The 72,089-nt window shown below is 42.2% G+C and overlaps 1 protein-coding gene and 1 non-coding gene across 5 annotated transcripts; one reads left to right on the top strand and one right to left on the bottom strand.

Moving 5' to 3' along the window:
- Positions 1–35,146: 35,146 nt before the first annotated feature.
- pfkpa (phosphofructokinase, platelet a) lies at positions 35,147–56,311 on the top strand. 4 transcript variants are annotated; one of them, XM_085361936.1, is made up of 23 exons: positions 35,147–35,359; positions 37,943–38,016; positions 38,825–38,902; positions 40,006–40,195; positions 40,451–40,616; positions 40,876–40,920; positions 41,007–41,115; positions 41,764–41,859; positions 43,037–43,129; positions 44,818–44,943; positions 45,544–45,608; positions 45,858–45,927; positions 46,869–47,015; positions 48,144–48,214; positions 48,429–48,516; positions 49,239–49,391; positions 50,388–50,540; positions 51,947–52,111; positions 53,273–53,334; positions 53,585–53,696; positions 54,018–54,117; positions 55,926–56,031; positions 56,155–56,311. In XM_085361936.1, the coding sequence occupies exons 1-23, from the start codon at positions 35,266–35,268 to the stop codon at positions 56,309–56,311; spliced, it is 2,520 nt and encodes an 839-aa protein (XP_085218062.1). In that variant the 5' UTR covers positions 35,147–35,265. The 4 variants fall into 4 exon arrangements, with proteins under 4 accessions (XP_085218062.1, XP_085218061.1, XP_085218063.1 ...); XM_085361935.1 differs by lacking the exon at positions 49,239–49,391; XM_085361937.1 differs by lacking the exons at positions 41,764–41,859; positions 49,239–49,391 and adding an exon at positions 41,313–41,408.
- Positions 46,192–46,264, bottom strand: trnat-ugu (transfer RNA threonine (anticodon UGU)). The gene has a single exon. It is a non-coding gene; the product is annotated as a tRNA-Thr (tRNA).
- Positions 56,312–72,089: the final 15,778 nt, after the last annotated feature.

Here is a 72,089-nt window from a genome sequence, read left to right as displayed (position 1 = left end):
AACTTATTCTCTCTGCCACACTTTTCAAAGACATTCAGTGGGCCAGATTGGAGTCTTTGCCAGGATGATTTCAGTCCCCGGGCCTTATGTTTGACACCCCTCAGCAGAACCATGACTTGCAGTAAATGAAATCCTTTATTTTTAGCTGTTTTTAAAGTTCTCAGTTACCATTAGCCAAATCAAGAGTGAGTGGGCAGTGAAGCTGCTACCATTCATTTAAAACAACAGGTCATCTAAATTTAATGTCCAGACCTCTATAGCAACCAAAAAAGTCATAATATGTCTCTGTTGAGGTCAAAGCTTGGTTCTGCTTCCTTCGAGTATCTAAACAGCAATAAAAAAAACAGTTATTATATCCATGTTAAAGGATTGTTAGACGTAAGAGATGAACGCAGCCACCCCTCTGCCGTGTGAGGACACCACACTCCAACACCACCGCTGAGGCCAGTCGACGACAATCCCTCTCCTTTATGGCCCACTAAAGCGCTGGCAGATGTGCCGTTAAGTAGCTCTCAACGATTGTTAGTCGAGCCCTAACTTCTCCCTGGTGCTGAGCTATTGATTTTGCATTAGATAAACATGAATCTTGTAAATAAGAGGTGAGTGTGGATCCATTGACCTTAACCATTGTACTGTGTGCGAGAAAAGAGGGAGCTTTGAACATTAGCCAACACAATGAAGGGAGCTTCATTTGAAGCGTAATTATCTTTCCCACTGAAGTGCAGTGAGGGGACAAATGGGAGTGCCAGAGGTGACATAGACTCTCTACTGGTGTGCTGCTGAGGTCAAAGCTTTGAGTGGGGTTAAGACTAGTGGGGTAAAAAATCGAGAGTTATGACTAACAAATCAACTATTTGGATGGAATCAAAGTTACTTTTCAGATGAAGGTACTGATGAATACAAAGAGTCAGTGTGATTGACCTTTACAGTTCAAGAGGCAGAAATTAGCGCTGCGTATGAACATTTTCAATGCATGACAGAACAGCGGTGTTTACCGTTTGCTATTGTCTATAAGCAGAAAGTGGAGCCTGAGCTTTGTTGTATAAATTGTAAATCAATGTCTTTCAGGGACTGGAGCCTCACCGCAAAGTCAATACAAACTGGTAGGGATCCAGTACTTTAAATCTACTGTATGGACATGAAAACAATAGCCAGGTTTCATGGCTCTTGGCTTACTACCACAGATTTTCAACAGCGCTTTAATGATAGCAATAATGTTCTTAACACTGCCAGGACAGGAATTCATTTCAGAAAAGCAGAAAAAATAAAAGTAAAAGCCTCGACGGCGTTTGATCCATCGGTTAGAGCTACTTTCTTCTATAGTGAGGAATTTATGAAAAAGTCTATAACAAGCCTGATTTATGTTTATAGGCTTCTAAACTGACAGGTAGTCAGTGGAGCCCGGGGAGTGCTAAACAGAGGTACATAAAAACAATGGAGAAGGGATTGGATCAGCTCAGCTGAAACACATTTGTCCTGAGGGAAAAAGCCTCTTCGGCAGCGCCGAGCCGGCAGAGACAGTATATCTGGGAAATGGAATCCTTTGACCGTTTATTAATCAATAAACACATTGGGTTGCATCAAAGCGTGACGCATTTTGGTCTGTTTTTTAATGTCACTGATTAATTTTCGCAGGGTCCTTTGGCGCTGCAGAGGGCTGACAGCTAACAAATTGTGTGCGAGCCCATGTGTGGTTAAATCTGATGCAGTAAATACTTCACTGCTGTACAGAACAAGCATCAGTGGGCATCGCATTATCAGCTTTTCTATCACTTTCCTCATTACAACGAACAGTTATAACTTTCATTCTGTCTGTGTGGACGATATGCGACACTACCGTACTAGTTTACTCTCCTACGAGCTTCTGGAGCTTGTGGGCTGGTGATATATACATATAAGCATTGTGTTTCTGCCTGAGCCTGTTCACGTTCTACTTAATACACAGACTTTGTTTACGTTGTTTGTACTTTCTATATCTGTGGTATTATGTGGGGTGACTGGTCTGCGTATCTCTAAAAGTTAGTTTAGGTTATTCAGATGCCCACATGCAGTGTGTTGTCTCTGCGCATTGACATCCAAAGGCCCTCTATCTCCCAGTCTTTCGGCCGAGGCATGTAAGTTGGAGGCTGGATGAGATTGAAAGTGAAAGCCTTCCAGTTTTATTTAACCCTGTCCCTCTGATTCAATATGAAGCCTGCCTGTGTGCAGATGATAACTGAGAGCAAAAGGTTGACATCAATAGGTCTGACTGACTGTCTGTGCCTGTGTGCGTATGGGCGTACCGCTCTGTCTACATGGATGTTTGGGGGTGTCTGTGACTGTAATTATACATGAGCGTCCGAGTGTGGCCTCGTGGGTGCGCGTGTGCGTGCCAGCTAGCTTGTCTGTCACTGAATGATTAGTGAAACCTGCTACACTAATAATCCTCCTGTAATAGTTTTCTCCGAAGATGGCCCATTTGATTATTGGAATTCATTGGGGCCTTTAATTACATGCACTGAGCATTTCCAGGCTAATTTGTACCTCCGTCTCGTTTAGCATTTCAAAGAGGCAAACTGTTCACAGCAGCTTATTCAACAGCTACTGATGCAACATTCTCGCTGCGGCGATAAATAAAGTTGAAATTCAACAACTGACACTGAGGCAACACATTCAGGGCGCATCAGCGAACACAAATCTTTCTCCTGTTAAACTACGTCCTGATTGAACTGCTGGGTCATTTTTAACCCTCACAGTAGCATTTTATGTTCATAAGTCTGTTTTTTAATTATCCGCCAGTCTCCAACTCCTGAAATATTTTGGCATTAATGTCATAGTCACACCTTCACTGCACTATAAACGCTGCTTTAGTCCACATGTTAGTTTTGGCTATTTTCTGGGAAAAAAAAGAGAAGAATTTTGGTTGTGAACTGTACCTTTTTATGATTTTACTTTTTTACCAGTTATTTTGCCCTGTTGCTTATTTTTGGATGGGTAATATTTATGTATTTATTTTATCAGCAAAAAGAAGCATTCTAGTTTTAAGTCTACATTTTAGCAACGTAAATGAGGACCTTTTCACAAATGTTCTTGTTTTCCAATCAAACAGTTGCACTGACTTCTGTTTTAATAAATGTTTTCTTTTGTAATCATTTTATTATTTTTCTGTACAATTCTAACACTCTTTCCTTTTAGGTATTTCTCGCATGCATTATGTTAAGATAGGTGGGGATTATGTGTGTGTGTGTGTCCCACCGTCTCTATCGTTAATGGTTTAGTCCAGTATTTACTTGAGCTGTGACTTAACCAATTAGCCTATTAACCAATACCAACCTGTTATAATTCAGCTGGTTTGCCTATGAAGATGTGATTGGTGAATCTGAATTTTTTTTCTCTTTCCTGTCCTTTATTTAAGCATAAATTGTATTATGTTTTACTATGACCCTGATGAAGGCCAGTTAATAAAGTTTTTCCTCTTTACTTTTAAGTGTTCCTGGAGTTCCTGCGTTGTTAGTTTCGGCAACTTTCCCAGATTTTTCACTGGCTTTGAATGAAATTTGCCACAATATTCTAGTTCCCAAAAGGTTGATTCTGTTCACCTGGACGTTTTCAGTGGGAGAAATGTTTCGTCGCTCATCCAAGTGTCTTCTTCAGTCTCAGCTTATAGTTGCTAATCTCAGACTTGAGTTTTTCCCCTCTGGCAGAACACAGCAAATGTTTTCAATGGTGGTAACAAAATAAAACGTGGTGTTCTGCAAGAAAGATATTTAGGACTGCTTTTATTTTCAGTATCTACTATATGCTGTTAAAATGACAAAATAATCATGTATGCTGTGGATTCCACTTTGGTTTCATGGATCAATTAGTAGTAGCATACATAGCATTACCGAATGGGTGAAAATGATTGAAATTTAATGCACTTGGATAGCATGGGTGTTCTTGCTAATGCCTCTGCACTCACCTGTCTGTAAATGTGAGGTTATAGGAGGTCACTAAAACTAAATTACTGGCTTTTAAATTCCTGTCTTGCACCGATCATGTTAATTTAATTGTCTCCAAGATTGGAAACATCATTGCTATGTCAAGGAAATTTTCTTCCCATTTCTGTTACAATTGTTCTGTCACATCTGGATTACCGGTTATCTTTAAGGAAGTGTTTGCTGTAAAGCATCAAACAGCAAACTCAGAGCAGTGCAGCCATATTGATGCTTCTTTCATCGCCATGTGAGATGCACGAACTGCTATCCTGGCTAACTGTGGCTGGTATGTGAGTGTGGCTTTAAAGTCTTCTGCCGTTCACAGAAGGATACGTCACACTTGTTTGGTGATAAAGTATTATAAACTGATTTTTGTAATGAATAAACATTAGGATGGATTGCTCGTTTTATGACGACAACTGTGCTTTCTTGAACAAGTTACACAAAAAGCTACGCAGAATAAAAAAAGAGGTAAATTCAAGAAGTCACTAAAAGCCTGAGATAAGAAGGTCATTCTTGGGTGAGATGCAACCAAAGCAAACTTACTGGGATCTGATGGGGTCTAATTAGGATTACCACACTGTGCCAGCTAAGAAAAACATGGAGGTGGAGGCTGGTGTGACATGGGATTGACTAATGGCTCCATGAAAAACTTGGCAGAAGAAGAATTTTCTAACATGACAGGGACACTGCAACAATTTTAAATTAGAAGCAAGTAAAATCCATAACTTGGTCAACTACGTCCCTGAGTTTTCTAAAGGGACACATCTGAAGTATCCTAATGTGTAAGGAAGAGCAAGAAAACCCCTCCAGCAAAGAGCAACTCAAAAGAGCCAAGTATGTGAAAAGCATCTCTCCAAAAATACTGATTTACAGAATATTAGCAAATAAACATTTTCTAGCCTTTTCATTTAATGAGAAAAAAGTGCATTAAATGGAAAGGCTTTGTGACATTTTAGTGATATTGACTGGTTTTGTAGCACATTGGGAGCATGCATAATTGCGTGTGTGTGTGTGTGTGTGTGTGTGTGTGTGTGTGTGTGTGTGTGTGTGTGTGTGTGTGTGTGAGGAAAAAATGTTGTACTACTTTGTGTTTAGTCATCTGAGCTTTTATATTTTGGCAGAAAGCAACATATGTATTAACATCTTTTTCAGGTCGCCAGTTACATAAACATGTATTTATAATGCGTATAGGAAACTGCTGGTGGGCTGGGATTATGCTCTAGGATAAAGTAGCACAGTCTCACAGCAGAAATGTGTTCATTAACTTGGTCTTGTTGTTGACTGTTTTCTGTATTTTTTGACATATACATTATTTATGTGGGCAGTTCGTGCTCATCAGAATATGTCTTATGGTTTTTATGTCTTTAGTTTTTTCAATCAGGGAACAAAACCAAAGAAATTGTCGCTGTCTCATTTACTTGTTCTCCAGGGACGTGCAGAGGGGGGGGCTAGAGGGGCTTGAGCACCCGCCCCTTTCCTGATGAGTGCCCAAAGTGCCCTTTTGTTGAGGCAACTTTTAAAATTTTTTTATTTATTTATTTATTTTTTTTATGTGTGTGTGCGTGCGGAGTCCTGTCTGTGCCCCTCAACAATAATATTTAACTATTAATCATAGTTTTGCTAAATAAAAGGATCTGGCTTGCATCAGTCACATGATCACATTTAACCAATGATCGCCCTCGACGGCAGAACGCGCTGGTTACGAGCCGGGAACGAGCTCACAAAGAGCACGCGCATTTTTTGCGGTCCGGAGCTGTAGGAGAAACACAAGTTAACTCAGAGACACAGACTGATGCGACAAAACCAGTAAGTAGGTGTACAGCGTACACTGTAGTGTGTAGCACACAGGAGTATTAGCTTATTACGCACACGTTGGTAAGCTGTCTTGTTGCAACTGACGAACTGAAACAAACGAGCGTGCTGTGTGTGCAACAGCGCGACAAACATTACCTGTCCTTTTATTAACTGCACAAGTAGTGCTGGTCATAGCTGCTGGCTACCTGTGTAAGGCTGTCATGGGTCTGTAGCTCTGTCACCGTTTTAGGGAACATATTTAGTTTTAAAGCAAGTTTCTGGGCATTTCCTGCCTTTCAGGAGGGATTATATTTCACTAAAAAACGATCTAATATGCATGTCCACATAATAATTATTATAATAATAATATATTAAAAAACACACGCTGTATTTTAAAGAACATACATTAAGAAGCAGATTATATTAGATTTATATTTTAAATAAGACAAAAGTTGGATTTTACAGCAGTAAAAATACAGTTTAAAAATGTAATAAGCTTTGCCCTGCACAGAGTGGATAGTGAAACAAATGGAATCATCATAAATACATTATTTCATATTTATTACTTCCCCCTCCTCATTGCTTTATTATTGTAGCTCTAGTAATAAATAATAATGTAAGGATGCCCATAGTATATACAGTATTCTGAAGAAGGTCTAAAATGTCACTGTGTGTGCATGTGTGTGTTTTATTTAGCTGGATTTAAAAAAATATTACTCATGATATAACATTGTGCAGACATGGCTGGTAAGGACATGAGGAGGAAACAGTAGGAGCTGTATGAGGCTACTAAAGGCAGTGCTATAACATTTTTCTGTCATCATTTTATTATAGATTAAGTGCAAGAGTTGTTAGGTGTGGATAATTAGATTATAGTTTATTGCAATAGCAAGTTGTGCCTTGTTCTCAGATAGACAGCAAGTGGAGAGTGATATATGAAATGATGGGAAGGAAGGAAGAAGAGAAGCAAAGAGTGATGTCACAGTTTTTCGTTGCCTTATGGTTCCAAGCGCTGTCACCAATCTTTGCATTTTGTTATTATCTCATGACACTTGTTTAATCAGCTACCATCTCTCCTGTGGACTTTTTAATGTCTACAGTCTCAGATCAACACAGCCCTGCCCTTCCCATATTAGATTCTTGATGAATGTGTGTTGTTGTTATTCAGCATGGTTCAATGTGCCCCTTTTTAACTTTGAGCACCCGCCCCTTTAAACCTCTCTGCACGTCCCTGTTGTTCTCTAAACCTTGCTAATACAGAGATGTTCCTTCATATCATCCATGATAACCTCACATGGTTGCACTAACTTTTTTTTTTTTCATTTTCATTCTCTTTACTTCAGTTTTCAGTTACTACCTGTCAGGTTTAGGCATCAAAACTTATTTGTTCTAAGCAGCTACTTGGTTGGAGTAGAGGCGATTTTAAACATAATCATCATATGACCAAGTGATCACCAGGTGATGACATTTGCTATGCATGTTTGCCCTACCCTTATCTGTAATGGGCTTGGTAGCACTGGCATAGTTCTTGCATATTGTTTCAATAGACTCACAATGGGTCATTTAAAGTGACACTGGAAATAAGTCTTCTAAAAAATATCCCCAATATTACTGCCTCATCATCACTACTGCCAAGGAACGCTGACTGCAATGCTTTTTCCCTCAGGACAAACATATCTTTGTTAAATATTTGTGGCTTCAAACAGAAGAAAGTCCTGAACCGCTGTTCGGTGGAGCATATTGCACAATTAGGTGATGAGCTTTAAGTGTGGATGTGCAGAACACTACCAATAACATCTCCTCCTGAACATGCTGGCATTAAAGATTTTATCTTTGGAGGTGTTGACGTGGTAAGTGCACTCCTTGACCATCTTGTGCCCCTCAAGCGTTGCTGTGACATTTCTGATCTTACAGTGGAGTTTGAAAAGATGCAAGGCTGGCTTTTCCACCTCGTACTCCCATGCTCCATCATTACTGCTTAGCACACAAGTACAACTCTGGTGTACTCAGTATATTGGGTCTGTGTTGTTGGGCATACACATACACTCGTGTTTTGTTGGTCACCCAACAAAACATGAGAGTGAATTAATTCAAGTCAATTTTATTTATACAGCACCTAATCACAACAACAGTTGCCTCAAGGCGCTTTATATTGTAATATATACAGAGAAAAACCAAACAATCATATGACCCCCCCTAGCCCTTTGGCGACAGTGGGAAGGAAAACCTCCCTTTTAACAGGAAGAAACCTCCGGCAGAACCAGGCTCAGGGAGGGGCGGGGCCATCTGCTGCGACCGGTTGGGGTGAGAGAAGGAAGACAGGATAAAGACATGCTGTGGAAGAGAGACAGAGATTAATAACAAGTATGATTCAATGCAGAGAGGTCTATTAATGCATAGTTAGTGAGAAAGGTGAAAAAGACAATGCATCAATGCATCATGGGAATCCCCAGCAGCCTAGACCTGTTGCAGCATAACTAAGAGAGGATTCAGGGTCACCTGATCCAGACCCAACTATATGCTAAACTTATTAAATTAAACTTTTTTAAACAATTTTAAAAACTCTGAGATACCAAAGTAGACCTTTTTATGTTTTAAAAACACCAGTATTTACATGATTTGTTTTTAAACTCATGATAAAATACCACAAATCAAGGTTTCATTATAAATTCATTATAGCTGATATCAATGCAATGAAAATATATCTAGTTGTATTACCTTTTAGTCTGATAAAAGGGAATCAAAAAAAATCTAATAATATTCATCTTTAAACAGACTTACTGAATTTTAATGTTCTCCTGACGAGGACCATGTAACTTAGAAAGAGCTCAAATCAAAAGCTTTTGGACAATCCGAGGAATCAAACAGTCTTTCAAGGGCTTATCCCCTTCATCTGCTCTTGAAGTCTTTCCTTGTTTCTTCATTTCCTCTTTTGCCTTTTTTTTCCAATCACAAAAGCCTCCAAGGTGTATTTTTGTTATTTTTTCCCCACTTTTTTTCTCTAATTGTTGAGCCTCTGCTATTACAGCCACGAATTACTCTTTTTCCTCCCTCCTGAAATGATTCCTCTGCCTTCCTACACTGATAAGGTGTGGGAGCCTATCTGATGTTGCTTGCTGAGGAAGCATGATTAGATCTAAGCTATAAAGTCACTTTAGTCTTTTCTAAAATAGCCACAAGGCAGAAAGTTCTCTGGGTAGAAAAATGTAATCTGCAGAACAAAACGGTCAAACATTGTTGAGTCTGCCATGATCACTAAAAACGTGGCGATGGCTTTTCTTGAAAAAACATACATGAATGAGAAAATCAAATCACAGTATACCTTTGATTTTTTTAGATGACAACAGAGGGAACCCTGTGGGGAGGGACGCCTGTTTCGATTGGAGGCATAAAGAGACAGGTATTTTTTCTGTAACAGAAAAACTGTAGAGCATGATTCTGAAAAGTACTTCTCATTATTATTAAGTCTGATTTGCTCCGAAGCACGTCCCTAAACTGTAGGTGTGAAGTTATAATGGAAGTGCCCATGAGAGACCTAAAAAAGTGAAATTTGGTTGACATGCCATGCTTTTGAATGTGTTCCTTTTACCGCTGGTTTTCATGTAGAATTACGTTTTTTATTTAACAAAGCAGTGGATTGTCTTGTAACAGTTCAAGAACTCTAGTGAGACTCAAAAAAAGACGATTTCAAGTCATGTTGAGTATATGCAACCTGAAGAATACGAGAATACAAAATAAAAACATTGTGGTTGAACACAACATTCTGCCTCCATATATTTATCCAGAAATATTTACCAGGAAAACTTTCTCAGAGCTCAAAGTTCAGCAAAAAGTTTGAACGCTCTTTGCCTCACAGTGCTTGAGTGTGAAAACACAGGCTTGGCTCCAAATAAACTGTTCTCACATGTAAGAGAAAATATTCAGTGTTTGTTGTCTTGCTGATGCCAAAGGTCACAGGAGAATGGCCAGGCTGTTTTGAGCTGATATGAAGACAACAGTAACTCGAGGTTTGCACAAGAACATACTTGAAGAAAAACCTTGAAGAAGATGAGCTCGAGCAGCAGAAGACCACACTGGGTGACACTCCTGTAACTACAAACAGGAAATTTGGGCCGCAGTTTAAGTAGGCACGCCAAAATTGGACAATAAGGGATTGGAACAACTTTCGTCTGGTCTGAGGAGTCTTAATTTCTGCTCCGATATTCAGATGTTAGGATCACATGTGGTGTAACCAAGCAAGGAAACCTTGGAACCATCCTGCCTTGTATCAGCAAATCAGGCTGCTGGTGGTGGTGCAATGGTGTGGGGCTCCAACTGAGGAATGCCCCAGTCTATGTGAGTGACCATCCCTTTATGACCACAGTGTATTAATCTTCTGATGACTTCTTTGAGCAGGGTGGTTTGTTGATGTGTACTCTAATGGCCTCTACAATCACCATATCTCGATCCAATCGTGCACCTTTGAGATCTGGTGGAGTCCCATCATGGATGTAGTGGGTGTGAAGCTATCATATCAACATGAATCAAAATCTCTGAGGAGTTTTTTTCCAGCACTTTGTTGAATCTTTGTCAGGCTGTTCCCAAGGCCAAAGGAGGTCCAACCCGGTCATAGCAAGATGTACCTAATGAAGAGTCCGTGAGTGTACGGAGTGTAAAAACAGGTTTGTGTAGCACTGGTGTTTTTTGTTCTTCACATTAACTTTGGCTAAGTTCCAGCTTGTATTTCTGCGAGTGGACACAATGCTTGCTGTCTTGTGGCCGTGGGGGCAGAGCAGCCAGACTCTGACTCCTGGTTCAAGGTTAATGCCTGTTGGCTCACCTCTGGACACACACTGCTGTGATTGATGCATGCTCAGTCGCTATGCCCGAGGGATTAACACTACCCGAATAACAGCAGCGTTTACATTCAATGACCTCTTGCATCACCTTCCCACTCCGGCATGGATTACTGTCACAAACGTTGCCATTGGTGTTTCGTGTCTACCTTTGTTTTTCCTGCAGAATACAAATTTTTAAGAAGATGAGAGAGCTGTAGTACAGATTGTTTTATTGCTAAAAAGAAACAAGGGAGCCTCCTACCTTATAAATAATAATTAGATGTATGCAACTTTTTGTATGAGTAAATTATTTTACTTTGGAACTTGGAACTTCCTAGATTAGGGATTCATGGATACTATGAAATTACATAGTTAGCTTATTTACCAAGGGAAATACTCCAGACACAGTTACCCACAAGGTACTGTGTTATTTTGCCTTATAATGCATGTGAAAAGTAAACTGGACCCTTGGGCGATGGACGCGTGTGTATTGCACCACACGAGAGTCGATCACAGGCCATCTGGTCAGGCCCGGCAACAGCTCTGCCCTAGGCAAACTGTACAAGCAAGTCATTTATAAGTGTCGCAGGTGGTCCCCCGCGTCCTCAAACACTGTAATGAGTAATGAGGGCTCCACCATTGAGGATCTGTCTTCCAGCAGGAGCTGCAAATGCAAGGACACCAAATTCACCAGCAGGTAGGAGTGAGATACTGCAATTTGTGAATATGACCAGCAGGCTATGCATTAATGGACTCTGTGACCTTCATTTATGTGATTTATAATGCATGTCCCAGCAGTTGTTTCTTATTTTATGACAGTGAAAATGTAATATTAAAGAATTGCAGTATTTCGTATGATTTAGTCTTCAACCGTGGCGCCCTTGTGGTTTTTCCTTGGTACACCCTCATTCACACACGAATGTTTCAGCTAAAATAACACCGTAAATGAATTATGTAATACAGTTGATATGATTATTAACCACTTGTCTGGCCCTGGGACCATAAATGGTCCCTTTAGGTTTTCAGTTACAAGCCATTTGCACTGTGTTGAATGGAATATAGCCAAATTCTCTAAAAAAAAGTTTGGCATAATTTCATTTCAAAATTCAAGTCTGACTTCCTTAAATTAGCTTCAGTGGCTAAGCTAACAATACACATCCTCTTAGAGCCCTGGGGACCATTTTTGGTCCCCATTGACTTCCATTATAAACGCTATTTTTCACTGCAGGATTTATACCGTAAGCATCTCGGCGATCGCTTAAGTATCATTTCCGTGTTGCAGAAGAGACCTTAGAGTTGTAATTTTTTTATTTGTCCACTGGGTGGCGCCCTTGCTCCACATTTGACCCCGGGCTGGAAAACAGCGGGCTGCCGTAACAGACCTGCGGGAAATGAAGCCTCATTTCCGGCGTGCAGCAGCGGCTTCGCCCGCTGATCGGGCGGGACCATTTTTTGGTCCCTAGGACCATGAGAGGGTGCATTTTTTTTTTTAGTCAACAGGAAATGACGTATTTGTTGTCACGTGGTATCGGACGTGTGGGCTGGAAAAAGCAGTCCCCGGTGATCGTGCCCCGGTGATCGTCGCGACTTACCCCGGCAACATGCACTTATTTCGGCCTAGAGGAGGAGCATTTGCCGCCTGGAGACCATTTTCTGGTCCTGAAAAAAAAAAAAAAAGGCGATCGAAATGACTTTTGGTGCCAATCTTTAGTCCATCTAAAGGCCTAATTATAATAACAAAGAAATATTACTTCAAATGTTTTTTTTGGAAAATATTTAGTTTTTTGTTTTTTGGGGCTAAAAAACGGCGCTCATGTAATAAAACTGGGATTTAAAGGGTTAAAACAACGAAAATATAATTAAAACTTTATATGAATATTTCAGGGAGAAGTAGTTTTAAAAGACTGACCAATTTAAAGTGGAAAAAAATATGAATATATAATCTTTTTATTGCACTTTTGGGGCGGGACCATTTATGGTCCCCAGGGCTCGGAAGGGGTGCATTTTTAAAGGGCCACACAGGGGTTAATAGTGACAGATAGCCTCCTCTGTAGCAGCCACAAAACCGATCTGTGTTAAAAAAAATCCCCCAAAAAACTCCAAAACAAAAAACTAAAGATTCTTCACCCTCATAAACATGAAGCAATCGTTTTTAACAAAAAGCAGTTGACTTATATATTCAAAGATGTATTTATAAAAAATTAAACGTAATTTAATTGATAATAAATTACATTATTTAATCACTCTACAAGACTAACAGTACAACTGTACAAAAGTCTTTATTGTTAGTCAGGAAAATTAGAAATGCGTTAGATGATCGCTTGAAACATACAAACATACATGGAAATACAATATAATAAGGCAAAAAAAAAGAAAAGAAAAATAGTTTGTAAAATTCGAAGAAGCTTGAAAGTGAGTATTTGGTTTGACCACATTTTGTTCTTCAACACAGCCTGGCCTCTTATGCAAGTAGTTCTCCAGGCTTGCTGAAGGACATTCAAAGCTCTTCTTTGAATGTTGGTTGGCTTTTCTTCTGTTCTTTGTCGAGATGATCACACATTCCCTCAATACTGTTAAAGTCCCGGCTCTGGGGAGGCCAACCATTGACTGATAGTCTTCTGTTGTTGAAATATGCTGAAAAAATGAAGCCTTTGCCAATTAGATGCTTTCCAAAGCGTATTACATAGTGTTTTGAAATCTGATGATGCAAAAACACAATTTTATGTCTGTCAAACTGTGTTACTTTTGGTTTTCTTTGGCATTTTTCTGCAGCTTCAGCTGCAGAAATGGAAGCAAATTACGTTTTTGTGACAGGCTGCTCGTAACAAAGTGCCTAAAGACAGGAAGTAAAATGGGTTCTTTGCTAAGTTTTCTGTTAGTTGTTCTTCCTTTGGGTTAAGTGCCTTTTTTATTCTTGAATGATTCATGGGTCAGGTACAAGGACTGGATAGACAATGAGTAAAAGATGCAGTTTCAAGAACTTCACAAAGACCGAAGAACTATTGCTCAAGATCACTTTTAAAAAATCCAAGAAGCTTCTTGCAAGCAAAGTATCATAAACGAATTTAACCATACCCTAACCTGCCCTCACAAAGCCCTATTATTCATTCTATACTCTTCCTCCTAAGTCTTGGGGACTTGAATCATAGCAGACAGAATGAAAACAGCATGAAAAACTCCAATCTGCCTATTACATGATAAAAAAAGCCAGCCAGAACTTGTTTCCTCTGACCTTGAATTCACACCATAGAGGCAGACAAATGTGCAGTTCAATTTAAATAGAACTCCAGTAATTATATCAAGCCAAGCTGTGCACTTGCACTGCAAATAACAAACTTGTTCTGCTCGATGTCACACGTTGTGCATGTGGTGTGAACGCAGGTGACTGCCATGAGAAGGTTACAGTATGAATATAATGGCATGTCATCTTGTGAACACTCTCAACAGAGCTGTTAATAGAAAGTTGGAAGCATTTGGAATAGATGGGTAAAGAAGTGAACAGTTAAAACAGCACAGATGAACAGGGGGGGGTAAAAAAAAAAAAAAGGTGCCACTCAACAGAATCCAAGGAAAAGAGGTCACAGTGCCACCCACGCTGTTTGACTGACAGCTGTGCAGAAACTCCACAGCATCTTCGGCTGCTTAACTCAGAAGACTGAGCCAAACATCGCGGAAAAAGCCACACAGACATAAAAGCAAATGACTACTTCACTGCTAAATTACCACTCCTAAACTACAGATAAAAGCCCCTTTGTGCCACCGTTGCCACGCAGTGAAGAAAGTTCTGCAGCATAGATCAGAGTAGAGTATGTAACCGGGCAGTGTCCTTCCCTTCTCTGCCACAGTTTCCCACTCTTCTATATCTGAGGACCTAAAGACTGCTGTCCCCGGCCAATAATTGCTGACACACCAAAGCCAACATAGCCCAGTGAGCCTTTAATAGTTTTCATTTTTCTTCCTTACAGGATGGCCTCTAAGGTGCCATCATGAATGATCAGCACACAGCCGCCACTGCAGCTCCCTGTGCAGGCTGCAGTGCACGCACACACACCCACACACGTATGTGCGCTCCTTCATCTCTCTGATCCTATAGCCATTGCAGGCATCTCTCAGCTCTCTGCCCATTACTCCCTCTGTTTCCTGCTCACCTCTCATCTCCGCCCCGTACAGACAATTTATATAAAAGATTCTCCTGCCCACATCTTTGATCACAGGGCATATTTTCATCACAGGGCCCATTTCGCAACATTAATACTCTCCCTCTTACCAAAACCATCAAAACATTAGTTCATAAACTTTCCAGGCCAGTCCCTAACAGAGAATTTTGGACAAACGTGACGACAGCATGGTGGCTGCTATATCACACTGAGCTGAGCTCCAAAGAATCGACTCTTATTTAATCCAAAGACATCTAATGATGACAAATAATGACTAGAATGAATCACTGGAAATCTGTAAGAGCCTACAAGGGTAAAACGATCAATGTGAGGGGGAGTGTCTGCGAGGAATAGAGCGCTGGTATGTTTGGCCTTGCAGGTCATTAGCAGGGTGGTATGCATGGGTGGTGAACAAGCAGAGCACGAAGTCTCAGCAGAGGCTGACATTTCCCACATCACTGCTCAGTGTCCAGTGTGCAGGCAACCTGCAGCACTTCTGATGTTACTCCTAATATTACTGCAATTCTGAGCCCTTTTATTAGAGTTAGTGCACATGCAGCACGATAAGGGCTTTGAAATACAGCTCAAAATAGAACCTGTTAAGTCCAACAGTTTAGTCCAAGTAATTCTTGGACTGAATGTTGAACTTTTTAAATTTTGTCCAACAGGCATGTGCTGCTTCTCCCCTGCTCGTTTCCATCGCCAGTTCAAAATCTGAAAATTGCCACATTCAGTCACATTCTGTGGGTCTCCGCAGCTTCTCAGTGTATTTTATCAGGTCAAAATCAAAGCCATAAATATCTGCATGAAAACTGAAGAGGCAGTCTACTCAAAGTGCCCCTTTCATAGGAGATGTCGATGACAGGTGGATGCCTTTAGCAAAAAGTTCAAACTTGCCATTTCCTTCTGCACAGTGGTAACGATGGAGGGATGCAGGCTGCACCCTGTAGACGCCGAGCCGCTCCACCTGGCCTCCACCGCCCACTCACTGGCCACCAGATAGCGATAGCTGTGGTTGCAAAAAGTCTTCCAATAGAAATCTATGGGAAAATTGCTTTCTGTGTTCACCAATGTAAAGACTTTCCTGCTGAGTTTATGAGCTCAGTCACTCTGTTGTTGCTCAAACTGAAAAAAAAAGAAAAATATTCTGTTTTAGAAATCTTGACTGGAGGATTATCTTTGGTATTAAACTTTACCCTTATTAGCTAATGAGCTGTCAGCCACAAGTCTTTTATCATCTCATCCGATTGTCTACAACCAGGATGGGAACGGCCAAAATGGTTATCTCGACATTCCAAAACAGGACTTCCTAAGCCAGTGGGTGACGTTACAGTAGCTACATCCGTCTTTTATATTGTCTGTGGTTCCAGCCAACATGCTCTGTAAGTTTCTTTTTCAAAGTTTCCGTTATTTTCTTGGCATGTATTGTGTAGTTTCCATCACACTTCTTTCCCACTGCATTTTTTGAACATTCCCACAACTAATGAAGCATTCCTGCCAACAAGAGTTACATAATGATAAAAAATAAGTGAAACAAAAAAAGCGAGGTTAGTTTGAACCGCCAAAATGACCACGACAGTGCAGCCGCTTAAATTAGACATAAATTAATTATCGAAAAACTCACCAGATCCCAAATGTAGTCACTTCCCAAATTTTAATGTGAACATATCTAATCAAAACGTGTTGCTCATATGATCGTCTGCCGTTTTGTTTTGCTTCATCAGCTTCACTTTGTCTGTTTGTTTCTTTCCTCTGTTGTTATTCGAATCAGAAGAGCTACATGTCGCAGCTTCAGACTCTTAATACCTCTGGCTCACTATCAATCAAACATTCCCAACTGTCAGCTGTGACAAACATTTGATTATTTATGGTGACAATTTGCATCTTGTTTGTCATGATTGCTTTGCATCAATATTTTCCCCTCCAACCCTCCCGGAACACCATAGCCGACACATTCCTCTCCACCCCTCCACCATCAGCTCCACTTCTTCGCCTTTCCGGGGCTTCCTGATCTCGTCCCGCTGCCGCTCCCGGCTCTGCCTGCTCGTGCTCTGGGGCTCTGGCTGTCACACATGGGGAGGCTGGGAGATAAAACTCCAATCTTTTTTTAGCACTCGATGCTGTTTGTTGCTGGTAGGTTTCATGTCTGACTGGACACAACAGGATGTGCTGTGAGTTAGAATCAACACAAATAGGGTGTGTGTGTGGGGGGGGGGGGGGGGGGGGGGGAGTGGACACGTTTGAGACAAAAAATGACAGATTACTTTCACATCCTGTGTTTACCTGCTGCAGAAAGAGCTTTAAAAAATCCACAATGGCAGATCATGAAAGCGTCTCATGTTATCTGTCTGGGAATAACATGGGGAACGTGCTCCATCTGGTTGAACTAATAGGACAGGAAGTGACTGCGTTCTTACATCAGGGAGAATACTGGGGCGTTTCATGCTGGAGCACATACTCCTCCGTGATTGATCACTCTGCTTATAATTTCCTAATTTCCAATCCACTGGGGGACTTAACTGGAAGTAGCCATTTTTCCTGAGCACCGACCAGCTTCCTTTTATTTCCGCACAGGGCTAAATGGGAAGAATCTTCCAGCCCATTAAGCAGACTTTCTGTGTCATAAAAGTTTGGTGGCAGAGTCTCTCTCTCTCTCTCTCTGTCGTGCTCTCTCTCTCAGCAGCAGCATGGAACAGTCTGTTTGATCTGCAGGCTGCAGGTTAATAGAAATCAGCTTGTTCATCAGCAATAGTGGATTGAACTTAACCACCCACCTCCGCCCTGTCAATTCACATTTGGAAAAAACCCACTAACACTGGCCCTAGTCTCATTTCCCTCTGTCAGGTACTAAGTATCTCACTAAAATGCTTTTCATGAAGAAAATTACAATGACTTGCACTTGATTCTTACAGAACAGAGAGCTGAAATCTTGGAAACACAACCCAGGTGGTTTAAACCCTGAAAACACGCTGTGATGCTCATATGCTGATATTACATTGCCATCACAATAATTCTCCCTTTAGAAAACCCCCAAAAGAAGTGCAAAGTTGTTACATGCATGCCTAAATGCTAACAACATGACACTTCCTGTTGGGTTTATTATTATGGATTTTCACTTTGTGAAACATCCTGCAAAAACAAACTAAGCTATGCTATTTTTGTTTTATTCAAATTTGAAATGAAAAAACTGTTCAGTAGTTATGTGCAGAATAAACAGGTTAGCTTGCATTAATGTGGTGAATTCACAGTAAAGGTCTGTGTTGGACTGATACAGAGTGGCTGTGGTGGTCAGTGTTAGGTTACATCAAGTGTAGCAGAGATTAATTATACTGTTAGTGTCGTGTTAGCTGTGAAACATCTGCTGAAATCCACAAAAAGTAGCAGGTCAGCTGATCACAGCATGTACACTAACCTACAGAAGCTCACATTACAAATGATTGTGAGCTGTTAGTATTTTCCTCACGTTAAGCCACTACAACAGATCTTCGTGTTCCCCCACTTGCCGCATTTCACTTTAACCCCTGACTCTTCTCATTTTTCTGTTTAGGTGTGGAGGTAAAGTCGCCCTCTGCCATGTAGGCAACACAAAATCATTATTTTTAATTCTCTTTTACTGCATGTCTCCTAAATGAAAGGTTCAAGGTGAGCACATTCATTACAGTTAGAATTTAGACGTGAATAACATGTGTATTCTCATGTACTGATATTATTTTTGTTTTACATTAATATAGTAGACGGTCCAGTTACCTGTGCATAAAAATAGATGGAAGAATTGTCCTTCAAGGAGATACTCTTTACTTTCTTGCTTTGAGTACATTTAATAGTCTGTACTTTTTCACTTTTACTTACTAAGAAGTTGATTCAGTACTTCAATTTTGTATTTTTTGTATCCTTACTTCTGCTTAACTACAGTTGTCTGTACTTTTGCCACCTCTGTGTGTTACAAGCACAAACAATGGGCAAGTTCGAGTTTGATAAGGCCCTCGTTGTGATGCCTAGATAACTGTGTCAGGGCATCTCCAAAACTGCAGCTCTTGTGCGGTGTTCCTGGTCTGCAGCGGTTAGTATCTATCAAACGTGGTCCAAGGTGGGAACAGTGATGAAGCAGTGACAGGATCGAGGCTCACTGATGCACGTGGGGGAGTAAAGGCTGCTGTGTGGTTCAATCCAACAAACAAGTTCCTGTTAATAACAAGTCAACATAGTGACGGACAATAACAACTTAATCCTGGTTCTGATAGAAAGTTGTCAGAATCAGAGTTACCCATTGTTTGTTTGGTTTTTTGGGGGCCGTGTGTGTGCATCACTTACCTGGGAGTCACCTGGCACCAGGATACACTATGAGAAGAAGGCAAGCAAGCATGGTCAGAGTGATGCTTTGGACAATGTTCTACTGGGAAACATTCATGTGGATGTTACTTTGACACGTACCACCTATGTAAGCGTTTTTGCTGATCATGTACACCCTTTTTTGGGAACAGTATCAGCTCATGTCTGCGGTCTCTTTTAGAAGGATAATGCACCTGCCTTAAAGCAAAAAAGGCTCATGAATGGTTTGAGGAGCACAACAATAAGTCTGAGGTGTTGACTTGGCCTCCAAATTCCCCAGATATCAATCCAATCAAGCATCTGTGGGATGTGCTGGACAAACACGTCCAATCCATGGAGGCCCCACCTCACAACTTACAAGATTTAAAGGATCTGTTGCTAACATCTTGGTGCAGATACCCCAGCACACCTTCAGGGGTCTAGTGGAGTCCATGCCTCAGTGTATCAGGTCTGCAAAAGTGGGAGCAACACAACATTAGGCAGGTGATCACAATGTTATTCCTGATCGGTGTAAACCTTTGGTTCTATCCGTACCTTTGGTTCTTGGAGAAGAAGCTGGAATGGTGGCAGCTCAGGTGGTTCTCTGTATATTGTGACAATTTTTCACTGTATTAACTGCAGACCGAACTGCACAGGCTGGATTTCTGCCCATTTTTGCAGTCCAACAGTTTGACAGTTATTTTACTCCTCACAACAAACACAACACACAACAGCTGGCAAGCTTGAAGGAAAACATGAATCTGCTCCACTGAGCTCTGTGGACGCGTTTTCTTCTGCTCCTTCAGTCTCTTTAAATACTAACTGGTCACTTGGACTGAGGGTGTCTGTTTGTTTGATGATCTTATCACCAAGGTACACCAGAAACAGAATTTGCATTGGAAATCTATTAAGTGGTGACTTTTTAACAGAGGAAGTCCGTATCACAAAATACTTTATTTAGAATTAGGCTGCTCAATCTGACTTTGTGTTTATATTGCGGTAACAGTAAGGTTGTTTTGCACAGTATTTTATATAATCCTCACATAAAGCTGAAGTCTAATTTGCTGTTTTCCTTTGAGTGATGCTGATTTTACTGTCAGCACTTATTGTCGAACTTTGTCTTTGTACGGCACACAAATAACTGCAGGAGTATTTTTGCTGCAGGATTTTCATTAAGCTCCAGGTGGTGACGGTCAGGGGGTTTAGCTCGTGGGTTAGTATTTTTAACACACCGTGTCAATCACATGTCAGAATTTGGACTTTAGGAAATGTTTTATCAAGAATGGTTGAAATAAAACTCAAGAAAGAAACTAAAACAATGTAAATCTTGCATGAGTGTCATGATGCAACAGGTGCAACAGCCCCTCACAGATTTAACTTAACTAACAGCATGATTCTTTTAATCAATAACAAGCACTCCAGTGTGTTTTCACTGCAATAGCCATTATTGTTACCTGGAGATACAGCTGCAAAATGCCGTTTTTGTGACCAAATTAAATCAACTTGTGAGTAAAAAAGATAATTAAAAAAAACTCCAGGCTGCTGATAGTTTCAGCTTTCTTACATTATCTTTGTTGGTGTTTTAAGAACTCAAAATGACCAATATGAGTGTTTAGTTAAAGGTCTTGTTGGTACAGGCCAATATGCTATCTTATCTTTGCAGCACTTCAAGGTCCTGAATTGAGCTTTAGGATTACTGTTAATTGGATGAAGCCAGGCTAGCTGTTTCCTAATGCTAATCCTTCTTGGTTCAAGCTTATTGAGAACTGTATCAATCTTTTCCTCAAACTCTGTCAAGACACCAAACAATTGTCTATCCAAAAAATACGCTTAGATTTGATGTATACTTACACAAGCAGACAACGATACCCAAAAAGCTCTGTGTACAGAGCCAGTAGTAACACGTGTCATCCCTGATTTATGTAGCTACGCTTCTTCTGCTTGTTTAAAGACTCTTGACTCACTATTGTACTCACAGCATTTGCAGGTAGCAGTCAGGTCTTCTGCTTCCCTGTTTGACATTAAACACAAACTTGATGTCACTCATTTGAATGTCCCAGAATCTAATCTGTGCAGCTAGTCATGGAAATACCTTTTTTTAAACCCATCTTGGATGCAGTTTCACTTTATCTGGGTGTTTTACAGCTCTCACTGCTCCTAAACGTCACCATTAGTCAGAGACAAAACATGTTGGCAAAGAGACCAGACTTTAACTTATTGCTTTAATCTGTCTGTTGATGGAGGGATGGAGCAATGATGGGTTGGTTCAGGCTCTAAGGACAAAAAGGGAGTCGAAAGAATGGGAGGATACAAACGGTAGAACAGTTGCCAACCTTAACACCATTAGCTGATTAAATGAAATAAATGGAGAGATGATTTTTAGGATGCGAGAGGGGGGGAGAGTCCCACTGTATGTTTGCATGTTATAATCAGGTGTTGATTACAGACTTAGCTACTGATTGAGAGACTTCAATCAGCAGACTAAATACATCACCATACGCAGTCAGGTGAGGGCTCTTTCAATCATCATTTAATCATTAATTAATGGTGATGAGAAAAAGATGCGACTCCACAAAATCCTCTTTTAGTTACTGGGTGAAAACAAAAGGACTGTGAACTTTTAACAAGGTTAAAATACATACAGCCAGGGTTTGGGATTTGTTATTCAGCAGCCTTCATTTTTCTGTTTAAGGTGTGTATTTTTGAGTACATACGCAAGCTCCTAAATCAAACATGGCCAAATTGGTGAAGGAGGGGGAACGTGTTTGTTTAACAGTGTAAATTCACTTTGAATAGAACTGGGATCATGAAGAATCCCGAGGCCACAGAATGAACTGCTTTGTAGGAAAGTGAGTACATCTCTTACCTCAGATATTTCCTTATGTACCATCCTGTCCTTTCTAAGCTTGTATCACAGCTTAGAAAGGACGGGGTGTTGTCTCTGAGGACAAGTAGCCCATTGTAACTGGGCTCCTGCACAGTGGAAGGAATTCATAATCAAAGTCTTAAATCTTTCAATCTCACTGGCCCGGGGGTCACAGGAGCGTCACCTCACAGGCCTCATACAGGTCTACACACCGCCATGTCACATGATTTCACCTTTAATAGCGTATCATGTTTATGTTTAGTGGTAATCAGTTAAGTATACAGTTGGTTCAAGCAGGCAACAGTCCCATCAGATCAGCTGATCTCAGGCAGTGGCTCAGCTCTACACCATTCATTTGACTGTCTCACATAAACTGTTTAAGCCGTTTGAGCCTGCCTGCTGTTGCTGTGCAACTCCAAGCCACTTTGCAACCCGCCTCCTTTTGTCTTGAATTTGATTTCATCAGTGTTGTGTTTGTTGGGATTGGTAGGTGCTCTGTTTTGTGCTGGTCCCACCTTACACAACCCAAGAGTCCGGTCCTGGGACACCGCCGCCGTGTCAAACATAAATTAGTGCAGATGGAAACATCAGTCTGCTTTTGAATATGATTGTCCTCATCGTCCGGTCAAAATTTTATTGGATAAGTAATTTACTTCTGCATACTTATTTATTTAATTTTGTTTAAAGAACTTATGTTGGTTAGGTGGGCTGCTGGGGCACTTCTGGAAGTCCATGTCACTGTCCAATCCGTACAGAAAGAGCCAATTGTTTTATGAATGTTCAGAAAATGTGGCTAGTTCCTTTAGTTTTTTTAATCAAAATGATGTATTTGTAGGGCCTCCAGCTCGCACTGGAACGGTTCGCAGCCGAGTGTGAAGCAGCGGGAATGAGGATCAGCACCTCCAAATCTGAGGCCATGGTTCTCAGCCGGAAAAGGGTGGAGTGCCCACACCGGGTCGGGGATGAGTTCCTGCCCCAAGTGGAGGAGTTCAAGTATCTCGGGGTCTTGTTCGCGAGTGATGGGAGAAGGGAGCCGGAGATCGACAGACGGATTGGGGCTGCAGCTGCAGTAATGCGGACGCTGCACCGGTCCGTCGTGGTGAAGAGGGAGCTGAGTGTAAAAGCGAAGCTCTCAATTTACCGGTCGATCTACATCCCTACCCTCACCTATGGCCACGAGCTGTGTGTAGTGACCGAAAGAACGAGATCGCGGATACAAGCGGCAGAAATGAGCTTCCTCCGAAGGGTGGCTGGCCTCTCCCTTAGAGATAGGGTGAGAAGTTCGGCCATCCGGGAGGGGCTCAGAGTAGAGCAGCTGCTGCTCCACATCGAAAGGAGCCAACTGAGGTGGTTCGGGCATCTGACAAGGATGCCTCCTGGGCGCCTCCTGGGTGAGGTGTTCCAGGCATGTCCCACCGGGAGGAGGCCCCGGGGCAGACCCAGGACACGCTGGAGAGATTATATCTCTCGGCTGGCCTGGGAACGCCTTGGTATTCCCCCGGACAAGCTGGAGGAGGTGGCTGGGGAGAGGCAGGTCTGGGCCTCTTTGCTTAGGCTGCTGCCCCCACGACCCGGCCCCGGATAAAGCGGATGAAGATGGATGGATGGATGGATGGATGGAAAATGATGTATTTAATCCTAAAAAAATATAATTTTCAGATGTGGGTATAAAAGCAAGAAGGGTTCAGGGAATTCAGTAAATCTGAGTTTTAAACAAGTTTTTTTTTTTTAAAGATTTCTAGATTATTTGTGTTTTCTTGTTTTTAATACATTTTTTAAGCAGTGGTTATTATAACAATACTAAGAAATGTTTATAGCATTGTATTCAAACCCTAACAAGCAATGGAAATATCCTAATTCTATCAGCATAATATCCAGACTGCTTTGAGAGGAAGAGAGGCAACTGTAACTCAGATAATCATGTGTTGTGAAAAGAAACCGTGTGGTCCAATCATCTCAATATGAGCCAGCAGTGTTTCCAGCAGCTCGTTAAATCTGTGCCATGAAGAATTAAGGCACTTCTGAAGCCAAAGGAGGGTCCAGCCTAGTACTTGCAGGTGTACTTATTAAAGTGTCTGATGAATGCATGTTTTTATCATGAAAGTTATGGAATTAGATTCAACTGATTGATTCAAATTGAACCTACCATTTTTCAAATTTGATTGGTACTTGCTGCACTTGAAGCCTAACTGTTGTAAAGATAAAATGTACAAACTTATTTAATGTGGAAATCATGATACAGATTAAAAAAACAACACATGAAGATAATAAATTGGTTAAGGACTTTACACACCTGTAAATTATAAGAGTTTCCTGCAGCAGTAAACTTTTTTCGGGTTTTGCCAACAACAGAACTCTTGCACTGATGAAATTTATTCATATAATAACGCCCTGGAAAGTCTGAAGTGTAAAATAATAGCCAGAAAATTTAAATCTTTTGAAACAAAGAGTTTATTGAACCTTGTGAAAAATTAAAGAAAGGAAATTACATTTGTACAATTTTGCTACATGTATTTCAAAGAACAGCACTGATAGCACAGCTGATTTCACATTTACTCACTAACCCTGTAATCAAGCCCAGATGCTTTGAGGTTACTGTATCATATTTTTGAGAAACAATTGAAAACGTCTGCCGTCTGAAGTGCTGAGAACCAAGCAAACACAAAAGCTCCTCTTTAATCTTAGGCTGCAGCACCACCAAAGAGTAACATAAGCTGTGAAAGAAGCATATTTTCTATATGTGCACACGTTTGATACAATCAACCACACAAACACAAGAGGCACACTGTGGAGCTGACAAATGGTCCATATGCTTTCTGGGTCAGTGCGAAACACCGAGGCATATGCTTGTGAATACTCTTGTTGGATTGCATTTGAGAAATTAGATTTTGTTAAACAACATTATACAGCTGGAAAATTCCACTACAGCAGAACTTCAAACATGAAATCTAGTCTTAAATGATACCAGTAACCAGCTGTGTAAATATGATTTTCAAAAAGGCACTAATTGATACAGGAGTGTCTGCGGTTACAGTGAGAGGTGCACGACAATAGCATGCTTGTTTGGTTCGTGGATATGAGCGGTGAAATGCGTGCGGTTGGGTGACAGTGACATGTTGCAGGGAAGCAGACAGGAACACCAGGTGCTGACAACCAGAGAACTGTGATTGTTCCAGAAGCTTCTCCAACAAGAAGTCACGGCAGATGCTAGTGATGACAGAGCGCTCCTGGAGCGCAGTGACAGACTTCAGCGCACGTCAAGACCCAGCTGCAGCACACTGCACTCGACATTGTGTCTGCAAGCTGTGCTGCTCCGCGCCACGCAAGCATAAATCTGTGCTGATCGACCCGGCTCGGTCCTCAGGGAGAACTTTTTTTGTACTTTAAGATCTCTTACAGAAATGTTTCAGCATATAGGCAATGCTCTTATTTTAAATGTTAGTCTTTTTTTTTTATCATGTAGGCAAAACCCTTTATTTCTATCCATTCCTTCTCTATGACCATGCAAGCATGCAACTGTCTAATGTTAAACTTTGTACACAGATCACTTTCCGTAGGCCATAAACATTCAAGTCATACAAATATAAGGAATATAGTTCAGCTGCATTCATTTTTAATTAGTTTGTTCTCTGTGTTGGGTATTTTTATATAATATTTTTAAGCGTGTTGTATTTAAGAAGGATAAGTTACATGAACTTAACATATTGTTGTGCGCCAAACTTATGACAGAAACACATAATTTTAAGAAAAACCACACAACACCACAGGTTAGTAAATATTATTGATTCGATTCAGTTCAGTTTTATTTCTAAAGTGTGAAATCACAACTCAAGCAAAGTCTGTCCAGCACAACACAACAGAGACGGAAACTTAATGTCAGCTTTTGCCTCTTTTTCAATGTCACATTGACATGGTTTGTTTGAATTGTAAGAAAAATAACCACACTGTACTTAAGATACTAAGACTGCAGTTCTCGATAAAGCAGATTTGATGTCGTCGTTCCAGTTTGGTCTATTTCTTGAAACAAGATGATTCATCTTTTACAAATAACACAGGAGCTTAAAAACAAATGCATGAAAACTAGAAAATGTTTGTTTTGTGTGAGATATGACTCAAAACGATATGTTTTCAAGACTTTTTCACTTCCTACACCGCACTGAAATGTTACTGTGTAGCTGATTGTGTCCCTTTTTCAAGTGTGATGATATTTTGACTAGAATTTAGAAAAATATGATTTATTTAGGCAAAATTTTGAGGTTTTGCATCTACATTAATAGAGAGAAAATCTCAACAACTCATCAGACAACTCTCTATGTGCAGCATTTGGTGAGAGTGGGAAGGAAAAACATCCTTTTAACAAGAAGAAACTTCTGGCAGAATTAGGCTCAGGGAGGGGCGGCCATGTTTCGACTGTATGTTGTTCATCTCACATATAAACATACCCTCAAGAACCAAAGTCTAAACACAACATGACTGAAATAATGATCACAGTCTTGAGTCAAATACGTGTGATAAAAAGTAAAAAGGCAAAAGTATTATATTTCGTATGGATAGCTCAAGTTTCAGAAACTAGTATAAGTTAATCAAATCCACAAATTTAAATAAAGTAATTATATTGTTTGCATGTGCAGAGCAATTTCATGTTAGAGACCAAACCAACCTCTGAGAATCAGTGCCATCTATTACCTTTTCAGCAGGGATGTACTACTCTCTAGTGGCTGCCTAGCATCATTGCAGCCATGCAGAAGCATGTAGGCACTCGAACAGTCACAGCTGCTGTGCTTTTTTGTATACTTTCCCTTCATTTGTCAAATCTCTCAAGCTTTAATGCCAAAACTATATTTTCAAATATTTCTTTGAGCTCTACAGACAAGTGTGTCCAGCTCTAATTTCAGTTTTTCTTGCCAGTACAATGGAAATATTGGGATTTTCTTAAAATAGAGGCAAACACAGAATGAGCTTTCTGCGTATTTTGCTTCAGCTGGATTCGAAGGAAACGACCTCACACTCGGCACCAGGCTGCTCTGTCCATTATGTGTCCTAATAGCTTGCTCAATGGTGCAGTCCGTTATGTGGGTTGACTGGTCAACCAAGACACACGCCATTAGCCCGAGCAAATGTTGCCTTGCAATGCTACACAAACCATACCTTATTTGTATCACATTAGCTCTTTGATGTGGCATGGCGCATTATATCAACAGCTGCAATTTATCAAACAATTTTGGCACTGGATTTGCCTCACTAGCGGCAGCAGCAACTGTAGCTGCTACACCACCACCAGCAGCCATCTTCAATTCTTTCCCCTCTTTCCTCTATGAGAAGCTGCTGCAGCAAATAAATTAAACATGTGTCATTGAGCATGCTAAATGGCTTGCAACACATAATCATCTAAATAATTATGAGGCTGCCATTAAAGTGAGCTAGATGGATGACACATGAGGCGTTATGGAAAAACTGGAGGTAATGGTGCAAGATTTGATACGGCAGAAAGAGGAGATGGTGGGAGGATTTGGGGGAAAAAGAAAAAAGGAAATGCAGTTTTCTGTGTGATTCCTTCAGTCGCTCTTTTTCTTCTTGCCCTTAAAAATCCCAGACTCGGAGCTCTGAGGGACAATGGGGTGATTAGCCCAATCAGAAAAAGCAGTGAGGGATTGTGGGTAGGCGCCGCTCACAGTCGTCTTTTTGTCCTCCCACATTTCATTAATCAGCAACCTGAGGCCCCCCGAAATCAGTTCAGCAGATTAGCAGCTCACTCATTTGTTCCCATGTGGCAATTAGAAAGGGAAATAAATCAGTTCACCACCTTTACGCTATTACCTAACATTATAAACCATCTCTTTGTATTCTTTTTGTTACTTTCACGTCTTCTTCTTTTTTTATCCTGCTGCAAATGTGTGCTGATGCCAAACGTGACCTCTATTAACCCCAGATCAGGTATTTTTTTAATACATGTGGTGGTAACAATATTGTCAATTGATTTCTTTTTAGAAGAAGAAATAATCAGCATGGTTAAGTACTGCTCGTATACTGTATGTTACTCTGCGTTGGAAAATCAGCTGTGAAATAGGCTGCCATTAGGCATCTCAGTACAATATCTTAATGAGTCTCATGCATCAGCCTAAATGATGCATCACGTCACCAGACAAGGACGACAAGCACAATCATATTCCCCTCTTAGAGGATATCGTTCATGGCTCTCTACTTTCAACAGACCATTAGCTCACAATGTCTGTCCGGTGTGCTTTACATGATCCTGTTTTAAAGTAGAAACAAGCCTTTCAAACGAAGAAGAGAAGAAACACAAACAGCATCCGTGTTGCATGTGTCTGTTAAAGGCATCCTTGCCACATCATAAAAGCAGGAAGTGCATGACTGCTTTATATAGGGATGCAATAAGCTGAATTCATTAGTGGCAGAACTGTTTTAACACTTTCAATTTCAACCCGTATTATGTCATTTCCTGATGTACTGCATACGGTAAAAGCTTTGGTGTCGACCAAGCACAAATTAGAACCAAATCAACCAGATTAGTTTTGCATATTACTATTACTACTACTGTAACTATTACTATTACTATGTAAATAATGTAAATAAAGCAAGAAAACAATTCTGGGAACTTGGACAGTCACTAGCTTCTCTCCCCAGACGAATGTCTAAGGAGGGACCTAACCATGACTTTTTAGTGCCAATGACAGGATCCAATAATATTTAAATAAGAAAAAAAGCCCAGCAAATGGTTTAAACCAGCGGTCCCCAACCCCCGGGCCACGGACCGGCACCAGTCCGTGAGCTGTTTGGCACCGGGCCACGAGAGTTGAGGCTCGGGTTTGAAATTTATGATTTTCAGGGTTTTTATCGTTAACTCGGTTTTCCTGGGTCTTTTCCTGTGTTGTAGTCGTGTGTCTTATTTTGAAAGAAATATTTATGCGTTACCATAGCAACCAGAGAGCATTAAGGGGGCAAGAGGAGGACGTTACTCTTAATGTTGTTGGAACATTTCAGGAGGACGCTGCTAATAAAGTTACACAATTACACAGTGAATGTGTGTTTATTATTATATTTACAAAACACCACAGTTTCTGTCTTGGTCCTATCGTTTTATTTTGTTGTATTTATCCGCGACACTTTAAAGGCCGGTCCGTGAAAATATTGTCTGACATTAAACTGGTCTGTGGTGCAAAAAAGGTTGGGGACTGCTAATTAAAACGGTTTAATGAAGTGAATTTTGCAGTGAAACTAATCGTATATTTTTACATTTTTTAAATTAAAAGAAACAACAATGAACTCTTTCCATGGAGGCAGTGCAGTTTTGGAGACTGCAGTTCGCCTCTTGGGATGGAAATAGATTGAGCTCTGTCTCTTTGGGTCACAACATCTGCTAAAACCTCATTCCAACAAAAAGGACCAATCTGAATGACAACCTGCAGCCAATATACAAACAATCAATGCGAGCCTATATTGCACAAACCTGTTCTAAATTGGCACTGGATTTCCCTGGGGATCCGTGTGGCAATAAGGGATGAGGTTTGTGGTGTAAAATTACAAGGAGGAAATGTAATTTGACAGAGAGTGAGTTTCTGTGTGAGGGACAGACGACTGCTGAGTAGGTGTAGTGGTGTCATGAGTGACTGCTGCTGGGGGGGATTACCGGATAGTCCCGTTAAATTGTATATTATTGCACATTTTAATTGGTCCAGACTGGAAACATCTCAGACACCAGTAGACATTTCACAGTGATTTGTCAAAGTGATATTCATGGTCTCCTGAAGATGACACCACGTACTGTCTGTAATGTTTATGGTAGCTTTATGCTAATAAAGAGAAACAGAATATCATCCAAAAATTCTGAAAAAAGTTATAAATATATATTATAAATGTAAATATAGAAGTTACAAGACTGCAAGAGGCTTGGTGAGAAGGCGACAACTGCTGGTGCGATTATTCAGAAATGAAAGAAATGAGCATCAGTCGCCTCCTGGGGTGAGGATGAGCTTAGGAAAGCTAGTGGATCAGCCCAAAACTACATGGGAGGAGCCTGGGATCATGGTAACGCTATGTCATAACAAATTCCTCTGCTCAATAAGGCACATGTACAGGCCTGCCTTAAGTTTTCCAGTGAACTTTAAAATGATTCAGAGAAAGTGCTGTGATCAGAGGAAACTAAAGTTGAGCTTTAGTAACTCGACCCACCATGTTTGGAAGAAGAGGAATTCTGAGTATGACCAAAGAACACATTCCACATAGTCAAGCATGTGGGTGGAAACATTATGCTTTAAGGCTTTAAGGGTACACTGTGTGCTTACGTGTGTGTAACAGTCTACAGCCACTCTACAGCAACTGCTTTTTGTACCATGTAGCATGGTTGCCAATCTAAAGTGGCCACTTGCAGCTTTTTGTATGGTGGGCATTTTCCAGCTGTGTGTGTCTGCCTGGTTTTCAGCGATTTAGAAATTCTTCAGTTATACGAGCTATAATCTGATCAGCAAGAAGAAATGTGGAGGATCAGCATTAGTTGTGACTGAAAAGTGCTGTCTTCTTGAACCTGTTAGTGCAAGGGAACCCTTCTGTGGCCTGAATACTGTAGTGCTAGCTGATGAAAAGCATCCATATTACTCAGTGAGGCAGCGTGTCACTGAATCTGTCTGAATCAACACACTGTAAAATTCCTCTATCAGCTGATGCAGAGGTCAATAAAATGACTGGGCTGAGCTGAATGGATGTGGATAATTAATGGTTCCAGAGCTGAACACTTTCTCTAACATCTGTTTGAACTCTACCAACACAAGGACAGGTGCAAAATACATTTGACCTCAAAACACAATACCTTTATTTACGTTACATGTAATCTCACTATTGTATCGAATTAGATTATAGACTGAGTTCTTGACTTGTTATCTTATCTTATCATTCTGAGCATAACATGTTACCATCAAATTCAATTGGGCCAAGATCATTAGCGTGTCATGTTTCAGACAATTTCTTGTCTATGAATTTAGTTTTTAAACATCTGTGTTCCACACCCAAATAAATAGCGCATTTTTACATTTCTGTGTTATGTTTATTAATATGTAAAAATAAAAATGTCTTTTGGCTCTCTCTCCCCGTGCCCATGCAGGAAATAAATAAGTCAATCAAGAGTAAATCTGTGGTTAACCACAACTTCCTCTTTGGTGTCGTAACCCCCCGGTGTCTGGTTGCTGCTCTTGGAAGTAGAAAATGAACTGGTAATACAAGAATCACTTTTTTTCAGCACAGAATACACAGAAGTGTAATACCCCAGAGGAAAAACACCTCGGCAATGGCTGCTACGCAACAATGATAAGAAAACACAAGAAACTACAAATAGATGTAAAATTCTACATTTTAAAAAGAAAAATGAAAAATCCAACTTCTTTCAATTCTTTCATTTCTCTTGCTTTTCTACAAGTCCCGTCTCCCAACACTTGCAGTGGCGTTTTAAAAGCAGTCTTTTCCTACAGTCTGAGGAGTTTTACCTGCAGGCTGCCTCTGACAAACCAGACGTGGACACATTTACGTCTCTTCGGCTCAGTTTACTCAACCATTCTCTTTCCATTCACTATCAATTCGCTTACATGCTTCTGGGATGAAGCTAACAGACTTTAATGGACAGCCCCGGTTTTCCTGTGGGAGTGAGTAACTTAAGTCCGCACATGTACGGTGAGAAAACAACACCGATGGCAGCTTGCCTGCCAGCAGGCCTTTCTTTAGGCTGCTCACATGCACGACTGATAATGCTGGTGTTTCTCACGCTTTTCCAAGAGATTAGCGTAATTGAAATCTTGGAAATTCTACATGTCACTTAACGCCCTAATGGATACTTACAGTAGGCTGTACTCATGTTACCTCGCACACAATATGATGTGCTGGAGAAATGAAAACGACAACATTTGTTGTGTGTAAGAGTTGCACTTATTTGTTACACAAATTAAGCTCTTTGTCGTCGTCTGCTTCATGCTACAGCTGAGGCCTGACGATAAACCAATACTGTAGCAGATGACATAATTTGACGGATACAGAGCTTTCGTTGTTATGTGAAGCAAAAAGCTGACGGCAAAGAATGATGAGTTCAGATAAAGGATCCACATCGGGCCTCCAGCTGGCAGTCAAAACAGTATACACCAAAGTCGCCTCGACAGCACGTGGAGTGAGACCATATGATGGTTGTAAGTGCCTGAGGGCAGAGAGGCTTGGTAATGTAAAGGAAGCCATTCTCTCCACTTGAAGGTTTAAAAAAAGGAAGATAAATGAGAAAAGTGAGAGCTTGTTATTTGTGTTTTTTCACTGGGATACTTTTACTGTAACATGTACAGATGGTATTTTTAGCACAAATAAACTGTGTTTGGCAATTATGCCATGATGAGACCCAACAGAATGACTACTCAGATGCATAATTGATGCCTAGAGACTTTCTTTATACTTTAAGTCACTGATCTGCAGTTCCACGGGAGCACCCTTTTGGTTTTCAGCTCACTTGTAAATAAAACTGACAGTTCCAAAATGTGCTGTTCCTTGAATGGCCAATTAGACTGTTGCCAGTCATCACACACGACTGTGTTTAGTCTCAGAGTTATGCATGATTTTGGGCACATCAGCTATAAATGGTTAGTTTGTGCTGATTTTGATTTATTTTAGTGTTAATGAGTTATGTAATGCTCCCCAAGGATCTTGGAAGTGAGCCCTTCCTTTCATGATGTTGTCATGGTCCCCGTGCCTGCTCGGCTGGCCCTGTGTGGCTACATGTTATGTTTTGTCTTTTCTCTCTCTCCTCTCTCTCTGCTCGCTGCCTGGGCGGAGCTCATTGTGAGCTCCCGGCCTCCACCACCTGTAGGCAATCACCTGTGGCTCCTCACCTTGTTTGCTCGCGCTACTTAAGGCAGTGACTGAGAGCACCTCGCCGCTGGACTATTGAATAACGCTTGTCAGTGCTACTTTAGCCTCAGCCAGTTTTGAGCTCTGTCCGTGAAAGTTCCGTGCTAACCCTTGTTCTCTGTATGCAGATTTCTCGTGTTTGGTTTGGAGACTCTGGACGCTTTTCCCGACCCCGCTCTGCACCCCTGGGAACCCTGGCCCCCTTCTCCTTCACCTGTATATAGTGCACCTGGAGTGTGTAAATAAACCTGTTTTTCTGAGATTTCAGTCTGCGCCGAGTCCTCCCTGCTCCTCCGTGACAGATGTAGCATGAAAGGAGGGGCTGAAATGGAGGTGGGTTGCTAAGTGGCTTACAGATGTGCAGCAGCTTAAATAGAGTGCTTTACATGAAATTTGCAAATTGGATGTGTAGATGGGTATCAGCTAATGTACACTGGCACTGAGATGAGCTGATCAGGAGAGATTGCATCTGAGTTTGGCTTTGTGGCCTGTCTGAACTAACACTATGCTGGATTTGTTTGAATATACCTGCAGATGCAATTTAAGTTTAACCTCCTAGGACCTGGTGTCCACATATGTGGACATCACATTTTGGGTTATTTAGACCAAAATACTCAGTTTTGCTCTTCAAGGGCCTGATATCCATTTATGAGGACATTATACTGCTACTGTTCTATCAAAATTTTAAACGAATATCCTCATATGTGGCTCTGATTTTTCATAAAAACAAAAATGAGGTAAAAAAAGAAAATCTGGTAATTCTTTGTTTTTCATTTATCAAGCCCCAATATGCCCAAATATCAAAGAGAAATTAAAAATGCATGTCGTGGAAGAGTTTGGGTCTTAGGAGGTTAATAAACTAAATGTTTTTTTTCTATCTAAAGACTATTTAACTCAGTATTTTCTTTACTTTTATTTGACTTTTCAGGACAGTGAGTGTGATCAAATTGAGACAGTTCTCATAACTGACTGGAACTAACACAAAAACAAACAGTGTCTTCTCCGGGGAAGATGTAGGAGTGTCTAAGGGGACTGAGGGGACACATGTGAGGCAAGAAGGTGCACAACTATCAGTGATGTCACTAGCAGGATCACTTTATATGTCCTTGTATGTAGTTCCTGAAGCTTAAGGGCTGTCATTCATGCATATCAGAATGTTATTTTCTTCTGAATCGATTTTGAGTTTGCAGGAAAAACAGTTCTTCTGATAATAGGGTGATTCTGGACTAAAAGCACAGTAGCCTCATTTGCTTGTTCTAAATCATATTGCAAAGTACTCTATAATTGAATTAGGTCGTTCAGCGGTGTCTGCTGTGTGATGAGAATAATTCAAAATGACTGATTTCTTTTTCTTTCTGCTGATGACTCAGGTTTTGATGTTATATGTTACTAAACAGACCTTTACTCACACTTTTTGTTTGAGACCAATACAGAACATGCACAGTACTTCCGTTTTATAGCTTTCCACTTGTAGTTTGGCCTTAAGGCCACATGATGGAGACAACGATCCAAAGTGGAACCTTCCTCATTGCGTGTTTCATAGTTTTACATTCTTGTGTTTATCTGTGAAAAATCTTAAATAGTCAACGCTAACTTACTCTGTGTAGTGTTAGGAGTCCCATACACATAAAGGTAGTAACAAAAATCAGTGGCTCATAAAAAACGACCTTGAACGGAAGTCATAGCTCCAGTGTAAAAGGATTTCGGCCTGAAGGAAAGCGCACAGTTTCAGTGATGCAAATGTAAATATGATATTTAAGCAGTGATCAAAACACAATAATACACTTCACAAAAGTGTCAGCCTGGGCCGTAAACGATACATTTTACGAAGAATGGCATAAGGTAGCGCATCTGTGGAAGGTTTGTTTTACCTTACACTGTTGGGCAAATACATCAGCAACAGTGAAAGAATATAGATTTAGAATACTATATAAACACAAGGATTACCAAAATGTTGATGATAGAGCAAACCAGTTACTGCAATAAAAACATCTAGGCCTAGAAATAGAAATAAAAATATTTATATTGCTATTACTACTCATAGTATTAATTTAAAAATAATAGATTTATTCGTCTTTACACTGTATGATTCAGGTGTTTCTGTGTGTAACTTTCGCAGCCTGTTGCTTCCTCCTCACTAAGGTTCACTGAAACCTCGCCGGCATCCTCTAATGATAGACCCGCCCACACATCTCTTATTAGTTTGCAAGCGAACGGATGCTGCTGGAACTATGATTTGATTGGCCCGAGCTTCTGCCAATAACTGTCCTCGCGCTCGGCCTATGCAAATCAGCGACCAGATACGGAACAGGCAGGAGAAGGAGACCAAAGCGGGCATACTGTACATAAGTAGAGGGCATAGATTGTTGCCCTTCATCATTTCAGCACAGTTCCGTACTGTCGGTGTTCTCTTTTATCGGCTTGTGCCAGGAAACACATATTTATTTATATTTATATATTGAGTTGCTGTGAAAATGGCGCAGCCGGACAGCAAGAAGATATTTTTTGAGAACCTGTCGGGAGCGGGCAAAGCCATTGCGGTGCTGACGAGCGGAGGGGATGCTCAAGGTAGAGTATCGAGTTACACTTTTTGTGGATACTTGTGTGAAGCATCGTATCAGTGAGGAAAGGCCCGCAAAGGGCGAAGATACACAGCCGTGTCATAGTGACTGCCTGTCAAGTCAGCCTGGCTTTTATTTAAAAACGCGGTGGGGCGGGGTGGTACAGTAAGGCTGTGATGTTATGTGCCATTTACACGGTTAGCCGGCATGCTAACACCGCGCACCCTGCTAAGTCGCTAACAGCATCATCCTGTCATTGATTCAGAGGCATGTGTGACATTACCCAGCGGCTCAGACAGATGCGTCAAGGTCGAGCCGCGCGGTTTGCTTTCCTCCTCACAGTTTATTATTGCATTATAACTGACGGGCTTGTGTTAGCATTTAATTAGCGCAGATTCCCAATTAATTTAGGTTGTGCAGAAGCCAGATACGCAGGAGTGCAGGGCGCTGTGTAACCATTAAAAGCTGGTTCTGGTGGATGCGTAGGCCACTAGCGCACAGGTTGGAAATTCTTACACAGCGTTTCTGTCGTGTTCAGTTTTAGCGAGACTAGAGACTTTGGATTTTTATTAGCACAGTGGAGGCCAGCGGTTGTGGGATGCCGGCATCCTGTGTACGTGATGAGCAGCATATAACTCATCTACGTCTCTTCCAGTCAACTATACGTCACAGAGGAAACCCGGGTCATGTGCTCACCGGCTCATCTCGTAATTTCGCTTAAGCACATGTACATCTACTACTGCCGTGTAACACCACATTGTAATGGCAGCCGGCTGATCCGAATGAGTTACATCATCTTATAATTAAACAACAAAAGTCGAAACTATGATTTTATTTAAAGACAGGATGTGATTATTTTTACCTGTTATGTAACTTATTATTAGGCCTACACGTGACCAGTGTAGTAGAGGAAACATAAAGAGAGAGTGAATCCATCCTGATAGCTTTCAAGCTGTAGAAAGTGAAATATGAGCAAAACATGAATAAATATGGATATTTTAAAACACGTTTTCTTCTTATTGTTTTCATGCTGCATGGAAAGTTATTAACAAACCAACTGTAAATTGTAATTTGACAAAAATAGCAAGAAGCTTTGTATCTTTGTGGGGAAAAAACTTCTTTATCCTGCTTTAAAAATAGTCAGAAAGCACTTCAGCTTTTTTTGGCTTATTGATCCAGATATTCTTCCAATATTACCCTGAGAAGCCATGGTCACATCAAAGTTGTGTCCACTTTTAGCATTGGATTGTGATACAAAGGGCAGCAGCACTAACACTGCTCTACAGCATTAAAGAAGCTTCTTTATTTTCTAATGTTGTTTATGTTAAAATCTTCTGCTAAATAACCACCCTGTTTTAAACTTTTCAATACATAATTTAGACAAATGTTGACCTTTTCTCAGAAACCACCTGTTGTTGTTATGTAAGTGCATTTGTGAAGAATTATTAATAATGCATTATTATTAATTACACCAGGTATTCTATAGTGTAACCTCCATCCTCCAGGAGCTCAAAGAGTGAATGTGGTTATTCAGAAGCAGTGAATTGATCCACTTAATTGCAGAACAAACACGCAGCGCTGGCCCCAGAGTTAAGCAGTGAGTCTGCAGCATGCTAGCTGAGACCGTGCATCAATGTCAGAGTACATTGTGTAGCCTTGGCTGAGTGCTTTCAGTCAGTCAGCAGGAGAAAGAGTCAGTCACGCAGAAGAAGAGATGTTCTGCTTTGATAGAGACTTTGAAACCTTCAGCTGAGATATCTACGCGAACATCTTTTCATATATTCTGCCTCTGTTTTCACCACACTCTGATGTCTGATGCCCCTGTGATTGTAGTTATGTAACAAGGACAGCGTGCCATGGATTATACACTGGGTTGTATTGTTGGTCCTTTTCTAATAATTCTGGATGCTTTGCCGGCTTCATGAGCAGATCACATTGCAGAGGCCTCCTCCTAATTTGTTCCCTTCCCTCACTGCTGTGTCCTCTGCTTCCCGAGTGGGCTGAGCCTTTGTGTTGCAGAGTAACAGTACTGCTTGGTTCACAAGGAAACCCAGTCCTTTCTTCCCTTTGTTTACAACTCTTCCAGTTAGCCAAGTTCCCGTTCTCCTCCTTCCTGTGGGTAAAGCTTTACGTTTTTATCCCATCTGTGTTGAAGCTAACCCTGACGTTGACATTAAAGCCACAGAGCATGGTCTTACTGGTTAGTATTTTCACTCAGACTCACAGAACCTGTAGGAGGAGCTAGGAAAGCCTTTTGACCAAACATGGCAGGGCTTTCTGATGGGGCAAAAAAATCCACAAGTGACACACAGACACTATAAACACGCAAAGGCTGGGCTTACACACATTATCTCCCACATCCAGGACATAGAAATACTCATAAAAAAATAAATAAAGGTTTACAGCTGCACCCAGATTAAATAAATATCCATGTAGCTTAAGCCCTGGGAGAGCCATGCAAATTGGGGTTTTACAATGACTTGGTGCAGTTGAGACACATGTGTTTTCCCTCTCTATAGTTTAAAGTTTGACCTTGTAAAACAAGTTGTTTTGTGATTAAGATTTCTTCTTTTAACTCTTTCTCTTTCAGGAATGAATGGTGCTGTGCGTGCTGTGGTTCGAATGGGGTTGTACGTGGGGGCAAAGGTTTATTTCATTCATGAGGTGAGCCATAAATTTATCTTTAGGACTATAGTAGCATTTTCAAGGAAAATCACTATAAAGTATTTGGAAGACATTTAAGCCCAACTTTAATGGTTGGATTTGTGTACAGTACTAGCCAGGGGTCCGGTATCAATACAGCGATGTTTATTTTGTTTTCATGAAGCAGATGTTAAAAGAGCTTTGGGAAGAGCCATGCTCTGTCTGCTCATCCTGTGATCCCAGCACATCTGTGTACGTGTGGCTTCTGCTCACACACAGTGTGATGTTACATAACTGAGGCTTTAGATGCCTCATATGAATACCCTGCACCCAGCTAAGGTAGCACAGTATGATGATGCACCAGTCTTATAGTTAATGATGTAAGTTTCATTGGTTTTGAATTATGTGGAAATATTTTGATTATTTCAAGTCATGATGACAATAGGATGTCGTTGCGTTGTATTTTGGGCCGTTAGCCAGAGGTTATTTGGAGTGTGTGTTTGTTTGCTTAGCTCGTGCAACACTCAGAAAGATGATTCTTTGGCCTCATAACCATGAAGCAATATTTTGAAATAAATTGCAGCAGAAATCAAATGGTCATGTATTCAAATAAATAATTAGTAAGGAAAATAAACTGAATGTATACTACTTGAGTAAATTTTATTTGCCCAGATTCCATTAAATGTAACATTTCATGTTGTACTTATGTAACAGAGTTACATGGGCAATTTATGTTTATTACATGTAATTTATATCTAATTAAATTAGTTACAGCCACAAGTTTAGGCATAAATGTTAAATGTATATTCTTTTTTTTCTCTGTAATCAGGGATATCAGGGTATGGTGGATGGTGGGGATAACATAAAGGAAGCCACATGGGAAAGTGTGTCCAGCATGCTGCAGTTGGTGAGTAATTATCATGGTCTATAGTAGACACATGTAACATACACAGAGTGAGGTTTTTATAAGCAGGTGTTCTCTCTCCTGTGGGCTCCCGGCTTATATCGGAAACATTCGAAAGTAATAAATACTTTTGCAGTTCTTGGACTGCAGTGTGCAGTGTTTCCCACATGGAAACATTACTTGGATGGGCTGGCAGGTGTTTTAATAACTGTCCAAAAACTCATTTAGCTTTTTATTTGTGTGGAGGAACGCCTTGATGTGTGATTGATTTATGATCTTCTCACTCTGCAAGTTCATCATCTTCCAGTAAGCTAACTCTGGCCCTTCCTGTATCGTTTTTCTTCCTGGCTCTCTGACCAGGCTACTGTTGTGATGGTAATCAGCGTTATTCAGCTGCTTTCTCCAGAGAGGATCACGTCCATTTAGATGTACTCCAGTTCCACTGTTTTGAATTGCAGCTGGGGATAGTATCCTTGTGCTACTCCGGTTATCCTCTGTGAGTTTGAGGAACCATTCTAACTAGAACCTGGAGCAAGTGGAGACCCGTTTAATGTATTGCTTTGAAGTCCACCGAGGCGACTTTGGAGTATTGTCACCAGCTGCAGTTCAAGACAGTGCAGTTAGAGTTCATCTTACTAGATAAGCAGCTTATTTTACTCAAAGCACTTTGCAGAGGAACAATCTTCATATCGACGTGTTTAATAATTAATAAATAACCTAACCTCACATCAGATTTATTTCTTGAGACGTTTGCTATAAATTGGAATTATTATCCTTTTTATTATGGCGTGACTAATGCATCCACATGCCCTCTTTACCCACCATAAATAAAATATAAAAGTGTGGAAAAACACTGAAATATGTATTTATCAAAGTTAGGTTTATCTTGCAGGAAGCAATGCACAAAGGAGGAACATGTAAGTCATGTGACACAGACGATAAGGCTGTTTAGTGGTGAAACATTACAACCTCTAACATCGCAGTAGGCGGTGTGTTATCAGTAGTGCTTTTCCTGTTGAAGAACAAACGCAGGAGTTCAAACCAAAAGAATAACCATGTGATATGGGCCGGAGACACTTTTAAAACGTTCCCATTATCGTCACCAGGGAGGGACTGTTATCGGCAGCGCTCGCTGCAAAGAGTTTCGCACTCACGAGGGGCGCCTGAAGGCTGCCCACAACCTGGTGCAGCACGGCATCACCAACCTGTGTGTGATCGGTGGAGACGGCAGTCTGACGGGAGCCAACCTCTTCAAGGAGGAATGGAGCGGGCTGCTGAATGAGTTGGTGGAACAAGGTAGTGGAGGCTTTATGGCTCTGTGTTTCCTATTTCCAGTCAAGACAAAATGCAGTTTATATATTCTGAGGACGTGGTTACACTGTTGAAAACAATTCTGCACAGCATGTGGAGCTTGGAGTCATTTGGTGCCATACTGAGAAACCGTATCTCCTGCCAGTAATATCAGAGATTTGTGTTTGTAGGAACAGCTGTGACTCAGAGTGGTTACTCAGACAAAAGCCCAGTCCTGCTCTAAGCTTCTTTTCCTTTCAGGTTTGATTGAGGCCGATGCCGTCCAGAAGTACTCTGCCCTTCACATTGTGGGGATGGTCGGCTCTATCGATAACGACTTCTGTGGAACTGACATGACAATTGGCACTGACTCGGCTTTGCACAGAATCATCGAGGTGGTGGACGCAATTATGACAACTGCACAGAGGTGAGCAGTCAACATAAGCACCTTTAGCAGCTTTACGTGTGAAAGCTGCATATGTGACAAGTCAGTCGCTAGTTCAGGCTTTAATTATCAGGGTACATTTCAAATATAATAATCCTTCACTCTTACCAGCAGCTGTTTCAATCACTCGCCTTGAAGTTGAGAAAAGTTTAACGCAGGAAAAAACTATCATGGTATCTTCTACACCTGCTCTCGGGTACATCAGCGTTCCTACATCATATTTCCTCTCCTTATCTTTCAGTCACCAGAGGACATTTGTTTTGGAGGTCATGGGCAGACACTGTGGGTAAGAATAGATAAACCTTAGCAGATCCAGAACCATCAACTCTCAGTCAGAGACACAGGCCTTTATCACCTGTGTGTGTTTCCCAGCTACCTGGCCCTGGTGAGCGGCCTGGCTTGCGGGGCAGACTGGGTGCTGATCCCTGAAATGCCTCCAGAGGATGGCTGGGAGGAGAAGATGTGTCAGAAACTATCTGCGGTAACACAGTCAGACTTACTCAGTGAAGTGTAGTATTACTGGGTTGTTCTATGAGATGTAATGTTATATTTACTCTGATAACATGTTGTTCCAAACCTTTCTTTGTTTTTCTACACAGACTTTAAATCACGAAAGGCTTTTGTGAGATTTTGTGTTTTTTCTGCTTTGAAAAAAAATGCCAATGTTCTATGATTTAGACCCGTTCCAGGGGAACAAGGCTGAACATAATCATAGTTGCAGAGGGAGCCATTGACAGGCACGGGAAGCCTATAACCTCTAGTTTTGTCAAGGATGTGAGTACCTGAGTGTTAAGAAAGGGGAAGCCAGAAGCACGGAGACCTGACTGATGCAAGCCAGCCATCTGAGCTACACACCGCCAAAATCTTTGGTTACAGTTTTCTTACAGTATCCACATTCAGTCCCGTAATAACAAAGTGTGGACAAGCAGCAATAAAGACAGGATACACCTGATAACTAAGTGTGAACACAAGCCGTGGTGACACCAGGCTTTTATTGTGAACAAATCTGTCCTCGGCTCCCAGGCTGCCGCCGTCGTCCGGCTCCCTCCCCGTGCTTCTGAAAGCCCACGTCACAGCCACAGTCTCAGTTTTTCTGTCATGTTGTTTCTCCACCACGCCCTCCTTGTAGAACCGAGCAGGGATGAAAAGGCTGAATATCATAATTGTAGCCGAAGGGGCGATTGATCGTAACAACAAACCCATTACCACTGAATATGTTAAGAATGTAAGTACAGAGTGTACCCAGTTCCAGCTTTGACTCCCTCCTGAATGACCTCTACTACTGTACTGCTGCCCTGGTGTGGCTTTGTTGCTGTGTTTCTGGAATGCTCTGTAAAGCACACTTGCTAGATTGGTAAGAGGGCTTTCACCACACTGTACTGCCAAAGCACTGCAAGGCACCTTTTCTAAACCTCACAGCTATTATAGGTCTTATAGCATTTACTTATAGCTGCTTCACACATAGCCTTCTTTTTCCTTACAAATTGACTTTTTAACTGTAAATTGTGAATCATGATGATATTATTATGTAATTATTACTAACATTTTTATTTGGAGATTCTGTTTTTATTTAAAGTAGCAGAGTAATTATTTTTGATTTCAAATTAAAAGCTCCTTTCTAACATGACTGAAAAATTAGAACGGCTTGCTTGTGCTTTGTTGTTTCCCCTTCTCTTCAGCTTCAGATCGTGTTGATGTTCAAGTTTGTGATGTGCCAGTTTGTTTACATGTGTTTTTGCATATACCTTTGTTTTGTATATATTAGTGACACAGTTATACCTTTATTAGTGTATATATAATATGCATTAGATGAATTTAGACAACAGTAAAGCAACACTTCACCCATAAATCACATAAACATCTTTTTCTCTGGTCCTATTTATCTTGTGCTGTTTATCCATCTAGATGACTTTGCCGTCTGCCTTCTCTTCAGTCGATTTGTGGTGCTCAAAATCCATTTAAAAAGCTCAGCAGGAATGCTTATTTAAAAAAACAAACACTGAACCCCCCCAACACACACGCACATTTTTTAATTTATTTTGTTTAACCGACTAACAGTTGTATCGTTATGTGGAAGGAAGCCTGCATGTACCTGTGAGGTTTATTTTAAATGCATGTATTTATTTAATTTTTGCTTCTCTGATCAGCACTAGGCAAACATCATCTGATTGCATTATATTCAAGAGAAAACAGACTTACCAATTGGAGCTGAGCGACTCACACCAAAGCAAATATAGGTGATAAACAGCAGCACAGGCCTGAGGAAAGTACAGACATTTGATTTTAGGGTGAACTGCCTCTTTAAGGATCCATTACCTAAATGAACAGCTGTTATTTTCATGAGAATGTTGATGATGTGATGCCAGGCCATCTGCTCAAACTTGTTTTTCTTTTCCTCGCAGCTCGTGGTCAAGTGCTTGGGTTTCGACACGCGAGTGACAATTTTGGGACACGTGCAGAGAGGAGGAACCCCATCTGCCTTTGACCGTATCTTGGTAGGTCCACCCTCCTGAGTTATGAGCCAGTGCTCTGATGTTTTTTTGCTAAATGTTGAATTACTTTAGGGGCCAAAATATCAAACATTTGTTGGGTTCACGTGCTCAAAAAGCAGGATTCATTTTTCTCTGTCAAACTACTTTGCCTCTGGCCTGTTGGTTAAATAAAACTTGTTTTAAAAATAAGGAATTAAATGATGCCAGATCATTTGATGGAAATGAACTTCAACCTCCAGAAGACACCCTAAAAATCAAATTACTGCAGGCTAGTAGTTAAAAATGGTTCTCAGTAGTTTGTGTGACCCCCACAATCTCGTCAGCATTCCTGACAACGGGGCACGCTCCTCATGAGACAAAGGATGATGTCCTGGGGAATCTACTCCCAGAGCTGGACCAGAGCGCCACTGAACTCCTGGACAGTCTGAGCGTCCGTCCAAGGATTTCATCCTGATACCTAATGGCAGTCAGGGTGCAGTTGCCTAAGCTGTTGAGGTCTGTGTGTCCTCCCATGGATATGCCTCCCCAGCCCATCACTGTCCCACCAACAAACCAGTCATGCTGAACGATTTTGTGGCTTCTCCAGATCCTTTCATGTCTGTCGCATTTGCTCAGGCTGAACATGTCCTCATTTGTAAGAAGCACAGGGCAGCGGTGCCCTGCCTGTTTTAGTATTTATGGCAAATGTGAGTCGGGCTCCACGGTGCCAGGCAGTGAACACAGAGGGGAAGCCAGAGGGCATCAGGACCTCAGGCCCCCATGAAGTCTGTTTCTGTGTTTGGTCACAGACATCGACACAGGTGTTCTCCTGGAGGTCATTTTGTAGCTCTGGCAGTGCTCATCCTGTTCCTCCTCGCACAAAGGAGTAGACAGCGCTCCTGCTGATGGATTAAGGACCTTCTACGCCCCCGTCCAGCTCTCCTAGAGTAACCAAGCTTCTCCTGGGATCTCCTCCATGCTCTTGCACCTGTTGTTAATTTGATCAACACCAAAGCAGCTGAAACTGATCAGCAACCTCCTCTGCTACTTAACTGACCAGATCAGTGCCCACAACTTTAACTGACTTGATGCTTTACTCTGATTAAAAAGGATTCCTTTCATTTTTTTTCCAAGCAGTATCTTTTGCTTTTGGCCTGTCAAATAAATCATGTTTTTAAATTTATCACGTGAGGTTGTTGCAACTGACATTTTTGACTATTTTGGCAGTTTATAGGCACATTTATGTTTTTGAGCAGCATATTTATTAGTGTTTAAAGTGTTATTCCTAATTTTAAAAGCCATTATATTATCAGAAAGGATTTCATTTCATTTCAATAGATGGTCTTTTGAGAATTTATAGTAAATGTTCCCTGTCCGCAGTATTGTTTTGAAGAGTTGTCCAAAACATTTCCTGTTCAATCCCGTGTGTGTCTGAGGAGCGCTGCCCTCAGGTTTTACGTTAAGCATATTAACAGATTTGTGGCTCTGCACACGTGCAAGTGTATCCCAGGAACCCTTCCCGTTTACTACAAAACGTCTAAAGATGAAAACAAAAAAATGATGGATGTTTAAGAGGAGAATTAAAACCAATTTTAGATTTAAAGTAAATAAAACTTAAAAGAACAAAAGAAACCCTGAGCAGGGGAAGAATGTGTTGGCATAGAAACGATGAGTGAGGAAGATGCAGTTTAATCTGTGCGTCTCACATGCAGGCCAGCCGCATGGGTGTCGAGGCTGTTCTCGCGCTTCTGGAGACCACGGCCAACACGCCGGCCTGTGTGGTGTCTCTGTGTGGGAACACATCGGTGCGCGTGCCTCTGATGGAGTGTGTGCAGATGGTAAGTGCTGCTCTGTGCTGGAAACAGTCCAAGACCTTCACGTATTCAATAGGCATGCACACACACATATTTACAAAACCAGAGAAGCCGAGGACAGACAGACACAGAGTCCATAAAGACAAAGAGCTTAAGTAATGATTTCAGACAGCACAGAGTCTGGAGTGGCAATAGTGTCCACAAGAGAAGTGCATTGTTTGAGATGGAGCCACTGGTTAATCATTATCTGTTTATGATGATGTGTACCGCCATAGAAATGCACAAAAAAGCTTTGTTGTCGTTCTCGCTCCTTGTTTGGGTTTAACAGAGCTCACAGTGAAGACCTCACTGACGTTATGTAGCAGGAAATGTTAGAGGTGAAGAGCAGGTTACGTATTAGTCACCTTTTTTGCCCAAACACACGTTATTTTTTCCTCTGTCCACACTTCAGGGCAGTTTCTCCTCCATGCAGCAGTTGTGACACTTCAAAGATCACAGACCTTGCATGCAGATGTTTATTCCCAAATCGTGTAGATTAATCAAATTGAAAAGTACTTTTGTGCTGCCGTGTCTAAATGCAGATTTCAAGCAATGAAACAATCTCCTTTCTTTTTTTTGCCCCAGACTCAAGAGGTCCAGAAAGCTATGGACCAGAAACGCTTTGAGGAGGCCGTTAAGCTTCGGGGCAGGTATGACCGACAGACCTGAACTTCACTCAGTCCGGTGTTTCTAAGTGCACACAGGGAAAGTGGATCAAGGTGCTATTTTAGAACACCATCAGTCTGTTGTTTACACTCAGTGTTCAGCAGGATGAGGAAAGAGGGGAAGAATCAGGATCATGGACTTCATTTTCAAATACACCTCCCTTAGTTTTGAAGTGTTTACTGTGTATTGAAGTGTTGGAACAGATGAACTCACTGCACTTGGTTTTTCTGCAGGAGCTTTGAAAACAACCTGAAGACATACAAACTGCTGGCTCATCGTAAACCAGAATCCGAGCTGCCGACTGTAAGTGATGGTGTCAGCTTTGCTTGCTCACACTTAACACACACACAGAAATGAAAAAGGACAGAGCCCCCCCCACAGAATACCTGTAGAGCAGGTTGTTTTTAGGGAGCCAAGTCAGCCTAAGGTTCTGCCCAACAAATAATGACTCAGTTGTGCCTTACTGCTGCTGCTATTTTAAGAGCTGTCTTTGACAAAACAAAGCCATATACTTTATTTATCTAGAGGTGGAGGCAAAAACAAATAAAAAAGTATTGTCCAGGCATCAGGCCCCAGCGAGGATCGAACTCGCGACCCCTGGTTTACAAGACCAGTGCTCTAACCACTGAGCTATGGAGCCTGCGCTGCACACCTTCTGAGGGAGTGACCTTATTACCATTGTCCTGTAGACGGGTGTGTGACATCAGGCTGAGGGCATTAGTATTCAGCAGTCATATGCGTCAGTGGTTCCCTGCTGTTCATTATAAAAAGATGAAAAGTGCACATAATAAGAACAAGTATTGACTTCTAACCATGTTGTTCTTATTTACTCTGAAGCCTTAAGGTTTAGTGAGCGTGGGCTTCATATGCGGCCCGGGTGGCCACTGTTGCTGTGCAGTGATATTAGATCACACCTGGCTCCCCTCTGAGGGTTGGACTTGATCATCCCTGCCAGGAGCTGCAGCTCCATAGGAGGTAGCTTACACTGAAAATCAGCGAAGTGTAGAGGCAGCCTGACAGACTCCATGCTGTGGACCTTGCCTTAGGGTCTGACTCCACCCTCTGCCTCTGTGATAATGACCACTGTAGGCTCAGCATGTGGCTGAGAGTACCCCAGAAAGCATTTATTGATTTCTTCTGTAGAGCGTGATCATCCATGTTCAAAAACACACTTTATCATTTGGTGGGATTATTCCAGAGCCAGAATGTATGATAACCTGTTGCTGTGCATTTTATGTCTTCAGAGCAACTTCAATGTGGCAGTGCTGAATGTCGGGGCCCCTGCAGCGGGCATGAATGCTGCTGTCCGTTCAGCTGTAAGGGTGGGCATCTCTGAGGGGCACAAGATGTTTGCCGTCAGTGATGGCTTTGAGGGATTCTACAAAGGACAGGTGAGACTTGTAGCACTGCTGCTGCACTACTGCATGTCATTATAAACTAATGAGATTTCATGTTATTTAAATGCATTCATAATTTCCAAGCTTAATAAAAATCTTCTGTGTGTGTGACTCCAATTTTTTAATCAATATCTCAGAGAGAATTGGCTTAGCTTGATGAGAGTCAGACAGTGCACAGTCACACTAAAGCATAATCAGGGAAACCCGGGGGATAATCTGTCCAGATTAATGTAAACCAATTTCCTCATGCTCACTCTCCCTGCTCTGCTCGGCTCAGTCGAAACGATGCAGTACCACAACTATCCAGTGGGGGGAAACAGACTGTTCTCCCTGGGCTGAGAAACACAGCTCTGTACTGATAAGTCAAAGACTTTCTCACATTACCTATCACCACAATATCACGAGATTTATGAATACAGGGTAAAAGCAAGCAGCACCTGTGTGACTTTTAACAATGAAAACTTGTACTGATATGTAATCTGAGGTGATACCGTTTCTTTGTTGCATGACTGGTATAACTAGTTTCTGTCCTCTAGCCTCCTTTGACGAAACCGCTCAGAGTGTGGGGTCGGCTCAGTGAACAGCACTTAAGAAACAATCGGATCATTTATCTCTATCAGAATGTCTCCACTGTCACTGCTTAGTTAAACATCCTCTGTGAGACCTGGATTCAGACTGTGCCTACTGACCCCAAGAAGATTAGAGCAGAGGGAATAATGGATTTCTGTTATTCAGGACTCAAGCACTCTCTGCTACACGCTTTGTTAGTTTCCGCTGCTACATGAAAGAGATTGTCCAGCAAATTAACTCTGGTGTTTGCTATGTCTGCCCTGAGAACCAGGAGGATAGGACAGAAAATACACAACTGTGAGAGAGATGCAAACTTAAGAAAATAAATTGGGGAGAAAACAGCTTCCACACTGGGACTCATTAGTCTCTGTGCAACTCTTAACACAACAAAGAAAGAAAAGCACCAGCTTTTGGAGCTTTTCAGCTCGTTGCAGGTTAGAAGAGCACTAAATTAGAACATTTAAAACAAAACAAAATAAATAAAAGCATCCTGTGAACAGCTCCACTCATCAGTAATAGCTAACGTATATGTCTCATCCATCTACCCTTCAGATTAAGGAGGTGAAATGGGGTGATGTTGGAGGTTGGACGGGACAGGGTGGCTCCCTGTTGGGGACAAAAAGGTAAAGAGTCTTCAGTTTTTCTTATAAAATAATGATTAAATTGAGATATCTACAAAGGTGATGGAATCTGTATCAGCACTGTACCAGTGTATCCAGAGAATTTCCTCATAGACGGCTTTAAGAAACTAAATTCCCAGCCATACACTTTGTATTTCAATGATTTTGTATATTTGCATAATGTTTTTTTTCATAATACTCATTTTGTAATCCTCAGAACACTTCCTGCAAAACACGTGGAGAAAATTGCTGAGCAAATGCGAAAGCACAATATAAATGCTTTGCTGATTATCGGTGGATTCGAGGTAAGTTTCACACTCAGTTTTTGTCTCTGCTCGTTTTGCTTTTAACTTGTTGAGTCTGTAAGTAGATGCTTCTCATCTTTAAGTCTGTGTACAAGCTTAAAAGCTTTTAAATTATGAATATTTATGACATGTTACAATAAACAGTATAATGTTTCCATCAGCCTTATCCCGCTTCATTTCAGCACACCTCTGTATGGTTCCATGCATAGCTGTGTACAAAACTATGCTTTAAATTCAATTCTCTGCCTAAAAGCAGAGCTGCAGAACTGCAACATTGGAAGCTAATATTTAGCATTACATGTTAAATGGTATATGATATATATGTATAGCTATATAGTGAGAAAGAAGACTCCTTAACATGATGTTTTTGGATTATTTAACTGAAGTTGACTCGATTTGATCTGATTTGGAAACAGAGAACACCTGCTTTTCTTCAGCCATTTCACGCACTCCTGTATAGATGCTCACCAGCTTTACTTTTCCTTTGATGAATGCAAGTAAATGAGTTATCCTGTGTATGATGTACGTGTGTGTGTTTTTTGAGGGTGAATGTGGAGTGGTACCTGTCTGTTTCGCTGCTGTCCGTTGTGATAGACCTGGCTCCTCCCCTTGGCACCCTCCACTTATGTCTTACCCTTTCCTTTGTGGCAAGTAGCACCTCTCTTCCAGACCAACCTTCCAAACCCCTCGCAGACACTAAAGCACTTGGCTCTGCCCTGCAGGCCTTCCTGTCACTGCTGGAATTGTTAACGGCTCGTGGGAAATATGACGAGTTCTGTGTGCCCATGGTCATGGTCCCAGCCACTGTCTCCAACAATGTGCCGGGCTCTGACCTCAGCATTGGCGCTGACACGGCTCTGAACGCCATCACTACTGTAAGTGATGGGGCCTGCCAACAGGAATAGACAGACATGACACAGACACACAAACACATCCGCTCACTTTACAAGCCAGCCAGCTGTGTTTCAACAAGGGGGAAAAACCCACAGTGTTGTGTTTTACCAGTCACCAGCCTGTCAGGGGATCATTCGGAAGAAATCCTTGTAACGGTGGCATCTGTCAGCCACACGTGGCACAAAAAGCCTCCCTAAAAACTAGAAATTCAGACAGACAAAGTGAGTCATGTCAGCACCGTGAGGCGTGACTGGTAAACGTAAAGCTCCCTTCAGGTAAGTAAGTGAGTGTCAACATGGAGGCATGCTGTGAGGTGCACACGTGTTGTGGCCGCCATGTTTTGCTCTGCTTGCCCTTCTCCCTGTCTGTGTGTTTGTGATAGTGTCCTCTGACACGTCATGACGAGTGGCTGGCTGCATGCAGGTTTTGACGTCTACATATCGCCAGAACACAAGCTTAACAGCCTGTAGTTCAGGTAACGTGTGCTGTTTCAAACTGGAATTGCAGCTTGGCCATCTTCATGTCCTCCTGCTGTGTATGCAGACTCGACTGGCCCTGCTTGTCCTGCTGAATATAAGCAGATCTGGCTGTCATATGGTTGTTATATGCCGCGTCACCGTGGAGCAGATTCTGAGGCCAACAAGCACACGTCTCTCTGTCCTGTCTCTTCATCTGTTCTTTGTCTGTCCCTGTTTATCATCCTTCCCTCTGCTTTCTCTCTCTGCACATCAACTTCCTGTTCTGATTACACGTTCCCCTCTCTGCTCTGCCACTCTTTCTGTTCTTATTTTCTTTTCTCCACCACTCTGTTCACAATCCCATCCTCCCGTCCTTTCTGCCAAAGGGAAGCCATAGCCGCTATCACACGGAACATGCCGGAATGGCGGGATACTCTCTTGCAAACTGAGAGAGATTCACCCCTCTCTCTCTATAAGTGACCGGTCGTCTAACGCGTTTTCTGTATACTGCTGCTTCAGGCGTTTGAGAGTCTGCTGCAGCTGTATGAGGCTCGCGCCAGCTATGAGGAGTTTTGCATCCCGATGTGTATGCTGCCTGCCACCATAAGTAACAATGTACCCGGCACCGATCTAAGTATCGGGGCAGACACGGCCCTCAATGCCATTGTGGAGGTAAGGCAGTCAAACCGCCGCCAGCAGAGCTTTGAGCGCTTTGTTCAAGATGCTTGTGCAAAGACACTGAACGTGAGGCATGATATGAAAGTGCAAGAGAGAAAACTGTGGTCCAGTGCTAATACTCAGCAAACTGTCCGCTTACAGAAGGTGCTACACTATTTTCTCTGGATTTAGGTTACAGTAAAGGCAACAAAAGTCAATGAATTAAACTTAGCCCGAACACTAACTCAAACATAAACTGTGCATTCATGTGCTGCTGCGAAAAATTGGAAAAAAGTGTTTTCCTACTGATCCCCCTCACATCATCAAAACAACTGAGAAAGATGGAAAAGTTTGGTGCACAACTTTCTCAGTTCTTTTAAATCATACACAAAAGCATGAAGTAAAATTGTGCACATTTAAGTACATCAGTGTTGTTTTCTAACATTAAATATATGATATGCTGAAGCACTTTGAGGGCTCCAGGATAGTGATTTACAAAATTGTTAGCTTGTGTCCATGCAGAGAAACAGATTTGTTACAAATGTTACTTCTTAGAGCTAACCCTGTTAAAAGCTAAAGTAACAGTTTATTTATTGGATGGCCTGTATTTATATAGCGCTTTACTAGTCCCTAAAGACCTCAAAGCGCTTTACACATCCAGTCATCCACCCATTGGTGATGGCAAGCTACATTGTAGCCACAGCCACCCTGGGGCGCACTGATAGAGGCAAGGCTGCTGGACACCGGGCCCTCTGACCACCACCAGTAGGCAATGGGTGAAGTGTCTTGCCCAAGGACACAACGACCAAGACTGTCCAAGCCGGGGCTCGAACCGGCAGCCTTCCGATTACAAGGCAAACTCCCAACTCATAAGCCACGATCGCCCTGTGCTGTTTCAACACATTCTCATTTAAAAGCACAAGGATACACTATAGCACGATTTCCCATTTTTGGGAGACGGGCTCTCTGCAGAGCACGTGAATTCACAGTAACACATATTTTTATATTTTTACCACTGCTGCAACTTCTAAACTGACGCTAGATTATCTCATATTTAGCTGATTGTCAGCACTGGGCTATCAAAATAAAAATCTAGCACAGGAAGAAAAATGTTTCCACATAGAATTTAACCAAGTGTTTGCATATGAATTCTGAATTTAATGTTACCATCTGACGTGTTCTGTCGTCTTTCGCAGGATCCAGTCTGTCTGGTGAAAGCAGCATTTAGATGAATCTGTTGTTGAAATGTAGCTATTCGCTAAATAAGCATGCTGTTGTTCTACTGTGTGGAAAGTCTTAAGTTAACACTAATCTTTATGTTTACCTTGATGGGCAAATATGAGCTCAGGGTTACAGAGGTTAGCTTTGACACATTAGTGCTGAATGTGTACTGACTTTGTGAGCTCATGTGCGTGTGTCAGACCTGTGACCGCATCAAGCAATCAGCCAGTGGGACCAAGAGACGTGTGTTCATTATTGAGACTATGGGAGGCTACTGTGGCTATCTGGCCACGGTGGGGGGCCTGGCTTCAGGGGCCGATGCTGCTTACATCTACGAGGAGCCGTTTGACATCAAAGAACTGCAGGTATGACGCAACCACAGAACCAGTATGCATTCATTATTTAAAGTAGACCTGTGATGGTCATTTCAGCACCAGCTTTTTATTCTTGGACTGAAGTAGCTTTGCATGAGTCACAGTTCCAAAATAAACAAACAAACAGTTTTGGCTCCTCTCTCTCCAAGGACATTCTCCCTTTATTACAGTTATTTTCGTATTGTCCAATGAACAACAAACAGTGTTATATAAATGCTCAGAAATAAACACTGAAGTAAGCAAGCAAATAAAACATTCTAACAAAACAAACAGCAGCAAAAAGAAAACTATCCTGTATGAAAACAAAAACATTCAATAATAACTTTAATAATGATGGAATCTGTTATATGTATAGTGTATATACACTTAATGCCCACTTTTGTAGGTACACCAGTTTAAATTCCTTTTAATCCAAATATCTAATCAGCCAGTCACATGACAATTACTCACTGCATCTGGCATGCAGACACTGCTGATCTACTGGGATTTGAACCCACAACCATCTCTAGGATTTACAGAGATCGATCAAAGAATAAGAAAGCATCCAGACAAACTGCAGTCCTCTTGGTGAAAGGGCCTCGTTGATGCCAGACGTCTGAGGTGAATAGTCAGACAGCTCTGAGCTAATAGGAAGACAGCAGTGACTCAAATAACCACTCGTTACCACCGTGGTTTACAGAAGAACACCTCTGAATGCACAACAAGTCAAACTACAGCAGCAGGGGACCACAGCAGGGTCCACTCCTGTCAGCTTACAACTGCAAGCTGAAGCAACAGTTAATGTTGCCTGGGCTGTCGAGCCTATTTCTGCTGCAGCTTTGGGACTGCAGGGTGAGAATTTGACATAAACGGCATAAAAGCATGGCTCCATTCTGCCATGCATTAACTGCTGGTGGTGTAATGGTGTCGGGGGATTTTCTTGGAAAACTTTAGGCCCCTTAGTACCAGCACTGAAGGCAAACGAGGTGTACCTAAAAAAGTGGGCAGTAAATAAGGTAAAGCAACATAGGTCCCCTTTAAGTTTCAGGCTCAGTTCTTTACATGTCATTCCTGGTTTTATCCACTAGATGTCACCCTACTCTAGTTCTAAGGCAGACCTTACAGAGCCACCTATGTGTTAACATCAGCCACATGCACTACTTTGTCCCACAGGCCAATGTTGAACATCTGACAGAGAAAATGAAGACGAGCATTCAGAGAGGTCTGGTCCTCAGGTAAGAAAATGACAGTCACCTTAAATTTCCAGCCAGCATCTCTTTGTAATGAGCTGCAGTGTAAACATGCATTTCCATCCCTCGGTGTTTGAAGCTCCTTGTATAGTAAACAAATGTTGTGGTGAAGCCGACAGGTTTGACAGTGCTGACATTTTACGATCCGGCTCCCACTGATGACGTCCAGCTAGCGTGAGCGTCAACTCACATCGTGAGTGTGCCTCTGCTAACACTTTCACTGTGTGTCTGTCAGGAATGAGAACTGCAATGAGAACTACACAACAGACTTCATCTATCAGCTGTACTCTGAAGAAGGCAGGGGGGTGTTTGACTGCAGGAAGAATGTGCTGGGACACATGCAGCAGGTGGGCTGATTTCCCATTGTATAAATAATCAGTGGTAACGTCTCCTCCAGAGTACAGAAGTGCCAATTTTCCATATTTGTATCATGAATATGCATGTTCTCAGTTTACATGGCTGGTCTTTGTTGTATTTTGGATTTGTGTATCTTGAGATTAGCACATAAAAAAACTGGAACACACAAAACTTTGATGATCTCTGAGGAAAATCTAGTTTGTAATGAAAAGATAGCACAGCTAGCAAACCACATCAGCAAACGTGTTCAATTAAGAAGAAAGGGGGGAAAGATCTGGTGGATGAGTGAAAACTCTTAATTTTTTTCAAAGGGAGGAGCGCCGTCTCCATTTGACCGGAACTTTGGGACCAAGATCTCAGCCAAGGCCATGCAGTGGGTCTCCAAAAAGCTGGTTGAGACGTTCAGACAAGGTAAGGTTAATGTTCCCTGCAGCCTGTAATTAGACCCGCGGTAGCCGATCCTCCCTCCCTGCAGAGGCGTGGCCGTTGTGAAGCAGATCTGTCATGGAGTCACTCTGTCTGACATTTTGATGTATGTTTATCCTCACAAAGAAAATGAATTATTGATCATTTATACTCATCAATGTAGCATTTTAATGAGGACCGACACGCTTCCTCATCTGATACGACACAACCGACCTGTACACTGTTTGTGTAATAAGGCCGCCATTAAAGTTAAAACTCCTCTTTTTGTTTTGTTTTTTTGTGTCCATTTCTCTTACACTCGGATGACATAAGATGAAGGTAAATCCTCTTCTTCATGCTGGCTCCATGACCATCTACATATTTAGCTCCTATCTTGTGTTTTCATTTTAGCACCATACTCCCAGTGTGTGTGTGTGTGTTTCTGTGTGTGTCATTTTCACTGTTCTGTTACACACATGTAGGATGCAATCTGCCCATGCCTTCCAAATTTACCGGCAGCCACCATGCAGTGCTGTTTCCAGGTCCTTTCTGAAATGGAAATGTGCAAGCATGGGCTGTGTGAGCGACACGCACATTTCTTTTTCCTGCTTTTCCCACATTTTCTTGGTAGTGTGCGGTGCTTTATCTCAATTCAGCTGCTTTTGTTCATGGCTTCCATATCAACACCTCTTTGTGCTTCAGTTTTCTCATCCTCTTAAACCACACTGCAGCTGTTTCATTTATGATGATGTTTCAGATAGCCACTAGCTGGTAGAAAGAAATCACTGTGAACCACCCCCACCTCCCCAGATACCTCTCAATGTGAAAGCCACTGGGAATTTAGCCAAAAATCATAACAATTACAAATGGTATCAAAGTTGAGAGTTTAGGTGAGTCCTTGGCCTTTTTGATGAGACAAAAAAGTCCAAAAACATTAAAAACTGAGCTCAGTCACTGGGATTACACTTTAACAAAAAAAGGACTGTAATTAAAAAACAGAAATTATTTGTGAATTGAAAAGTTCAAAAGTTCTGATTTTTTTTTTACCGTATACAAAATAGAGACTTAAAAAAGAAATTTGACTACTGATAATACAGAAGAAGTTTCCCTTCTTTTCTTTTTTTCTTACTGTGGCGTACAAGCCACAGTAACAGGCCTGTAAAACTGATTAAAATACAGTTAAAGGTGCAAAATGCACGCCCTTCTTTGAAAGCTATCAAGCAGGTCAGGATGGACCCTTTGGTTGTCTGGTTCTGGCCATCGGGTCGTATGTTTGCTGATCCATGTTCTGCTGTGATTGATCTTCTTAAAGCTACCGATCACAGAGAGAGGCAGGGTGGGGTGCTGCTGCCATCTGCTGGTAAGGCAGCTGTGGCTGTTGGTGGTTGGCTACATAGACGCAGCTTCAACTCTACAGTTAACTCGCTTTATACATTAACAAAATATTAATAATGAAACGACTAGTTTTTCTGGTGCCAACTAACAAAATCACCGACTTTAAGAAGGGAAGCAGTTATCCTTTGCTGCTGATGTGAGGGTAACCCTGATCACCAGTGTAGTCCACTGTTTCTCCAACAAAAACAATGACACTAGTCATTTTCACCAGTGGGCTTTTAAATCACTGACACACAGAGGTGTAGGAAGTTAAATCTAGCGATCAAAAAGTTCCAAAATAACGGCACTGCATAGACCCACAGCTGGAACGCTGTTGTAGGTTCGGGTTTCCAGTGGCTTTAATTCCACCCTAATGCATGTTTGTAAGATCAGGGACTTCCTGTGTTTGCACCTTTGATTGATTCAGTGTTTGTGTGCAGGCCGAGTGTTTGCTAACACCGAGGACTCCTGCTGTCTGCTGGGAATGCGCCGCAGGACTCTGGTCTTCCAGCCTGTGGTCCAACTCAAGGATGAGACTGACTTTGTGTATGTATCACAGTAGCTCGCTGGCACACAGGGAGATTAGTCCAGAAGAGAACTCGGGAGTCCAAAATGAGAAAGAAATGCCGAAATAAACGCTGACACTGACGTTTCTTCATCTGTGTGCAGTCACAGGATCCCCAAGGAGCAGTGGTGGCTGAAGCTGCGTCCTTTGATGAAGATCTTGGCTAAGTACAAGACGAGCTACGACGTCTCCGACTCCGGACAGCTCGAGCACGTCGTACACAATCGACCAAAAGACTCGGACGCTTCGGTGGCCATGTGAAGGCCCGCGCTGTATGACGGTCTGAGTTCAGTCTTTGTGTATGATGGAAATTTTGTGAGGTGTCAGTCTTTGTGTTGTAAATGAGCTCCTGTTACAACATGAACACTTTTTTTTCTGGCCACATGCTGTGTTCATGGTCTGTTACTGTCATTCCTTTTAGTGGCGCTCCTCTCAGTTTTGTTTTAAAAAAACTCACCAACTGTAGTCTAGCCTCTCTCCTCCTCTTATCAAATGCACACACACACAGCTGTCCTGCCATGCATCTGTGTGTCCTCGTCGCCCTGGATCTTTTTAGTGTTTTTAAATTGCACTTTCTGTGTCTTGAGTTGCTTCGACATTCTCTGACTGCAGAGCTGCAGAGTAGGCACTTTATCTGCAGCACAAACCAGTGCGTATCTTCTTAGAACGAGTGTGAGGTTAAGCATATTTATATGAGACTGATGCAATATAGTTTTGCTGCAAGCCAAGAGAACTCCATTCTGTGCTTTAACAAGGAAACTAATATTTATCTTTTAAAAATTATTTTTGCTTGTAAATGTGGATATATTAAAAATGTAGGCACTGCTGTACTGAGTAGCTGTCTGTTATATTGCACCAACAGAGTTAGATGTATATGAGACCCACAGAATAAAATCATACTTGAGATGTGCCTGAGTCACGATTGTCACTTTCCATCAAACGATGTCCTTTTATTTCATCTGGGATTATTACAGTTCTTCCAGTCATTTAATTGACATTTTTGGGGTTTAACTAGAGCTTGTATAATCAAAATCGCTTTCAGTTGACTGACTCTTGGTGAAGCCTGAAGATTAGTGAAGCCAGTTAGCAGGCTCGTGGCCCCGAGTGTCAGATTAATGAGCCATTCATTAGCTGTGTAAATATTTGTTGTTGCAAAGTTAACCTAATGACAAACTACTTATCCAATTCATGGTCATGGAGGGGCTGAAGGGTGAGAGGCAGGACACACCCTGGACAGGACACCAGTGTGTTGAGCTAACACAGAGACACACGGCCACATTAAGCCTTTATGTCCAATTTAGATAAGCAGTTCCCCTCACCCCACTACCTGCATGTGTTTGGACTGTGAGAGGAAGCCAGAGCACCTGGACAGAAAGGCCCCAGGACCTCCTTCCTGTGAGGCAATAGTGTCGACTGTATTAACTAACTAAATTAACACGATGTCTGCATCCACTTCTCAGTCACCCAGTCGCCTTAACGCCCACTCACATCCTGGGTCATTTGACCTCAGGAAATCACATGATAGGGTGGGGCTAGGTTTCACTATGGGCTCACCCGAAACCTTGGCTGATTGTGACCTACACCCGTTTTCACACCCTGGCGTGTGTGATTAGGTAGAGGATCAATAGGGGGTCCATGTCCCTCTCGGGGGACACTCCCACAGGGTTTAAATGATAAGGAATGGGAAGGACAGCTACAGGCAGAAGATGGAGAACCAGCTTCAGCAAAACAACGTTGGTGAAGTCTGGAGAGGCCTCAGAACCATCTCAGGCCACAAACAGCAGAACTCTCTGCCTGGGAGGGATGTGAGGTGGGCAAATGAACTGAATCATTTCTTCAACAGATTTGATTCAACCATGAGACAGTCTACAACATCGGCTGCAGACTCACCCACCCCCACTGCTGCTGTTCCACCTCTGACACCTCAGACACTTCACACCTCCTCTATTCACCCTGCTCACTCCCCCCCAACCCCAACAACAGCATCCAATACACACTCAACACAAGGCTCCAGCCTGTCTCTCTCAACCACCCAGGTTAGGAGGGAACTGAGGAGGATTAATGGCAAGAAGGCAGCGGGCCCAGATGGCATCAGCTCGAGGGTCGTCAGGTCCTGCGCGGACCAACTGTGTGGGGTGATGGAGCACCTCTTCTGGGTGGTTGAGAGAGACAGGCTGGAGCCTTGTGTTGAGTGTGAGCCTGAGGTTGGGAAGAGTCCCACAGCTCTGGAAAACCTCCTGTGTTGTACCAGTGCCAAAGACTTCACGCCCCAAGGACCTCAACAGCTACAGGCCGGTGGCTCTGACATCCCACCTGATGAAGACCCTGGAGCGGTTGGTCCTGGCTCAGCTTCGGCGCCTAACAAGCTCATCACTGGACCCACTTCAGTTTGCCTACCAGCCTGGCATTGGCGCGGATGATGCCGTCATTCACCTCCTACATCGTTCCCTCGCTCACCTGGAGACCGCTGGAAGCACTGTGAGAATCATGTTCTTTGATTTCTCCAGTGCCTTCAACACTATTCTTCCCTCGGTTCTGAAGGACAAGCTGGAGAACTCTGGAGTGGACCATCACCTCACTACCTGGATTTTGGACTACCTCACCGACCGACCACAGTATGTGAGGACTCAGGGCTGTGTGTCGGACAGGGTCGTCTGCAGTACGGGGGCCCCACAGGGAACGGTTCTGGCTCCGTTCCTCTTCACCATCTACACTGCAGACTTCTCCCACAATTCCACCCAGTGCTTCCTGCAGAAGTTCTCTGATGACTCTGCAATAGTCGGCCTCATCACTGATGGGGACGACAAGGAGTACAGAGGACTGACTCAAGACTTTGTGGACTGGTGCCAGCTGAACTACCTCCAGATCAACGCCAGTAAAACCAAGGAGCTGGTGGTAGACTTCCGCAGGCACAAGCATTCTCCACTGCAACCACTGAACATCCAAGGTATGGACATTGAGGCTGTGGACAGCTACAGGTACCTTGGTGTTCATCTGAACAACAGACTGGACTGGACTCATAACTCAGACGCCCTCTACAGGAAAGGGCAGAGCAGGCTGTACCTGCTGCGGAGACTCAGGTCGTTTGGGGTGGAGGGCCCACTCCTGAAGACCTTCTATGACTCTGTGGTGGCTTCTGCTATCTTTTATGGTGTGGTCTGCTGGGGCGGCAGCATCTCTGCTGGGGACAGGAAGAGACTGAACAGGGTGATCCGAAGGGCCAGCTCTGTTCTAGGATGCCCTCTGGACCCAGTGGAGGTGGTGAGTGACAGGAGAATGGCGGCTAAGCGGTCATCCCTGTTGGACAACGTCTCCCACCCCATGCAGCAGACTGTGACAGCACTGAGCAGCTCCTTCAGTGGGAGACTGCGGCACCCACGGTGTGGGACGGAGAGATTTCGCAGGTCTTTCCTCCCCACTGCTGTCAGACTCCACAACAAAGACTTTAACTGAACAAACACACACATCCACACATGTGCAATAACACTAAGTGCAATAATCCTTTCTGGCATCGTTGTATTTTTACTCAGTTGTATATAGCATTCGTATTCTATTTTTATCTTATTGTATATTTTTATTCTATTTTATTCTACTGTATATAGTATATTATTTTATTCTATTCTGTACAGCTGTGTACTGTATTTATTCTTATTGTATTCTAATTTTTGCGTCATAACTTTTGCACTGTCCACTTCCTGCTGTGACAAAACAAATTTCCCACGTGTGGGACTAATAAAGGTTATCTTATCTTATCTTATCTTATCTTAAATCTGGGACTCTCCACCATTTGACCCCAGAACTGAAGAAGCTTCTTGGATGAAGGTGAAATGTCTTCAAGCAACTCAAAGAAGTCCAGACGCTTTTCTTTCTAAGCTCCTTAGACTAAATTACACAAAATAAACAAACAATACATAACAAAATCAGCACAAATAGAAAAACAAGATAAAAAAGAGGCAAACTGTAAAGAGAAGCAAAATGTTCAAACACAATAAAGGATGCAAAGTAACAACAAACTACAAAGAAATACGAAGAAAAGGAAAAATCCACCATAATCTACAGAGAAGCAAATATAAGCATGAAGAGAAGCACAACAAGGGAGACACAAAAAGAGCCAAAGTAATTCGAAACGATAGTGCACACGTGTGGTTGCACCATACATACAGCATCTTCAAAGAGACTGAAAACAGTTACAAGGTGCCAACTAACGGACCAATCGTTGTTATGCACTTTTTCTCTTCAGTAAATGCAGGGATGGCAGGCATGGAGGAGGTAAACAAAAACTCCTAAAAGCCCTCTGTGCTGCACCAACCATGATATATGTTACAGCCAGCAGATGGCAGCAGAGGACCGTCAGGCCTGCGCTGTGCCCCGGTTCATTGAGTCCACTATGACACGGATTCCCTCCATCAGCTGCTGTCCACTTCTCTCTTCACTATTTCAGTGTACACTAGCTTATTACTAAAGTAGATTAGCTGTGTGAGGCCTTGTGTGAGTGTGCACGTGTGTGTGCGTGTGTGTGAGGCCATAATTAGGAATTAATCTTATCATTTGAAAGAAAATTTCTATTTCCCATGGGTGTATTAATTGTGTATACATGTAATTGGGCTTCTTTTTCCAGCCTAAACGGACCTTTTTTCCTCCAACTTAACGGCAAGCAATTACATACATATATGGCTGTGCTGAGGCCATCGCTTAGCGACAGTGCCGTGACGTGAAATGCAATTTGAAGAAAAAGCTACCTGAATCACCTTTACTCCCAACAGACCCTCCCAGAATAATTATCATCCATAACTTAAAAGCGGTGCATTTAATTCAGGTTCACGCCCACGCCTCTGCACAAAAAGACGCCTTGTTTCTCTTCACTATAATTTGCTCAGACCCCAATGGGCGCATGGTTCATTGTGGAGGCAGTTTCATGTTGCCGGCTACTTCTCTCTGAGCATGAAATTAGAAAATTCAATAATTTGGGTTGATTTAAGAATGCAAGAGGAGACTAAAGGGTCATATGCACATAGGTAATCAATACTCATTACCATTTCATTTCTCTCCCCTCCTTTCTTTTCTCCTACAATCACACGTGAATCTGATCTCACTGGACTGATTAAAGGCTGCAAATGAAGGGTCCTCACTCCCCGATTCTCATCAAAGGCCAACCACACGCTCGGTAACTTTGTCTTCATTTAATTCCAAGTTGTCTTCAGACAGGCCTCCAATTATAAGCTCGCAGTGAATCTCCAAAATAGCTCATGCACATTGACCTTTTTAGATTAAAAGTGCATTCTCCGTCTCTCATGGAGTCCCCCCCTGCACTCCGGTTTCACTACTAATGAACCGCAGCGGTTGGAATTTCTACTGCTGTAACAACTAGCATTAGAGGTGCGATGCTAAAATAGCTTGCTATAAAGGTGCCTCGGTAACAGTAGCGACAAGAGCCAACAAATCCAAGCTGGCTGGTGCCGAAAAAGCCATATTTTTGCTTTCAGATAAATCACCTATTTGACGTTGCGGGGATGAATATTTATGAACCAGAGGAGCCATGCAAAAAATAGATGAGCTCACAATACATTCGCTGCGAGATGAAAAAGCACAGAAGAGCAGAAGTTATAGATTTTTGATATGAGCCTACTGCAGTCCCCATTGGCTGCATGGGCAGCTCACACTGTGCCGGCGCTGGCTGCAAAATAAACAGGAGTGAATCACAGGAACCGTTTCCAGACATAGGATAAGGGATTTGATCCGCCTCGCACACACCAGAGAAGCTCTGCCTTAAAACAAGTCCAGTCAGTCGCACTCCAATTTAGGCTTCCCACAATCCAGCGGGCGAGGGCTGAAATGCTCATCTGAGAATCTCTTTTTGACAATTAAGACACCCATGGAGGCATGGAAAGCTCTCAGTTCCATTAGCCTCTGTGCCGTGTTTCACTCTATCTGTCCACTGAGCCTTAACTTACTTATTAGTACAAGTCTGCCGTATTTTGTTAGGGAAGCGATTAGTGAAATCTACATGAAAGGGCAATTCTCCCCCTCTTTTCTTTCCCCTCACTCTCTCACACTTCATTGAGATCAGACAGATCTAAAGAATGGCATTTGCGCACTAATGAAATTCGCTCTGCATCATTTCGGATGTTAATCTGTGGACGGAAGTGACTTGTGTCTTTATTTACTCGTTTCTGTGTGACAAACGGTCAGAGCTGGCAAAAATTACATCGGCGCTGGTGTGTGGTGCCCCCCCCCCCCCACCTATTTAACCAAAAAGGCTGGGAGCATCGGCTGGCAGTCAGCTCAGAGACCGCAGCTCCTCTTTGATGTATTGGAGTTAATATCTTCCTGACATTTCTCAGGACAGATTTTCATCACTGGATTCATCTGTACTTTTGGGGCTATGTGATAAATGAGTCAGGACATTCATTTTCTTCTTCTCTGTTGCTTCTGTGGAGAAAAAGGCGTGCGCTGGATACAACCGTGTGTATCCAGCGTTGAGTTGAGTGCACGAGGTTGTACTGTGGGTGTGTGTGGGGTGTGCCTGGGCCCGGACGTGCTCGTGACGTGAAATAGACGGCGGCATTAATGGAAGTGACATAAATTTGAGAGAGAGCGCTCACTAACATGCGAAGTCACTCGCAGTTCATAAGAATAATATTAACTCGGCATTAACATGCAAGGCTGTCTGTTGCACCAGATGCCGAGCGTTTTGGAGGGCGGGTGCTGCAAGCCTGTCTTTCTAGGCCACGAGTGGATCGTGGCTCTGGAGCGTGCACAATGAGAAAAGCCTCATTCTTATTGAGGCGGTGCTGACACACTGACACTGCTGCGGCGGGGAGATGCTTTGCAGTCCAGAACACTATCCAGCAGCATTCTCAAAATAGCTAGAAGCAACCTGATGGTGTAAGTTTAGGGTTCAGGCACAGACATAAAACCTGTTCGTCGATGCAGAGCAGATATAGCTTTGTCAACCTGATGAACTGCCAGCATGTCCTTGAGCTGAGCTACAACACACAGACACACAACACGCACACACATTTACGCGAATAACAAGCATAGCTGCTGGAAAAGCTGAACGCTATTTAGTCCCGGCCATTAACACTAATCAAAAACCACTTTACCTGATAAGAACTACAGGGGTCTTCTACCTGCTGCCGGCATCCGCATTTCTCTTTGCTGATACTGACTGGGTTTAAACAAGGTGCCACTAGCAGGAGCCATGAAGGTGATGAAGAGACACAGGTGAGAGTGCTAATTCGCAGCTAAGCGATTGAGAGATCATTATTTGCTGACCTGAACGATTACTCTACGATAGACTGTACAGTTCTGTCCCGCATTAATGCTTTTGTGTCTGTCCATGTAGCGCATGTGAGTCTTTGCTTTATGGGTCACAGCGAGACAAAATATGTAGCGCGTGACCAGGAGAGAACGTGCAGGCGTTCACCTGAACACACACACACACACTCCCATACAGTATGGATTAGGCATTGACCAGAGCTCATGAAAGATGCAGTTATGCAGATGGACTTGGGGTGAGTGAACACAGGCCAAAAGGGGGCTGATGTGGAGCAGCCCAAAGCTTCCCAGTCTGCTGAATGGGCAGCTCTTTCAGGCAACATAAACTTCCTGATATCACACTGGGTCACACTAAAATACAATAATGCCTAGTGCTCATTTCTAAGAAATAATGACACTGTACACAAGTCCCAAAAATCAAATAATTACGATAGATATAGATATATATATATATTGCAGTGCCTACAATAAATATAATATGTGCAAAACAGTTGGTGATGGCGGGGAGGAAGAACTCCCTGTTAAAATATATTTTTGAAATATCTTCTAACTGCTTTCATAGGTCAGTGATAAGGCTCTTAAAACCCACTGTGCACTCGATACCCAAAATCAGACATCTGGTAGACAACTTTAGCATGTAGCTAATTGGAAAATTTGAGAATTTAGCAGTTAAAAGTCCAAATATTTCCCTCAGTACTTAACAAAGGCTTAAAATTAAGCTAACACCTGGCAGACAGAACTTAAACTCAAAAAACAAAGGCATAAAAGGTTAGCTGCTTCCTTATGTTTCAGTTAGCTCTATGCAAACGCAATCATGCTAAGTGCTAACTGCGTTAGCAAAAAGATGGTTTTTCATTATAAAAAAAAAATAGGTAGAATGATGCTGCTTTTACACAACAGGACAAAATCAGAGCTACTTATATATTTATATATATTTATTTATATATTTATTTATAAATAAATAAATAAATAAACAAATAAATATATATATATTATAAAAACAGAAAAATTTTACATCTCCTTCTCTTTTAAAAAAAAAAAAACTTTTAAAGGCTGCTAGCTTTTTTAGACAAATCCAAGCTAGGCTAATCAGCTGCTGGCTCATATGCATTAACCCTTCACAAATAAAACTGTAACAGTATCCTCAACAAATCAAAACATAGCTCCTGGTTTCACGCAGCCTAAATTATCTATTTTTTGACTGAGTGAAGCCATTTTCTTTTCATACTGTCACTAAAACGACAGCGTAGTTTTCCTCAACTAATACCAGAATAAAATATCAAGATGATCTCACTACAGCAGCACATCAGTAAACACTGCAGCATCTTCCATAAGAAAGCCCAGACTTCCTTTTCACTGCTGTGTACTGTTTCTTAAAGCGGTTCTTGTTTTATCCTTCAACTTGTGTTGGCTTCACCTCCTACACAGCCTGCTCAACCAGGCTGTTTGTGTCTGCAACGCTTTTGATGTTCTCACTGTTGTGCGCACTCTTTACCGAGGAATACTGTAATTTACCGTGCAGCAGAACAGACACCAGCGCATCAGCACCCACATACGTGCTGGAGTCTGGAGGACGAGAGAGCGCATCACAAGCAGAAACGAGGGGCGGTTTGCCGAGATGATCATGTTTAAAAAAAACAAAAAAAACAGACAGCACAAAAACTGCAGTGTCCTACTGCAGATTTCCATTACTTCATACATGCATAATTCAGTGTAATATTTTCCCATTTTATGGCCCTTAATATTCATGAGTGATAAGAGCTCGGGGCAAACTTTTCCAAAACTTGGCCAATCTGAGAAAACTCCCTTCTTGGTACGTGTGTTTTTGGCCAAAGCTGGGGGATTTTTTTGTTTTGTTTTGTTTTTTTACGTCCCCCCCGCCTCACTTTAACAAGATCAATATCGCGACGCCGCTTCACCCTCCGCTCCAGCACGTTGCGTTAAGTTACGAACTGTCACCGGCAAATGAAATAATGAATTCACGGCTTGACACAAAGGCAGATGAAGGCATATTTGAACATTCAAAGAGAGAGCGAGGGGAGAAAGAGGCAGAGAACATTCCCAAAATTAATTTTCATCTCCAGGGTTCATGCATATTTAATAGGGAGCGCTTGAATATCATAGGGTAATACTAGCCCGGCATGCATACAGAGGCTGGGCTGCGGAGAGAAAATAAACGACCGTGATCGTTGTCATGAGCAATAACTCTCTGTAGAGCTGGGAAACAAAATAGCCAGAAATGCTTTGATGAAGGAGAGGATGACGAGGAGGTGGAGGGGGAGATAGTACAAGCAAAGGAAAGCAAGTGAGACAGAGAGAAGCTGTAGCAGAGGTTAAACACTGGTGGAGCGATGGTCCCTTTGGATCAAGCTGCTGTGGCTGCCTGTCTCTGTTTTGCATTGGGGGGGGGCTTGTGATGGCTGAGTGACAGTAGTTGACAAGCCCTGTGGACGGGATCCCAGGAGGCTTTGTGTCACCCCCCCTCCATTCAATGAGTAAACATCACAGAATCAGCACATGCAAGCATGCAACTGTGCATGCTGGTGTCACACCTACACACACACAAACATATACGAGCTGTCAGTGAGGAACACACTGCACTCAAAAGCTACAGCCACTGCTTTTTTTTTTTCCTTTTTCATCTTTTTTAAGCACACTTTAAATACAACAGCCTCTGCCATTACCGAACGGTGCGCGCGCTGGTGCCGCTGATAATAAGCTCGCGCGGTTCGCGTCTGTTCTCCACCTGTGCGCTCGAGGTAGCGCCGCACGCGGTATAAGCGCATACCAGCAGTGTATTTACCTATTAAAAACAGTCTCGGCGCTTATCCGGTATTCATCCCACTTGTGGGGAGGGGGAAAATGAGGCATGAAACAGCGTTGTCATGCTGAACAGAATTTTAATTACCGACACTCTCCTCCTGTCCGTGTGTGTGCGCGCGCGCGTGCTCCCAATTGGTCTGAAATAACAGCGGTGGGAAAAAAACAGAAGATAGGTGAATGAAAGAAGACGAGGCCTTTCTGAGGGGCAGACAGCGCCATTAACACATGGCACTATCATAGCGTGTGGGAAACAGTCACTATCAGAGGGCAATATTAACAGCATACTGCAAAGAAAGTAAAAAGCTAAAGAAAAGAAAATATATACGTCATTCATTATGTTTGAAGGTCCACAGCCCGTCTTATTCTACTTGGGAATGAAAACCATGGAGAATTTGATGAAAAAGAGGAGGAAAAGCCACAAAATATGCTAATTTTCTATGCAGAATTCATGCTAAATAACTCTGAAGCTAAGCGAAGCCTTCGCTTCTTTGAAACGAATCCCTGGTTTCCTCAGCTAACCACTCAGGGTTCAACTTGCTGAGATGTGAAGCGAAGCTAAAGACTGACGTTGATCTGAATAAACTTGCTTGATTAGGACGGCTCTGCCCCCCACCCCTCCCTCATCTCTCCCCCATCCCTCCCTCTGATCCCCACCAACCCCCTCGCCGATACAGCGAGCTCTCTGACAGCTCGGGGAGCACCCACTAACTCATCTCAGCTCCCCCTCCTCCCCTTCCCGGAGATCCGACACCCTGCTTGTTTTATTTCCCCACCCGCTAAATTGAGTCGTAAAGACTTGTGAAAATAACGACGGGCCGCGTTCTGTTTTGTACACTCCCCTCCCATTTCGCCCTTCCCTTTCCCACGAGTCCCAGGTGGGCTGTTTGCAGAGCCCTTTAAAAAGCCGTGACACGTTAACAAGAGCGCCAGGATATTTTACAAAACGCCGGCCTCCGGTGCGGCTGAATTCCTCAAATTTGACGCAGGTGTGCGTTAAAATCATCCCTCCCTCTCTCTACCTCAGTCAGTTGCAGGGAGGAGGTCAAGGTGCAGACAGATGTGTTTGCATCCACTGGTTCTCCTGGGCTACAGGCCGAACATGTGGATACAGTAACATGAACCCAGACCTCGTGGGCTTAATCCTCAGGCCTAGCGTGAGAACACACACCATAAATCCCACTTAGGACAAGAGCAAATCAATCTTTCATATTCTTTCATTAACCATTTCAGCATCGATTGCTTTTCTTGTGGCAGTTAACCCGTGTTAAACAAAGGCAGTAAAATAAAAGGGGGGGGGGGGGGGGGTGTGTGTTAAATTCAGTCAGGAGCAATACAATTCATTAGGTGTAATTTGGCGAGTGTGTACCTCATAAATCATTCTCTGCTGGGTGGGAGCTCTGCACCACTGTACTGTATGGGTGGGTGGGTGGGTGGGGGTGAGACACAAGCAGAATAATGTAACCCAGTCTGCAAAAACCGTTCTCCCTGAAGCATGCTATTGCTCTCAGAGACTAAAGTACATCAGAGCCACAAAAGGAGGAGGATGTAAGTTATACAAGTTGCAACATGCATAAAAAATGTATGCATTCAAAAATGCATAAGTCCTGCAGCATTTAATGGCACCCTTACTGAAAATCTTTCACATGGCTGTGAGTTCTCCACTTGGAGGGAGATACAGTCCGATGGAAAAAAAATGAGCATGCCTTAAACTTCCAGTTGTGGGAGAAGAAACTGCAACAGAGCAGCCAGACAACTTTGTACCGAGAGTAAAGACGACCGCTTTTTCACCACATGTCCTCTTGTGGACTGATGGCGTGCTCTCTCTGCTGTTAAGATGTCCAAACGCCGAGCTCTCTTCTGTCATTAATTCCCCACATTCTTGTGTGTGTGTGTGTGTGAGTGTGTCTGCAAATGTGTGTCCTTGTACATGTGAACCTGCCTACCCCCGCTCAGGTGACGCGCAGCCTCGTCTCCTTCAGGACTCAGCCATGTGTGAAGGAGGGACACACTCAGGCGGCTTCTGTTAAAAGCTTTCTGTGCTACCAGTGTCACTGTGGATCTCTTGTCACTCGTCCTCTCCGAGCAAAAGTGATGAAGAGATGACGTATAGTTGCTATACGGATGGTCAGCTGTGGATATGGATAAATACTGATCAGCCACGGCATGTTACTATGGCAACTGTCAATAGGTGGGATATTTGAAGACAGCTTTTTAACATAGCTTTTCAAAACAAACTACTTGTCCGTAGAAGGTATAAATATTTCTATTTGCACATATTAATGGAATTATTTCAGAAAAATAAAAAATGATCAGCGTCAATGTTATTAGCTCTCTGACCTAAAAACTGACCTTTTTATTAAGCCATAGCACAAGCCTCAACTGTGCAAAAATGTTAACTCACAAAGCAGGAGATGATATACAAAGAACTGGAGGGAGAAGTGTCATCAGGAAACGTGCTGAAAGCTGCACAGTGCAGAGAACGACTGGCAGAGGCAGGAAGTTAAAGATACCAAGGACTCAAAGACAACAGCCAAGACACAAGCGAATGACTAAGAATTGTGGTCTCAAAGAAGACAATCACCCTAGGACCCTGCACGGGAATGGACTGCGAGACTGCAGACCAAGAGAAACTCCACTTCTGCAGAAGAGACAGTTTCAAGTAAGACTCAAGTAAGTATGTTAAGGACGACCTGGAGGAAGATTCTGCACACTGGAAGTGTTTCCTTTGGTCAGATGAGACAAAACTCTTTGTAAACAGAGACTCTTCTTATTTTTGGAGAAAGAAAGAAGACCATCCCCAAAGTGAAACAGGATGGTGGGAGTAACAGGGGAATCCCGACATGGTGGAAGGAATCACGAAGAATGATGAATATGTGAAAATGATTAGCAGCAAAACTAGGCGCTTTATCTTCCAACACAACAATAACCCAAAACATGCCACCAAAGACCAAAATGACTGTTCCTGATTGGTCGGTATAAACCTCTGAATTGAGTCCCCTTGAAATCCTCAAAGGTGAACTGAGGACCAAGGTCCATGACAGAAAACCATGAAATCTGGAGGAGCTTGAGAGTCAGCAAAGAAGAATGGGCTGGGATTGTTCAGGGGACGTACGCGAGACTGAGTCAGAAAGCTTGTGGTTTTCTTCCACAGCATGTCTTTATCCTGTCTTCCTTCTCTCACCCTAACCGGTCGCAGCAGATGGCCCCGCCCCTCCCTGAGCCTGGTTCTGCCGGAGGTTTCTTCCTGTTAAAAGGGAGTTTTTCCTTCCCACTGTCTCCAAGTGCTTGCTCATAGGGGGTCATATGATTGTTGGGTTTTTCTCTGTATGTATTAGTGTAGGGTCTACCTTACAATATAAAGCTCCTTGAGGTGACTGTTGTTGTGATTTGGTGCTGTATAAATAAAACTAAATTGAATTGAATTGATTTCCAGCTCCAAGTTCAATCCTGGGTCCAGAGCCTCCTCCAGGCCACATGTTCAGGTATCTTTGGGCAAAGGAGGTCTTGGGTCTCAAGAACCTTGTGAGTTTCTGACATGTAGTTGATAGTATCTACCAGTGTTAGTCTAAGAAAGGAACATCAGAATGGCAACAGGTTTATGGGCACTCAAAGTCTCTTTGCTTGATCATGAAAAATTGTTGCAACAAAAATACTCCGGTCACTGGCACAATAGAAGAAAACGGCCATGTCTCTCTTTTTTTGAAGGTCATGTGGACTGTTGGGGCTGTGAGCTAGGGAGTGTATGGTATGCATGATCCTTCTTTAAAGACTGACAGCAATCATTCAAAATCGTATTATTTATTTGAATATTCAGGAAAAAAAATCTGAAATATGATTGTGAAAAAAGTAGAAAAGTAAAATAATAACAGCAGTACCAGCTACTGTGTTTCCACCAGGCTGCCCCTGTGCTAGCAAAGCACTATCAGCTAGCAATACCGCACACTGTGTGACACTGTCAGTAAAGCTGATAGTGGTGTTGGTGCAACTTGGAAAGAAAACGGCTTCAGACTTCAGATACTCTGAGAGCATGTGCACATGAGAGAATCATGTAAGTGGGGAACTTAAGTGGATTGATATCATTTGAGCAACTAAAAGAAGACGGGTCCGTTCTTAATAAACCTTTTTCAAGCATCCCTTGTGGTAGTAGCTCGTTTGAACTGCATTTAGGTTTGTAAAAAACTGTGAAGAGTAACATAGGGTTCAGTTTAGGTGAAATAAATGGCAGAGAGTTCCCAATCCAACTGTGGTAAAGAAAGCGTCAGCTGCACTGAGTTCAGTCGACTTCAGACTTTTCTCTGCTCTGACTTAATAGCTACAGCACAGGCCTTACGAATATACTAATGGGAAAACCCATTTCATGTTGAGGAAAAGATAATTATTGTTCCATGTCTTCCAGAGCTGAGCTCACTCAGAACATTGAATGTATAACCCAACTATTACGTTTGTTTATTTTGTAATCTCTATGCATGTAACCTTAAAAGAAAATATGTGTATGCAAAAAAATAAGTACCTGTACTTATGCGTCTTTTTGTATTGGTTTGCTTCCTGTAGGCTGTAATGTGCCATTTGAATGTTTCGAACCTTTATTACGTATCAGCATGTATATATCACACTTGTTTAATGTGGGACATTAGACAAAAATCCTACCACAGTTACCTCTTTTGCATTTACTTAAGGATCACATAATTGTAACACGTAACAGTAACGCTTTATAATACCGCCTGAAATTAAGGACATAATTCCACTGTAACTAAATGGCATTTCAAAGGACTTTATTTGAAAATACAACGTAATTACTTTTAACTAGAAATACTTAAAGGTAGGTACACTAGAAGAGGATAACAGGTCAGATTTTTATACAAAACAAAGAAATATTTATACTTTAAGTAAATTTAAGTAATGAACAAGTAATCTTAGGTAGTAGATGAATAAGTATTTTAAGTATTGCATAATTTCATGTATTTTACAGGAAAACGAGACACAAATTATCCTGTAATACAAAGGCTGTGATTTGCACTGTATGTAGGACACAGCACAGGCATTCCTTAACCTAACCGGGAATGCCTAAACCATTACACTGCAAGGAATTACTTATATTGCCCTATATGTCCCTGATCCTTAACCCAAACCCAACCACGTGTTCTGCAGAGACCTCTACCTGTGCTGTTAAGATCACCACCAATGCAAAAAAGGCCGCTGTTTATTTAAGCTAAGCAAGCCAAAGCTTCCATTCACACAATGGGGATCAGGATAAAAGAGACGACAGTTAAAAACAACACAGTCTATTGTCAAGGTAACCTGCATCATGTCACAGTAACCTATTGTGTGTTTAGAGACAGAGCAACCTTATTAATCTGTAGTGTCCTACTGAAACATCGCAGGATTTGTTCGTTTTCCAGCCCACGCACTCAATTATGCATGAAATTTCTCCTCTGGACCACCTCGATGGCAGCTGACAGACTGGTTAAACAGATTTGCGGGACACCTACAAAGCCTTGAAACACAGAAAAGAGAGGAGAAGAAAAAAAAAAAGCCCAAGAAGAAAGCGAAACTGTCAACTCACAAGCTATTCATTGGTCCCACAGAGACACACGAGTGTAGTTTGCATCAGTGAGCGAATAAGCTGTGCAGCTCGGCCTTTTTTTCCTCACTGCGAAGGCAGGGGCACGCATGCCGTATCTGGAAGGAGAAAATAGAGTATCATCCTGAACTCGAGGAAAACGACTCAAAAGCTTGTAATATTTTCGCAACCTCGAAATCTTTGATTTAATCTAGAAGTAACTCTTTTTATTCAGCGTTTCCATGGAAACAACTGAAGTTGGGGCAAGGGAGAATAAGCAGGGGGGCCTGATAAGGGGGAGGAAGAGAGCAGAGTAAAAGAGGAGGAGTGATGAGGGAGGGGTAGTTTCATTTAGGAAGCGAGGAGAGGGATGAAGGG

The sequence above is a fragment of the Diplotaxodon limnothrissa genome, linkage group LG9, assembly GCF_057381915.1.
Source record: "Diplotaxodon limnothrissa isolate DT_005_m linkage group LG9, D_limnothrissa_male_GT1.1, whole genome shotgun sequence".
NCBI classification, from domain to species: Eukaryota; Metazoa; Chordata; class Actinopteri; order Cichliformes; family Cichlidae; genus Diplotaxodon; species Diplotaxodon limnothrissa.
The sequence above is the reverse complement of the archived record's forward strand: the minus strand, read 5'-3'. Positions and strand labels throughout refer to the sequence as shown.

Excerpts from the sequence above, each read along its gene's own strand:
- pfkpa (XM_085361936.1), top strand. The coding sequence starts at position 35,266 with ATGGCGCAGCCGGACAGCAAGAAGATATTTTTTGAGAACCTGTCGGGA. Across the intron at positions 38,017-38,824 it reads AGGTTTATTTCATTCATGAG|GGATATCAGGGTATGGTGGA; the intron begins GTGAGCCATAAA and ends CTCTGTAATCAG. Across the intron at positions 40,617-40,875 it reads ATTATGACAACTGCACAGAG|TCACCAGAGGACATTTGTTT; the intron begins GTGAGCAGTCAA and ends CTTATCTTTCAG.